Source organism: Microcebus murinus, unplaced genomic scaffold (assembly GCF_040939455.1).
Source record: "Microcebus murinus isolate Inina unplaced genomic scaffold, M.murinus_Inina_mat1.0 scaf048_hap2_Mmur4.0, whole genome shotgun sequence".
In the NCBI taxonomy this organism is placed as follows: Eukaryota; Metazoa; Chordata; class Mammalia; order Primates; family Cheirogaleidae; genus Microcebus; species Microcebus murinus.
The window spans coordinates 14,158-68,440 of NW_027438994.1; the positions used below are offsets into that span (position 1 = coordinate 14,158).

The 54,283-nt window shown below is 63.9% G+C and overlaps 15 non-coding genes across 15 annotated transcripts; all 15 read right to left on the reverse strand.

The window, feature by feature from the left end:
- Nucleotides 1-108: 108 nt before the first annotated feature.
- LOC142868939 (5S ribosomal RNA) lies at nt 109-227 on the reverse strand. Its single transcript, XR_012917798.1, has one exon. It is a non-coding gene; the product is annotated as a 5S ribosomal RNA (ribosomal RNA).
- A 3,522-nt stretch (nt 228-3,749) lies between these two features.
- On the reverse strand, nt 3,750-3,868 carry LOC142868940 (5S ribosomal RNA). The gene has a single exon (XR_012917799.1). It is a non-coding gene; the product is annotated as a 5S ribosomal RNA (ribosomal RNA).
- Nucleotides 3,869-7,386: 3,518 nt separating this feature from the next.
- LOC142868910 (5S ribosomal RNA) lies at nt 7,387-7,505 on the reverse strand. Its single transcript, XR_012917769.1, has one exon. It is a non-coding gene; the product is annotated as a 5S ribosomal RNA (ribosomal RNA).
- Nucleotides 7,506-11,018: 3,513 nt separating this feature from the next.
- On the reverse strand, nt 11,019-11,137 carry LOC142868911 (5S ribosomal RNA). Its single transcript, XR_012917770.1, has one exon. It is a non-coding gene; the product is annotated as a 5S ribosomal RNA (ribosomal RNA).
- A 3,520-nt stretch (nt 11,138-14,657) lies between these two features.
- On the reverse strand, nt 14,658-14,776 carry LOC142868912 (5S ribosomal RNA). Its single transcript, XR_012917771.1, has one exon. It is a non-coding gene; the product is annotated as a 5S ribosomal RNA (ribosomal RNA).
- A 3,516-nt stretch (nt 14,777-18,292) lies between these two features.
- On the reverse strand, nt 18,293-18,411 carry LOC142868913 (5S ribosomal RNA). The gene has a single exon (XR_012917772.1). It is a non-coding gene; the product is annotated as a 5S ribosomal RNA (ribosomal RNA).
- A 3,519-nt stretch (nt 18,412-21,930) lies between these two features.
- Nucleotides 21,931-22,049, reverse strand: LOC142868914 (5S ribosomal RNA). Its single transcript, XR_012917773.1, has one exon. It is a non-coding gene; the product is annotated as a 5S ribosomal RNA (ribosomal RNA).
- A 3,518-nt stretch (nt 22,050-25,567) lies between these two features.
- Nucleotides 25,568-25,686, reverse strand: LOC142868915 (5S ribosomal RNA). Its single transcript, XR_012917774.1, has one exon. It is a non-coding gene; the product is annotated as a 5S ribosomal RNA (ribosomal RNA).
- Nucleotides 25,687-29,206: 3,520 nt separating this feature from the next.
- On the reverse strand, nt 29,207-29,325 carry LOC142868916 (5S ribosomal RNA). Its single transcript, XR_012917775.1, has one exon. It is a non-coding gene; the product is annotated as a 5S ribosomal RNA (ribosomal RNA).
- A 3,522-nt stretch (nt 29,326-32,847) lies between these two features.
- LOC142868917 (5S ribosomal RNA) lies at nt 32,848-32,966 on the reverse strand. The gene has a single exon (XR_012917776.1). It is a non-coding gene; the product is annotated as a 5S ribosomal RNA (ribosomal RNA).
- Nucleotides 32,967-36,496: 3,530 nt separating this feature from the next.
- Nucleotides 36,497-36,615, reverse strand: LOC142868918 (5S ribosomal RNA). The gene has a single exon (XR_012917777.1). It is a non-coding gene; the product is annotated as a 5S ribosomal RNA (ribosomal RNA).
- Nucleotides 36,616-40,133: 3,518 nt separating this feature from the next.
- LOC142868919 (5S ribosomal RNA) lies at nt 40,134-40,252 on the reverse strand. The gene has a single exon (XR_012917778.1). It is a non-coding gene; the product is annotated as a 5S ribosomal RNA (ribosomal RNA).
- Nucleotides 40,253-43,770: 3,518 nt separating this feature from the next.
- On the reverse strand, nt 43,771-43,889 carry LOC142868921 (5S ribosomal RNA). Its single transcript, XR_012917780.1, has one exon. It is a non-coding gene; the product is annotated as a 5S ribosomal RNA (ribosomal RNA).
- A 3,533-nt stretch (nt 43,890-47,422) lies between these two features.
- On the reverse strand, nt 47,423-47,541 carry LOC142868922 (5S ribosomal RNA). The gene has a single exon (XR_012917781.1). It is a non-coding gene; the product is annotated as a 5S ribosomal RNA (ribosomal RNA).
- A 3,518-nt stretch (nt 47,542-51,059) lies between these two features.
- On the reverse strand, nt 51,060-51,178 carry LOC142868923 (5S ribosomal RNA). The gene has a single exon (XR_012917782.1). It is a non-coding gene; the product is annotated as a 5S ribosomal RNA (ribosomal RNA).
- Between the last annotated feature and the right edge of the window lie 3,105 nt (nt 51,179-54,283).

The following is a 54,283-nucleotide window of genomic DNA, read 5'->3' on the forward strand; positions in this document are numbered from 1 at the left end:
GCACCGCGGCGGGCGCTGAGGGTGGGGGTGACCCCCACCCCGGGCCGCCGCCTCGCTCCCAGAGAGGGGACAGAACAAGAGGCAAAACAAAAAAAAAAAAAAAGAAGAAGCCTACGGCACCCGGTATTCCCAGGCGGTCTCCCATCCAAGTACTAACCAGGCCCGACCCTGCTTAGCTTCCGAGACCAGACGAGGTCGGGCGCGTTCAGGGTGGTGTGGCCCTAGACGGCGGAGGGCGCCCCTGCCCCGCTCAAGAAGCCGAGCCTCTCTGCGCTTCCCCGCCGCCTCCTCCCGCCCCAGGCCCCGCACCGGCGCTGACCCGCGCCGGGCCGGGCCTGTTGAGTTCACCGGCCGGGTCCGGCGGGCTCCGAGGGACGGGGGTGACAGGCGGGGCGGGGCGGGCAGGGAGCGGTGGGCCGGGGTGGGGGGCTGTCTCTCTATACACACACACACACACACACACACACTCACACTCACACAAGATGCGCCTCCACGGCTGGACTCGCCAAGGTGGAGACCTTCCAGCCCCCTTCCTCTCCTCGCCTGGCCTCCTTCACCTACCCGCCCCCCACCCCCAGCTCGTGGCCGCCCCCGCCGCCGCCGCCGCCGCCGCCGCCGATTGCGCACGCGCGGATCGCCCGCCCTTTGACCCCAGGCAGGGGCCGCCCTCCCCGACAACCCCTTTCAGCTGGGCCCCCCACCCTGTGGGTGGGCTGCCGCCTATTCCCCCGGGCCCCGGGCTGGGGCACAGCGCATGGGGGAGGGGAGCGAGTGTATGGGGCGTCTCTCTCTCTCTCTAGGGATGTGTCCCATGGGTGGGGTGGCGTGGTTTGTGGGGCGCTGAAGAAATCAGTCCCCTCCATCTCCTACCTCTGGAAAACGCCCAAGCCCTTGGAGAACTGCCGGCAACGCGACCGGGGGGGCCGGGACCCTCCTCTGTGTCCTCCTGTGGCCCAGTCCAAGGGGCCGGGGCCTGGGCCTGGCCGGGGCTGCATTGGACCCCGACCACCCTGGCGTGTGGACTCGCTAAAAATCGGCCATTAGATATTGGATTCCAGCTTCATTGAGGTCATTTCACTAATGAGTGCACCGGAAAGAGTTTCCTAATCCATCTGTGAGGGTGGCAACTGAAAGAGAATTTTAAAGCTGACAGAATAGGCGAGGAAAGGCATAGGAGATTTCCACACCCAGTAAGGAAGCCTTTCCCGAAATGGAAGAAAGAAACGAGCAAACAGAAACACCGGTAGCCCGCCAGGATCAGAGTCTGCCCCCGAGAGAAAGTACCCTGACCAGGTTCACCCGTGGGTGGGTGGCGAGCTAGCGGCATTCAGAAGAGCGAGGCCCGCAGTCTGTGCAGAAGACACCTGCACTCGGGTGTGTGTGTGGCGGCACGATTCACAAGCAGCTCCAGATGTTAAGCCAAGGAGAAGCCAGGGAGTTCCCAACGCCCCAGGTGTCCTCAGCCCACGACTGGCTGCTGGGGGAATGCGAAGCCCGGCTCCTTGTCTCAGAGCGGGACAACCAGGAGGTGTGACGTACACCCCGGGGTTCCCAGGAGGATCAGGCTGAAGCTGGGACTTGGCCTGAAAGTGTCCCCTCGCATGGCCACCCCCTTCCCCTTCCTGCTCCTCTACTCCTGGTGCCCCTCCATCCAGGGGCCAGACCTTAAAGAGTCACCCGCAAGAGAATCCTGGTCCCAAAGGAGCCTTCTGGGGGACCCGTGCTGAGAGAGGTTGTGGGCATGGCCCGCTGGGGCTCTGCCCGACCCAGGGCTGAGAGATGCAACCTCCCAGCTCTGGGTCCCTGCAGGGGAAGCGTTGGCAAGCACAGGGCCAGTCCTCCAAAGGCCCAGGTGCAGGGAGCCCAGGCCAAGCAGCCTGTGGAAGAAGCCACCCCGGGAAGACGACTGCAGGCCACGGCCCTTCCCACCTCCTCCTCCTCCTCCTCCTGCTCCTCCACCCCCACCGACCTCCCACCCCCCACCCCCGACATGGCGCAGGGCTCAGAGACACCTCAGACACTTGCTACCCAAAGTGCAAAGGGCATCAGTTGCTCCTCCAAACCCCCCCCCCTGCCCAGCAGACCGCGTCGTCCAGCCAGCCCCCGGGCCTCCCTGGGGTGCCCAGCACAAAAGTGCAGACAACCACCGGACCCTCAATCTCAGTTTTCGGATGTTTTTGCCACTCTAAGGACCCGCAGGCCAGCTGGGCCTTCTGGCAGGACAGAGAGCCCCGGAATCCGACGTGGAGAGCTGGGTGTACGTCCCCACGAGGAGGCGGTCCCCACCTCCGCGGCTCTCCCCTTGCGGGGGGGGGTGAAAGCAGCCACGGGGCCTCGGAGAAGACACCAGGCTGGGCGCCCGCCCCACAGTGGGGGCACGTCCCCCGCAGGCCACTTAGCGACGGCCGCCGGCCGGCGGACGGTTGGGTGGCGCGAGACGCTGCGGCCGCCCTGCTACCGGGTTCCTGGGAGGGCGTCCTGGAACCAGCGTCCACACCAAGCCCTTGGAAGGCCCAGGCGACGGAGGAGCCCCGTCAGGCAGGGGCCGAGGACGGTGACGGCCCGGGCGGGGAGGAGCGTGTCAGGCAGGGGCAGAGGACGGTGACAGGTGACAGGCCGGGCGGGAAGGAGTCAGTCAGGCAGGGGCCGAGGAGGAGACGGGCTGGGTAAGGGTTAGGGTTAGAGTCAGGGCACAAGTCACAATCGCAAAGACCTGGAAGCGACCCGAGTGCCCATCGACCCACGAGTGCGTAAATGAAATGTGGCGCGTGGACACCACGGAGTGCTATTCAGCTAGGAGGAGCAGCGGTGAGAGGGCACCTCTCGTGGTTCTCCTGGCCAGAGCTGGAACCCGTTCCAGTAAGCCAGGTAGCCCAAGAATGGACACACGAGCACCACGTGCTCGCGCTCACCAGCAAATGGGTACGAACCGATGGACACCTAAGTGGACACAGAGGAATCACCTTCATCGGGTGGGTGTCGGGCGGGTGGGGGGAGGGGATGGGCATACACCTCCATTAGGAATGGGGTGGGTGCGCACCGACTGGGGGATGGGCGCACTTGAGGCTCTGACCCGAGGGGGGAGGCAGGGAGAGGGCAACGTACCCGACCCTAACATTGGTACCCCCACAATACGCTGGAACGACATCAGAGGTAAATGAATAAGAACACAGGGGGGAGGGGGGCACGGGCAACACATGTCACCTTAATACTTGGACTCCCATCATCTGCTTGAAAAGAGAGAGAAAAGAAAATGCAATCATAGAGATAAGAGACACTTTTTAAAAATAATGAATCCGAAGAGAAAAGTAAAAGGAGGCCTGTGGAGCAGGTCTGGGTGCGACTCCGGATCCCCCAACATCAGGTGCCACCACCAAAGATTCCTACGTGTAGCCCATAGAACCCCAAAAGCAACGGGACGAGTTCTGGTCACATACTCCCTCCAAATGACATCCTGGCCTTCTTCTGGAACTCCCTCCCCTCTCAGACTCTCAAGGTTTCCTCCAGCGTGTCGGTTCCCACAGAGCAGACCTTTGGTCTGAGACCTGACAGTCCAGAAGCCACGCATGCTGCCGCGTGACGGCGGTGTCGCGGCTTGGGACAAGAGGAGGCCCCACGGTGCGGGCTGGGGCGCCAGGCACCGCGGCGGGCGCTGAGGGTGGGGGTGACCCCCACCCCGGGCCGCCGCCTCGCTCCCAGAGAGGGGACAGAACAAGAGGCAAAACAAAAAAAAAAAAAAAAAAAGAAGAAGCCTACGGCACCCGGTATTCCCAGGCGGTCTCCCATCCAAGTACTAACCAGGCCCGACCCTGCTTAGCTTCCGAGACCAGACGAGGTCGGGCGCGTTCAGGGTGGTGTGGCCCTAGACGGCGGAGGGCGCCCCTGCCCCGCTCAAGAAGCCGAGCCTCTCTGCGCTTCCCCGCCGCCTCCTCCCGCCCCAGGCCCCGCACCGGCGCTGACCCGCGCCGGGCCGGGCCTGTTGAGTTCACCGGCCGGGTCCGGCGGGCTCCGAGGGACGGGGGTGACAGGCGGGGCGGGGCGGGCAGGGAGCGGTGGGCCGGGGTGGGGGGCTGTCTCTCTATACACACACACACACACACACACACACTCACACTCACACAAGATGCGCCTCCACGGCTGGACTCGCCAAGGTGGAGACCTTCCAGCCCCCTTCCTCTCCTCGCCTGGCCTCCTTCACCTACCCGCCCCCCACCCCCAGCTCGTGGCCGCCCCCGCCGCCGCCGCCGCCGCCGCCGCCGATTGCGCACGCGCGGATCGCCCGCCCTTTGACCCCAGGCAGGGGCCGCCCTCCCCGACAACCCCTTTCAGCTGGGCCCCCCACCCTGTGGGTGGGCTGCCGCCTATTCCCCCGGGCCCCGGGCTGGGGCACAGCGCATGGGGGAGGGGAGCGAGTGTATGGGGCGTCTCTCTCTCTCTCTAGGGATGTGTCCCATGGGTGGGGTGGCGTGGTTTGTGGGGCGCTGAAGAAATCAGTCCCCTCCATCTCCTACCTCTGGAAAACGCCCAAGCCCTTGGAGAACTGCCGGCAACGCGACCGGGGGGGCCGGGACCCTCCTCTGTGTCCTCCTGTGGCCCAGTCCAAGGGGCCGGGGCCTGGGCCTGGCCGGGGCTGCATTGGACCCCGACCACCCTGGCGTGTGGACTCGCTAAAAATCGGCCATTAGATATTGGATTCCAGCTTCATTGAGGTCATTTCACTAATGAGTGCACCGGAAAGAGTTTCCTAATCCATCTGTGAGGGTGGCAACTGAAAGAGAATTTTAAAGCTGACAGAATAGGCGAGGAAAGGCATAGGAGATTTCCACACCCAGTAAGGAAGCCTTTCCCGAAATGGAAGAAAGAAACGAGCAAACAGAAACACCGGTAGCCCGCCAGGATCAGAGTCTGCCCCCGAGAGAAAGTACCCTGACCAGGTTCACCCGTGGGTGGGTGGCGAGCTAGCGGCATTCAGAAGAGCGAGGCCCGCAGTCTGTGCAGAAGACACCTGCACTCGGGTGTGTGTGTGGCGGCACGATTCACAAGCAGCTCCAGATGTTAAGCCAAGGAGAAGCCAGGGAGTTCCCAACGCCCCAGGTGTCCTCAGCCCACGACTGGCTGCTGGGGGAATGCGAAGCCCGGCTCCTTGTCTCAGAGCGGGACAACCAGGAGGTGTGACGTACACCCCGGGGTTCCCAGGAGGATCAGGCTGAAGCTGGGACTTGGCCTGAAAGTGTCCCCTCGCATGGCCACCCCCTTCCCCTTCCTGCTCCTCTACTCCTGGTGCCCCTCCATCCAGGGGCCAGACCTTAAAGAGTCACCCGCAAGAGAATCCTGGTCCCAAAGGAGCCTTCTGGGGGACCCGTGCTGAGAGAGGTTGTGGGCATGGCCCGCTGGGGCTCTGCCCGACCCAGGGCTGAGAGATGCAACCTCCCAGCTCTGGGTCCCTGCAGGGGAAGCGTTGGCAAGCACAGGGCCAGTCCTCCAAAGGCCCAGGTGCAGGGAGCCCAGGCCAAGCAGCCTGTGGAAGAAGCCACCCCGGGAAGACGACTGCAGGCCACGGCCCTTCCCACCTCCTCCTCCTCCTCCTCCTGCTCCTCCACCCCCACCGACCTCCCACCCCCCACCCCCGACATGGCGCAGGGCTCAGAGACACCTCAGACACTTGCTACCCAAAGTGCAAAGGGCATCAGTTGCTCCTCCAAACCCCCCCCCCTGCCCAGCAGACCGCGTCGTCCAGCCAGCCCCCGGGCCTCCCTGGGGTGCCCAGCACAAAAGTGCAGACAACCACCGGACCCTCAATCTCAGTTTTCGGATGTTTTTGCCACTCTAAGGACCCGCAGGCCAGCTGGGCCTTCTGGCAGGACAGAGAGCCCCGGAATCCGACGTGGAGAGCTGGGTGTACGTCCCCACGAGGAGGCGGTCCCCACCTCCGCGGCTCTCCCCTTGCGGGGGGGGGTGAAAGCAGCCACGGGGCCTCGGAGAAGACACCAGGCTGGGCGCCCGCCCCACAGTGGGGGCACGTCCCCCGCAGGCCACTTAGCGACGGCCGCCGGCCGGCGGACGGTTGGGTGGCGCGAGACGCTGCGGCCGCCCTGCTACCGGGTTCCTGGGAGGGCGTCCTGGAACCAGCGTCCACACCAAGCCCTTGGAAGGCCCAGGCGACGGAGGAGCCCCGTCAGGCAGGGGCCGAGGACGGTGACGGCCCGGGCGGGGAGGAGCGTGTCAGGCAGGGGCAGAGGACGGTGACAGGTGACAGGCCGGGCGGGAAGGAGTCAGTCAGGCAGGGGCCGAGGAGGAGACGGGCTGGGTAAGGGTTAGGGTTAGAGTCAGGGCACAAGTCACAATCGCAAAGACCTGGAAGCGACCCGAGTGCCCATCGACCCACGAGTGCGTAAATGAAATGTGGCGCGTGGACACCACGGAGTGCTATTCAGCTAGGAGGAGCAGCGGTGAGAGGGCACCTCTCGTGGTTCTCCTGGCCAGAGCTGGAACCCGTTCCAGTAAGCCAGGTAGCCCAAGAATGGACACACGAGCACCACGTGCTCGCGCTCACCAGCAAATGGGTACGAACCGATGGACACCTAAGTGGACACAGAGGAATCACCTTCATCGGGTGGGTGTCGGGCGGGTGGGGGGAGGGGATGGGCATACACCTCCATTAGGAATGGGGTGGGTGCGCACCGACTGGGGGATGGGCGCACTTGAGGCTCTGACCCGAGGGGGGAGGCAGGGAGAGGGCAACGTACCCGACCCTAACATTGGTACCCCCACAATACGCTGGAACGACATCAGAGGTAAATGAATAAGAACACAGGGGGGAGGGGGGCACGGGCAACACATGTCACCTTAATACTTGGACTCCCATCATCTGCTTGAAAAGAGAGAGAAAAGAAAATGCAATCATAGAGATAAGAGACACTTTTTAAAAATAATGAATCCGAAGAGAAAAGTAAAAGGAGGCCTGTGGAGCAGGTCTGGGTGCGACTCCGGATCCCCCAACATCAGGTGCCACCACCAAAGATTCCTACGTGTAGCCCATAGAACCCCAAAAGCAACGGGACGAGTTCTGGTCACATACTCCCTCCAAATGACATCCTGGCCTTCTTCTGGAACTCCCTCCCCTCTCAGACTCTCAAGGTTTCCTCCAGCGTGTCGGTTCCCACAGAGCAGACCTTTGGTCTGAGACCTGACAGTCCAGAAGCCACGCATGCTGCCGCGTGACGGCGGTGTCGCGGCTTGGGACAAGAGGAGGCCCCACGGTGCGGGCTGGGGCGCCAGGCACCGCGGCGGGCGCTGAGGGTGGGGGTGACCCCCACCCCGGGCCGCCGCCTCGCTCCCAGAGAGGGGACAGAACAAGAGGCAAAACAAAAAAAAAAAAAAAGAAGAAGCCTACGGCACCCGGTATTCCCAGGCGGTCTCCCATCCAAGTACTAACCAGGCCCGACCCTGCTTAGCTTCCGAGACCAGACGAGGTCGGGCGCGTTCAGGGTGGTGTGGCCCTAGACGGCGGAGGGCGCCCCTGCCCCGCTCAAGAAGCCGAGCCTCTCTGCGCTTCCCCGCCGCCTCCTCCCGCCCCAGGCCCCGCACCGGCGCTGACCCGCGCCGGGCCGGGCCTGTTGAGTTCACCGGCCGGGTCCGGCGGGCTCCGAGGGACGGGGGTGACAGGCGGGGCGGGGCGGGCAGGGAGCGGTGGGCCGGGGTGGGGGGCTGTCTCTCTATACACACACACACACACACACACACACTCACACTCACACAAGATGCGCCTCCACGGCTGGACTCGCCAAGGTGGAGACCTTCCAGCCCCCTTCCTCTCCTCGCCTGGCCTCCTTCACCTACCCGCCCCCCACCCCCAGCTCGTGGCCGCCCCCGCCGCCGCCGCCGCCGCCGCCGCCGATTGCGCACGCGCGGATCGCCCGCCCTTTGACCCCAGGCAGGGGCCGCCCTCCCCGACAACCCCTTTCAGCTGGGCCCCCCACCCTGTGGGTGGGCTGCCGCCTATTCCCCCGGGCCCCGGGCTGGGGCACAGCGCATGGGGGAGGGGAGCGAGTGTATGGGGCGTCTCTCTCTCTCTCTAGGGATGTGTCCCATGGGTGGGGTGGCGTGGTTTGTGGGGCGCTGAAGAAATCAGTCCCCTCCATCTCCTACCTCTGGAAAACGCCCAAGCCCTTGGAGAACTGCCGGCAACGCGACCGGGGGGGCCGGGACCCTCCTCTGCGTCCTCCTGTGGCCCAGTCCAAGGGGCCGGGGCCTGGGCCTGGCCGGGGCTGCATTGGACCCCGACCACCCTGGCGTGTGGACTCGCTAAAAATCGGCCATTAGATATTGGATTCCAGCTTCATTGAGGTCATTTCACTAATGAGTGCACCGGAAAGAGTTTCCTAATCCATCTGTGAGGGTGGCAACTGAAAGAGAATTTTAAAGCTGACAGAATAGGCGAGGAAAGGCATAGGAGATTTCCACACCCAGTAAGGAAGCCTTTCCCGAAATGGAAGAAAGAAACGAGCAAACAGAAACACCGGTAGCCCGCCAGGATCAGAGTCTGCCCCCGAGAGAAAGTACCCTGACCAGGTTCACCCGTGGGTGGGTGGCGAGCTAGCGGCATTCAGAAGAGCGAGGCCCGCAGTCTGTGCAGAAGACACCTGCACTCGGGTGTGTGTGTGGCGGCACGATTCACAAGCAGCTCCAGATGTTAAGCCAAGGAGAAGCCAGGGAGTTCCCAACGCCCCAGGTGTCCTCAGCCCACGACTGGCTGCTGGGGGAATGCGAAGCCCGGCTCCTTGTCTCAGAGCGGGACAACCAGGAGGTGTGACGTACACCCCGGGGTTCCCAGGAGGATCAGGCTGAAGCTGGGACTTGGCCTGAAAGTGTCCCCTCGCATGGCCACCCCCTTCCCCTTCCTGCTCCTCTACTCCTGGTGCCCCTCCATCCAGGGGCCAGACCTTAAAGAGTCACCCGCAAGAGAATCCTGGTCCCAAAGGAGCCTTCTGGGGGACCCGTGCTGAGAGAGGTTGTGGGCATGGCCCGCTGGGGCTCTGCCCGACCCAGGGCTGAGAGATGCAACCTCCCAGCTCTGGGTCCCTGCAGGGGAAGCGTTGGCAAGCACAGGGCCAGTCCTCCAAAGGCCCAGGTGCAGGGAGCCCAGGCCAAGCAGCCTGTGGAAGAAGCCACCCCGGGAAGACGACTGCAGGCCACGGCCCTTCCCACCTCCTCCTCCTCCTCCTCCTGCTCCTCCACCCCCACCGACCTCCCACCCCCCACCCCCGACATGGCGCAGGGCTCAGAGACACCTCAGACACTTGCTACCCAAAGTGCAAAGGGCATCAGTTGCTCCTCCAAACCCCCCCCCCTGCCCAGCAGACCGCGTCGTCCAGCCAGCCCCCGGGCCTCCCTGGGGTGCCCAGCACAAAAGTGCAGACAACCACCGGACCCTCAATCTCAGTTTTCGGATGTTTTTGCCACTCTAAGGACCCGCAGGCCAGCTGGGCCTTCTGGCAGGACAGAGAGCCCCGGAATCCGACGTGGAGAGCTGGGTGTACGTCCCCACGAGGAGGCGGTCCCCACCTCCGCGGCTCTCCCCTTGCGGGGGGGGGTGAAAGCAGCCACGGGGCCTCGGAGAAGACACCAGGCTGGGCGCCCGCCCCACAGTGGGGGCACGTCCCCCGCAGGCCACTTAGCGACGGCCGCCGGCCGGCGGACGGTTGGGTGGCGCGAGACGCTGCGGCCGCCCTGCTACCGGGTTCCTGGGAGGGCGTCCTGGAACCAGCGTCCACACCAAGCCCTTGGAAGGCCCAGGCGACGGAGGAGCCCCGTCAGGCAGGGGCCGAGGACGGTGACGGCCCGGGCGGGGAGGAGCGTGTCAGGCAGGGGCAGAGGACGGTGACAGGTGACAGGCCGGGCGGGAAGGAGTCAGTCAGGCAGGGGCCGAGGAGGAGACGGGCTGGGTAAGGGTTAGGGTTAGAGTCAGGGCACAAGTCACAATCGCAAAGACCTGGAAGCGACCCGAGTGCCCATCGACCCACGAGTGCGTAAATGAAATGTGGCGCGTGGACACCACGGAGTGCTATTCAGCTAGGAGGAGCAGCGGTGAGAGGGCACCTCTCGTGGTTCTCCTGGCCAGAGCTGGAACCCGTTCCAGTAAGCCAGGTAGCCCAAGAATGGACACACGAGCACCACGTGCTCGCGCTCACCAGCAAATGGGTACGAACCGATGGACACCTAAGTGGACACAGAGGAATCACCTTCATCGGGTGGGTGTCGGGCGGGTGGGGGGAGGGGATGGGCATACACCTCCATTAGGAATGGGGTGGGTGCGCACCGACTGGGGCATGGGCGCACTTGAGGCTCTGACCCGAGGGGGGAGGCTGGGAGAGGGCAACGTACCCGACCTTAACATTGGTACCCCCACAATACGCTGGAACGACATCAGAGGTAAATGAATAAGAACACAGGGGGGAGGGGGGCACGGGCAACACATGTCACCTTAATACTTGGACTCCCATCATCTGCTTGAAAAGAGAGAGAAAAGAAAATGCAATCATAGAGATAAGAGACACTTTTTAAAAATAATGAATCCGAAAAGTAAAAGGAGGCCTGTGGAGCAGGTCTGGGTGCGACTCCGGATCCCCCAACATCAGGTGCCACCACCAAAGATTCCTACGTGTAGCCCATAGAACCCCAAAAGCAACGGGACGAGTTCTGGTCACATACTCCCTCCAAATGACATCCTGGCCTTCTTCTGGAACTCCCTCCCCTCTCAGACTCTCAAGGTTTCCTCCAGCGTGTCGGTTCCCACAGAGCAGACCTTTGGTCTGAGACCTGACAGTCCAGAAGCCACGCATGCTGCCGCGTGACGGCGGTGTCGCGGCTTGGGACAAGAGGAGGCCCCACGGTGCGGGCTGGGGCGCCAGGCACCGCGGCGGGCGCTGAGGGTGGGGGTGACCCCCACCCCGGGCCGCCGCCTCGCTCCCAGAGAGGGGACAGAACAAGAGGCAAAACAAAAAAAAAAAAAAAGAAGAAGCCTACGGCACCCGGTATTCCCAGGCGGTCTCCCATCCAAGTACTAACCAGGCCCGACCCTGCTTAGCTTCCGAGACCAGACGAGGTCGGGCGCGTTCAGGGTGGTGTGGCCCTAGACGGCGGAGGGCGCCCCTGCCCCGCTCAAGAAGCCGAGCCTCTCTGCGCTTCCCCGCCGCCTCCTCCCGCCCCAGGCCCCGCACCGGCGCTGACCCGCGCCGGGCCGGGCCTGTTGAGTTCACCGGCCGGGTCCGGCGGGCTCCGAGGGACGGGGGTGACAGGCGGGGCGGGGCGGGCAGGGAGCGGTGGGCCGGGGTGGGGGGCTGTCTCTCTATACACACACACACACACACACACACACTCACACTCACACAAGATGCGCCTCCACGGCTGGACTCGCCAAGGTGGAGACCTTCCAGCCCCCTTCCTCTCCTCGCCTGGCCTCCTTCACCTACCCGCCCCCCACCCCCAGCTCGTGGCCGCCCCCGCCGCCGCCGCCGCCGCCGCCGCCGCCGATTGCGCACGCGCGGATCGCCCGCCCTTTGACCCCAGGCAGGGGCCGCCCTCCCCGACAACCCCTTTCAGCTGGGCCCCCCACCCTGTGGGTGGGCTGCCGCCTATTCCCCCGGGCCCCGGGCTGGGGCACAGCGCATGGGGGAGGGGAGCGAGTGTATGGGGCGTCTCTCTCTCTCTCTAGGGATGTGTCCCATGGGTGGGGTGGCGTGGTTTGTGGGGCGCTGAAGAAATCAGTCCCCTCCATCTCCTACCTCTGGAAAACGCCCAAGCCCTTGGAGAACTGCCGGCAACGCGACCGGGGGGGCCGGGACCCTCCTCTGTGTCCTCCTGTGGCCCAGTCCAAGGGGCCGGGGCCTGGGCCTGGCCGGGGCTGCATTGGACCCCGACCACCCTGGCGTGTGGACTCGCTAAAAATCGGCCATTAGATATTGGATTCCAGCTTCATTGAGGTCATTTCACTAATGAGTGCACCGGAAAGAGTTTCCTAATCCATCTGTGAGGGTGGCAACTGAAAGAGAATTTTAAAGCTGACAGAATAGGCGAGGAAAGGCATAGGAGATTTCCACACCCAGTAAGGAAGCCTTTCCCGAAATGGAAGAAAGAAACGAGCAAACAGAAACACCGGTAGCCCGCCAGGATCAGAGTCTGCCCCCGAGAGAAAGTACCCTGACCAGGTTCACCCGTGGGTGGGTGGCGAGCTAGCGGCATTCAGAAGAGCGAGGCCCGCAGTCTGTGCAGAAGACACCTGCACTCGGGTGTGTGTGTGGCGGCACGATTCACAAGCAGCTCCAGATGTTAAGCCAAGGAGAAGCCAGGGAGTTCCCAACGCCCCAGGTGTCCTCAGCCCACGACTGGCTGCTGGGGGAATGCGAAGCCCGGCTCCTTGTCTCAGAGCGGGACAACCAGGAGGTGTGACGTACACCCCGGGGTTCCCAGGAGGATCAGGCTGAAGCTGGGACTTGGCCTGAAAGTGTCCCCTCGCATGGCCACCCCCTTCCCCTTCCTGCTCCTCTACTCCTGGTGCCCCTCCATCCAGGGGCCAGACCTTAAAGAGTCACCCGCAAGAGAATCCTGGTCCCAAAGGAGCCTTCTGGGGGACCCGTGCTGAGAGAGGTTGTGGGCATGGCCCGCTGGGGCTCTGCCCGACCCAGGGCTGAGAGATGCAACCTCCCAGCTCTGGGTCCCTGCAGGGGAAGCGTTGGCAAGCACAGGGCCAGTCCTCCAAAGGCCCAGGTGCAGGGAGCCCAGGCCAAGCAGCCTGTGGAAGAAGCCACCCCGGGAAGACGACTGCAGGCCACGGCCCTTCCCACCTCCTCCTCCTCCTCCTCCTGCTCCTCCACCCCCACCGACCTCCCACCCCCCACCCCCGACATGGCGCAGGGCTCAGAGACACCTCAGACACTTGCTACCCAAAGTGCAAAGGGCATCAGTTGCTCCTCCAAACCCCCCCCCCTGCCCAGCAGACCGCGTCGTCCAGCCAGCCCCCGGGCCTCCCTGGGGTGCCCAGCACAAAAGTGCAGACAACCACCGGACCCTCAATCTCAGTTTTCGGATGTTTTTGCCACTCTAAGGACCCGCAGGCCAGCTGGGCCTTCTGGCAGGACAGAGAGCCCCGGAATCCGACGTGGAGAGCTGGGTGTACGTCCCCACGAGGAGGCGGTCCCCACCTCCGCGGCTCTCCCCTTGCGGGGGGGGTGAAAGCAGCCACGGGGCCTCGGAGAAGACACCAGGCTGGGCGCCCGCCCCACAGTGGGGGCACGTCCCCCGCAGGCCACTTAGCGACGGCCGCCGGCCGGCGGACGGTTGGGTGGCGCGAGACGCTGCGGCCGCCCTGCTACCGGGTTCCTGGGAGGGCGTCCTGGAACCAGCGTCCACACCAAGCCCTTGGAAGGCCCAGGCGACGGAGGAGCCCCGTCAGGCAGGGGCCGAGGACGGTGACGGCCCGGGCGGGGAGGAGCGTGTCAGGCAGGGGCAGAGGACGGTGACAGGTGACAGGCCGGGCGGGAAGGAGTCAGTCAGGCAGGGGCCGAGGAGGAGACGGGCTGGGTAAGGGTTAGGGTTAGAGTCAGGGCACAAGTCACAATCGCAAAGACCTGGAAGCGACCCGAGTGCCCATCGACCCACGAGTGCGTAAATGAAATGTGGCGCGTGGACACCACGGAGTGCTATTCAGCTAGGAGGAGCAGCGGTGAGAGGGCACCTCTCCTGGTTCTCCTGGCCAGAGCTGGAACCCGTTCCAGTAAGCCAGGTAGCCCAAGAATGGACACACGAGCACCACGTGCTCGCGCTCACCAGCAAATGGGTACGAACCGATGGACACCTAAGTGGACACAGAGGAATCACCTTCATCGGGTGGGTGTCGGGCGGGTGGGGGGAGGGGATGGGCATACACCTCCATTAGGAATGGGGTGGGTGCGCACCGACTGGGGCATGGGCGCACTTGAGGCTCTGACCCGAGGGGGGAGGCTGGGAGAGGGCAACGTACCCGACCCTAACATTGGTACCCCCACAATACGCTGGAACGACATCAGAGGTAAATGAATAAGAACACAGGGGGGAGGGGGGCACGGGCAACACATGTCACCTTAATACTTGGACTCCCATCATCTGCTTGAAAAGAGAGAGAAAAGAAAATGCAATCATAGAGATAAGAGACACTTTTTAAAAATAATGAATCCGAAGAGAAAAGTAAAAGGAGGCCTGTGGAGCAGGTCTGGGTGCGACTCCGGATCCCCCAACATCAGGTGCCACCACCAAAGATTCCTACGTGTAGCCCATAGAACCCCAAAAGCAACGGGACGAGTTCTGGTCACATACTCCCTCCAAATGACATCCTGGCCTTCTTCTGGAACTCCCTCCCCTCTCAGACTCTCAAGGTTTCCTCCAGCGTGTCGGTTCCCACAGAGCAGACCTTTGGTCTGAGACCTGACAGTCCAGAAGCCACGCATGCTGCCGCGTGACGGCGGTGTCGCGGCTTGGGACAAGAGGAGGCCCCACGGTGCGGGCTGGGGCGCCAGGCACCGCGGCGGGCGCTGAGGGTGGGGGTGACCCCCACCCCGGGCCGCCGCCTCGCTCCCAGAGAGGGGACAGAACAAGAGGCAAAACAAAAAAAAAAAAAAAGAAGAAGCCTACGGCACCCGGTATTCCCAGGCGGTCTCCCATCCAAGTACTAACCAGGCCCGACCCTGCTTAGCTTCCGAGACCAGACGAGGTCGGGCGCGTTCAGGGTGGTGTGGCCCTAGACGGCGGAGGGCGCCCCTGCCCCGCTCAAGAAGCCGAGCCTCTCTGCGCTTCCCCGCCGCCTCCTCCCGCCCCAGGCCCCGCACCGGCGCTGACCCGCGCCGGGCCGGGCCTGTTGAGTTCACCGGCCGGGTCCGGCGGGCTCCGAGGGACGGGGGTGACAGGCGGGGCGGGGCGGGCAGGGAGCGGTGGGCCGGGGTGGGGGGCTGTCTCTCTATACACACACACACACACACACACACACTCACACTCACACAAGATGCGCCTCCACGGCTGGACTCGCCAAGGTGGAGACCTTCCAGCCCCCTTCCTCTCCTCGCCTGGCCTCCTTCACCTACCCGCCCCCCACCCCCAGCTCGTGGCCGCCCCCGCCGCCGCCGCCGCCGCCGATTGCGCACGCGCGGATCGCCCGCCCTTTGACCCCAGGCAGGGGCCGCCCTCCCCGACAACCCCTTTCAGCTGGGCCCCCCACCCTGTGGGTGGGCTGCCGCCTATTCCCCCGGGCCCCGGGCTGGGGCACAGCGCATGGGGGAGGGGAGCGAGTGTATGGGGCGTCTCTCTCTCTCTCTAGGGATGTGTCCCATGGGTGGGGTGGCGTGGTTTGTGGGGCGCTGAAGAAATCAGTCCCCTCCATCTCCTACCTCTGGAAAACGCCCAAGCCCTTGGAGAACTGCCGGCAACGCGACCGGGGGGGCCGGGACCCTCCTCTGTGTCCTCCTGTGGCCCAGTCCAAGGGGCCGGGGCCTGGGCCTGGCCGGGGCTGCATTGGACCCCGACCACCCTGGCGTGTGGACTCGCTAAAAATCGGCCATTAGATATTGGATTCCAGCTTCATTGAGGTCATTTCACTAATGAGTGCACCGGAAAGAGTTTCCTAATCCATCTGTGAGGGTGGCAACTGAAAGAGAATTTTAAAGCTGACAGAATAGGCGAGGAAAGGCATAGGAGATTTCCACACCCAGTAAGGAAGCCTTTCCCGAAATGGAAGAAAGAAACGAGCAAACAGAAACACCGGTAGCCCGCCAGGATCAGAGTCTGCCCCCGAGAGAAAGTACCCTGACCAGGTTCACCCGTGGGTGGGTGGCGAGCTAGCGGCATTCAGAAGAGCGAGGCCCGCAGTCTGTGCAGAAGACACCTGCACTCGGGTGTGTGTGTGGCGGCACGATTCACAAGCAGCTCCAGATGTTAAGCCAAGGAGAAGCCAGGGAGTTCCCAACGCCCCAGGTGTCCTCAGCCCACGACTGGCTGCTGGGGGAATGCGAAGCCCGGCTCCTTGTCTCAGAGCGGGACAACCAGGAGGTGTGACGTACACCCCGGGGTTCCCAGGAGGATCAGGCTGAAGCTGGGACTTGGCCTGAAAGTGTCCCCTCGCATGGCCACCCCCTTCCCCTTCCTGCTCCTCTACTCCTGGTGCCCCTCCATCCAGGGGCCAGACCTTAAAGAGTCACCCGCAAGAGAATCCTGGTCCCAAAGGAGCCTTCTGGGGGACCCGTGCTGAGAGAGGTTGTGGGCATGGCCCGCTGGGGCTCTGCCCGACCCAGGGCTGAGAGATGCAACCTCCCAGCTCTGGGTCCCTGCAGGGGAAGCGTTGGCAAGCACAGGGCCAGTCCTCCAAAGGCCCAGGTGCAGGGAGCCCAGGCCAAGCAGCCTGTGGAAGAAGCCACCCCGGGAAGACGACTGCAGGCCACGGCCCTTCCCACCTCCTCCTCCTCCTCCTCCTGCTCCTCCACCCCCACCGACCTCCCACCCCCCACCCCCGACATGGCGCAGGGCTCAGAGACACCTCAGACACTTGCTACCCAAAGTGCAAAGGGCATCAGTTGCTCCTCCAAACCCCCCCCCCTGCCCAGCAGACCGCGTCGTCCAGCCAGCCCCCGGGCCTCCCTGGGGTGCCCAGCACAAAAGTGCAGACAACCACCGGACCCTCAATCTCAGTTTTCGGATGTTTTTGCCACTCTAAGGACCCGCAGGCCAGCTGGGCCTTCTGGCAGGACAGAGAGCCCCGGAATCCGACGTGGAGAGCTGGGTGTACGTCCCCACGAGGAGGCGGTCCCCACCTCCGCGGCTCTCCCCTTGCGGGGGGGGGTGAAAGCAGCCACGGGGCCTCGGAGAAGACACCAGGCTGGGCGCCCGCCCCACAGTGGGGGCACGTCCCCCGCAGGCCACTTAGCGACGGCCGCCGGCCGGCGGACGGTTGGGTGGCGCGAGACGCTGCGGCCGCCCTGCTACCGGGTTCCTGGGAGGGCGTCCTGGAACCAGCGTCCACACCAAGCCCTTGGAAGGCCCAGGCGACGGAGGAGCCCCGTCAGGCAGGGGCCGAGGACGGTGACGGCCCGGGCGGGGAGGAGCGTGTCAGGCAGGGGCAGAGGACGGTGACAGGTGACAGGCCGGGCGGGAAGGAGTCAGTCAGGCAGGGGCCGAGGAGGAGACGGGCTGGGTAAGGGTTAGGGTTAGAGTCAGGGCACAAGTCACAATCGCAAAGACCTGGAAGCGACCCGAGTGCCCATCGACCCACGAGTGCGTAAATGAAATGTGGCGCGTGGACACCACGGAGTGCTATTCAGCTAGGAGGAGCAGCGGTGAGAGGGCACCTCTCGTGGTTCTCCTGGCCAGAGCTGGAACCCGTTCCAGTAAGCCAGGTAGCCCAAGAATGGACACACGAGCACCACGTGCTCGCGCTCACCAGCAAATGGGTACGAACCGATGGACACCTAAGTGGACACAGAGGAATCACCTTCATCGGGTGGGTGTCGGGCGGGTGGGGGGAGGGGATGGGCATACACCTCCATTAGGAATGGGGTGGGTGCGCACCGACTGGGGGATGGGCGCACTTGAGGCTCTGACCCGAGGGGGGAGGCAGGGAGAGGGCAACGTACCCGACCCTAACATTGGTACCCCCACAATACGCTGGAACGACATCAGAGGTAAATGAATAAGAACACAGGGGGGAGGGGGGCACGGGCAACACATGTCACCTTAATACTTGGACTCCCATCATCTGCTTGAAAAGAGAGAGAAAAGAAAATGCAATCATAGAGATAAGAGACACTTTTTAAAAATAATGAATCCGAAGAGAAAAGTAAAAGGAGGCCTGTGGAGCAGGTCTGGGTGCGACTCCGGATCCCCCAACATCAGGTGCCACCACCAAAGATTCCTACGTGTAGCCCATAGAACCCCAAAAGCAACGGGACGAGTTCTGGTCACATACTCCCTCCAAATGACATCCTGGCCTTCTTCTGGAACTCCCTCCCCTCTCAGACTCTCAAGGTTTCCTCCAGCGTGTCGGTTCCCACAGAGCAGACCTTTGGTCTGAGACCTGACAGTCCAGAAGCCACGCATGCTGCCGCGTGACGGCGGTGTCGCGGCTTGGGACAAGAGGAGGCCCCACGGTGCGGGCTGGGGCGCCAGGCACCGCGGCGGGCGCTGAGGGTGGGGGTGACCCCCACCCCGGGCCGCCGCCTCGCTCCCAGAGAGGGGACAGAACAAGAGGCAAAACAAAAAAAAAAAAAAAAAAAGAAGAAGCCTACGGCACCCGGTATTCCCAGGCGGTCTCCCATCCAAGTACTAACCAGGCCCGACCCTGCTTAGCTTCCGAGACCAGACGAGGTCGGGCGCGTTCAGGGTGGTGTGGCCCTAGACGGCGGAGGGCGCCCCTGCCCCGCTCAAGAAGCCGAGCCTCTCTGCGCTTCCCCGCCGCCTCCTCCCGCCCCAGGCCCCGCACCGGCGCTGACCCGCGCCGGGCCGGGCCTGTTGAGTTCACCGGCCGGGTCCGGCGGGCTCCGAGGGACGGGGGTGACAGGCGGGGCGGGGCGGGCAGGGAGCGGTGGGCCGGGGTGGGGGGCTGTCTCTCTATACACACACACACACACACACACACACTCACACTCACACAAGATGCGCCTCCACGGCTGGACTCGCCAAGGTGGAGACCTTCCAGCCCCCTTCCTCTCCTCGCCTGGCCTCCTTCACCTACCCGCCCCCCACCCCCAGCTCGTGGCCGCCCGCCGCCGCCGCCGCCGCCGCCGCCGCCGATTGCGCACGCGCGGATCGCCCGCCCTTTGACCCCAGGCAGGGGCCGCCCTCCCCGACAACCCCTTTCAGCTGGGCCCCCCACCCTGTGGGTGGGCTGCCGCCTATTCCCCCGGGCCCCGGGCTGGGGCACAGCGCATGGGGGAGGGGAGCGAGTGTATGGGGCGTCTCTCTCTCTCTCTAGGGATGTGTCCCATGGGTGGGGTGGCGTGGTTTGTGGGGCGCTGAAGAAATCAGTCCCCTCCATCTCCTACCTCTGGAAAACGCCCAAGCCCTTGGAGAACTGCCGGCAACGCGACCGGGGGGGCCGGGACCCTCCTCTGTGTCCTCCTGTGGCCCAGTCCAAGGGGCCGGGGCCTGGGCCTGGCCGGGGCTGCATTGGACCCCGACCACCCTGGCGTGTGGACTCGCTAAAAATCGGCCATTAGATATTGGATTCCAGCTTCATTGAGGTCATTTCACTAATGAGTGCACCGGAAAGAGTTTCCTAATCCATCTGTGAGGGTGGCAACTGAAAGAGAATTTTAAAGCTGACAGAATAGGCGAGGAAAGGCATAGGAGATTTCCACACCCAGTAAGGAAGCCTTTCCCGAAATGGAAGAAAGAAACGAGCAAACAGAAACACCGGTAGCCCGCCAGGATCAGAGTCTGCCCCCGAGAGAAAGTACCCTGACCAGGTTCACCCGTGGGTGGGTGGCGAGCTAGCGGCATTCAGAAGAGCGAGGCCCGCAGTCTGTGCAGAAGACACCTGCACTCGGGTGTGTGTGTGGCGGCACGATTCACAAGCAGCTCCAGATGTTAAGCCAAGGAGAAGCCAGGGAGTTCCCAACGCCCCAGGTGTCCTCAGCCCACGACTGGCTGCTGGGGGAATGCGAAGCCCGGCTCCTTGTCTCAGAGCGGGACAACCAGGAGGTGTGACGTACACCCCGGGGTTCCCAGGAGGATCAGGCTGAAGCTGGGACTTGGCCTGAAAGTGTCCCCTCGCATGGCCACCCCCTTCCCCTTCCTGCTCCTCTACTCCTGGTGCCCCTCCATCCAGGGGCCAGACCTTAAAGAGTCACCCGCAAGAGAATCCTGGTCCCAAAGGAGCCTTCTGGGGGACCCGTGCTGAGAGAGGTTGTGGGCATGGCCCGCTGGGGCTCTGCCCGACCCAGGGCTGAGAGATGCAACCTCCCAGCTCTGGGTCCCTGCAGGGGAAGCGTTGGCAAGCACAGGGCCAGTCCTCCAAAGGCCCAGGTGCAGGGAGCCCAGGCCAAGCAGCCTGTGGAAGAAGCCACCCCGGGAAGACGACTGCAGGCCACGGCCCTTCCCACCTCCTCCTCCTCCTCCTCCTGCTCCTCCACCCCCACCGACCTCCCACCCCCCACCCCCGACATGGCGCAGGGCTCAGAGACACCTCAGACACTTGCTACCCAAAGTGCAAAGGGCATCAGTTGCTCCTCCAAACCCCCCCCCCTGCCCAGCAGACCGCGTCGTCCAGCCAGCCCCCGGGCCTCCCTGGGGTGCCCAGCACAAAAGTGCAGACAACCACCGGACCCTCAATCTCAGTTTTCGGATGTTTTTGCCACTCTAAGGACCCGCAGGCCAGCTGGGCCTTCTGGCAGGACAGAGAGCCCCGGAATCCGACGTGGAGAGCTGGGTGTACGTCCCCACGAGGAGGCGGTCCCCACCTCCGCGGCTCTCCCCTTGCGGGGGGGGGTGAAAGCAGCCACGGGGCCTCGGAGAAGACACCAGGCTGGGCGCCCGCCCCACAGTGGGGGCACGTCCCCCGCAGGCCACTTAGCGACGGCCGCCGGCCGGCGGACGGTTGGGTGGCGCGAGACGCTGCGGCCGCCCTGCTACCGGGTTCCTGGGAGGGCGTCCTGGAACCAGCGTCCACACCAAGCCCTTGGAAGGCCCAGGCGACGGAGGAGCCCCGTCAGGCAGGGGCCGAGGACGGTGACGGCCCGGGCGGGGAGGAGCGTGTCAGGCAGGGGCAGAGGACGGTGACAGGTGACAGGCCGGGCGGGAAGGAGTCAGTCAGGCAGGGGCCGAGGAGGAGACGGGCTGGGTAAGGGTTAGGGTTAGAGTCAGGGCACAAGTCACAATCGCAAAGACCTGGAAGCGACCCGAGTGCCCATCGACCCACGAGTGCGTAAATGAAATGTGGCGCGTGGACACCACGGAGTGCTATTCAGCTAGGAGGAGCAGCGGTGAGAGGGCACCTCTCGTGGTTCTCCTGGCCAGAGCTGGAACCCGTTCCAGTAAGCCAGGTAGCCCAAGAATGGACACACGAGCACCACGTGCTCGCGCTCACCAGCAAATGGGTACGAACCGATGGACACCTAAGTGGACACAGAGGAATCACCTTCATCGGGTGGGTGTCGGGCGGGTGGGGGGAGGGGATGGGCATACACCTCCATTAGGAATGGGGTGGGTGCGCACCGACTGGGGGATGGGCGCACTTGAGGCTCTGACCCGAGGGGGGAGGCAGGGAGAGGGCAACGTACCCGACCCTAACATTGGTACCCCCACAATACGCTGGAACGACATCAGAGGTAAATGAATAAGAACACAGGGGGGAGGGGGGCACGGGCAACACATGTCACCTTAATACTTGGACTCCCATCATCTGCTTGAAAAGAGAGAGAAAAGAAAATGCAATCATAGAGATAAGAGACACTTTTTAAAAATAATGAATCCGAAGAGAAAAGTAAAAGGAGGCCTGTGGAGCAGGTCTGGGTGCGACTCCGGATCCCCCAACATCAGGTGCCACCACCAAAGATTCCTACGTGTAGCCCATAGAACCCCAAAAGCAACGGGACGAGTTCTGGTCACATACTCCCTCCAAATGACATCCTGGCCTTCTTCTGGAACTCCCTCCCCTCTCAGACTCTCAAGGTTTCCTCCAGCGTGTCGGTTCCCACAGAGCAGACCTTTGGTCTGAGACCTGACAGTCCAGAAGCCACGCATGCTGCCGCGTGACGGCGGTGTCGCGGCTTGGGACAAGAGGAGGCCCCACGGTGCGGGCTGGGGCGCCAGGCACCGCGGCGGGCGCTGAGGGTGGGGGTGACCCCCACCCCGGGCCGCCGCCTCGCTCCCAGAGAGGGGACAGAACAAGAGGCAAAACAAAAAAAAAAAAAAAGAAGAAGCCTACGGCACCCGGTATTCCCAGGCGGTCTCCCATCCAAGTACTAACCAGGCCCGACCCTGCTTAGCTTCCGAGACCAGACGAGGTCGGGCGCGTTCAGGGTGGTGTGGCCCTAGACGGCGGAGGGCGCCCCTGCCCCGCTCAAGAAGCCGAGCCTCTCTGCGCTTCCCCGCCGCCTCCTCCCGCCCCAGGCCCCGCACCGGCGCTGACCCGCGCCGGGCCGGGCCTGTTGAGTTCACCGGCCGGGTCCGGCGGGCTCCGAGGGACGGGGGTGACAGGCGGGGCGGGGCGGGCAGGGAGCGGTGGGCCGGGGTGGGGGGCTGTCTCTCTATACACACACACACACACACACACACACTCACACTCACACAAGATGCGCCTCCACGGCTGGACTCGCCAAGGTGGAGACCTTCCAGCCCCCTTCCTCTCCTCGCCTGGCCTCCTTCACCTACCCGCCCCCCACCCCCAGCTCGTGGCCGCCCCCGCCGCCGCCGCCGCCGCCGCCGCCGATTGCGCACGCGCGGATCGCCCGCCCTTTGACCCCAGGCAGGGGCCGCCCTCCCCGACAACCCCTTTCAGCTGGGCCCCCCACCCTGTGGGTGGGCTGCCGCCTATTCCCCCGGGCCCCGGGCTGGGGCACAGCGCATGGGGGAGGGGAGCGAGTGTATGGGGCGTCTCTCTCTCTCTCTAGGGATGTGTCCCATGGGTGGGGTGGCGTGGTTTGTGGGGCGCTGAAGAAATCAGTCCCCTCCATCTCCTACCTCTGGAAAACGCCCAAGCCCTTGGAGAACTGCCGGCAACGCGACCGGGGGGGCCGGGACCCTCCTCTGCGTCCTCCTGTGGCCCAGTCCAAGGGGCCGGGGCCTGGGCCTGGCCGGGGCTGCATTGGACCCCGACCACCCTGGCGTGTGGACTCGCTAAAAATCGGCCATTAGATATTGGATTCCAGCTTCATTGAGGTCATTTCACTAATGAGTGCACCGGAAAGAGTTTCCTAATCCATCTGTGAGGGTGGCAACTGAAAGAGAATTTTAAAGCTGACAGAATAGGCGAGGAAAGGCATAGGAGATTTCCACACCCAGTAAGGAAGCCTTTCCCGAAATGGAAGAAAGAAACGAGCAAACAGAAACACCGGTAGCCCGCCAGGATCAGAGTCTGCCCCCGAGAGAAAGTACCCTGACCAGGTTCACCCGTGGGTGGGTGGCGAGCTAGCGGCATTCAGAAGAGCGAGGCCCGCAGTCTGTGCAGAAGACACCTGCACTCGGGTGTGTGTGTGGCGGCACGATTCACAAGCAGCTCCAGATGTTAAGCCAAGGAGAAGCCAGGGAGTTCCCAACGCCCCAGGTGTCCTCAGCCCACGACTGGCTGCTGGGGGAATGCGAAGCCCGGCTCCTTGTCTCAGAGCGGGACAACCAGGAGGTGTGACGTACACCCCGGGGTTCCCAGGAGGATCAGGCTGAAGCTGGGACTTGGCCTGAAAGTGTCCCCTCGCATGGCCACCCCCTTCCCCTTCCTGCTCCTCTACTCCTGGTGCCCCTCCATCCAGGGGCCAGACCTTAAAGAGTCACCCGCAAGAGAATCCTGGTCCCAAAGGAGCCTTCTGGGGGACCCGTGCTGAGAGAGGTTGTGGGCATGGCCCGCTGGGGCTCTGCCCGACCCAGGGCTGAGAGATGCAACCTCCCAGCTCTGGGTCCCTGCAGGGGAAGCGTTGGCAAGCACAGGGCCAGTCCTCCAAAGGCCCAGGTGCAGGGAGCCCAGGCCAAGCAGCCTGTGGAAGAAGCCACCCCGGGAAGACGACTGCAGGCCACGGCCCTTCCCACCTCCTCCTCCTCCTCCTCCTGCTCCTCCACCCCCACCGACCTCCCACCCCCCACCCCCGACATGGCGCAGGGCTCAGAGACACCTCAGACACTTGCTACCCAAAGTGCAAAGGGCATCAGTTGCTCCTCCAAACCCCCCCCCCTGCCCAGCAGACCGCGTCGTCCAGCCAGCCCCCGGGCCTCCCTGGGGTGCCCAGCACAAAAGTGCAGACAACCACCGGACCCTCAATCTCAGTTTTCGGATGTTTTTGCCACTCTAAGGACCCGCAGGCCAGCTGGGCCTTCTGGCAGGACAGAGAGCCCCGGAATCCGACGTGGAGAGCTGGGTGTACGTCCCCACGAGGAGGCGGTCCCCACCTCCGCGGCTCTCCCCTTGCGGGGGGGGGTGAAAGCAGCCACGGGGCCTCGGAGAAGACACCAGGCTGGGCGCCCGCCCCACAGTGGGGGCACGTCCCCCGCAGGCCACTTAGCGACGGCCGCCGGCCGGCGGACGGTTGGGTGGCGCGAGACGCTGCGGCCGCCCTGCTACCGGGTTCCTGGGAGGGCGTCCTGGAACCAGCGTCCACACCAAGCCCTTGGAAGGCCCAGGCGACGGAGGAGCCCCGTCAGGCAGGGGCCGAGGACGGTGACGGCCCGGGCGGGGAGGAGCGTGTCAGGCAGGGGCAGAGGACGGTGACAGGTGACAGGCCGGGCGGGAAGGAGTCAGTCAGGCAGGGGCCGAGGAGGAGACGGGCTGGGTAAGGGTTAGGGTTAGAGTCAGGGCACAAGTCACAATCGCAAAGACCTGGAAGCGACCCGAGTGCCCATCGACCCACGAGTGCGTAAATGAAATGTGGCGCGTGGACACCACGGAGTGCTATTCAGCTAGGAGGAGCAGCGGTGAGAGGGCACCTCTCGTGGTTCTCCTGGCCAGAGCTGGAACCCGTTCCAGTAAGCCAGGTAGCCCAAGAATGGACACACGAGCACCACGTGCTCGCGCTCACCAGCAAATGGGTACGAACCGATGGACACCTAAGTGGACACAGAGGAATCACCTTCATCGGGTGGGTGTCGGGCGGGTGGGGGGAGGGGATGGGCATACACCTCCATTAGGAATGGGGTGGGTGCGCACCGACTGGGGCATGGGCGCACTTGAGGCTCTGACCCGAGGGGGGAGGCTGGGAGAGGGCAACGTACCCGACCTTAACATTGGTACCCCCACAATACGCTGGAACGACATCAGAGGTAAATGAATAAGAACACAGGGGGGAGGGGGGCACGGGCAACACATGTCACCTTAATACTTGGACTCCCATCATCTGCTTGAAAAGAGAGAGAAAAGAAAATGCAATCATAGAGATAAGAGACACTTTTTAAAAATAATGAATCCGAAGAGAAAAGTAAAAGGAGGCCTGTGGAGCAGGTCTGGGTGCGACTCCGGATCCCCCAACATCAGGTGCCACCACCAAAGATTCCTACGTGTAGCCCATAGAACCCCAAAAGCAACGGGACGAGTTCTGGTCACATACTCCCTCCAAATGACATCCTGGCCTTCTTCTGGAACTCCCTCCCCTCTCAGACTCTCAAGGTTTCCTCCAGCGTGTCGGTTCCCACAGAGCAGACCTTTGGTCTGAGACCTGACAGTCCAGAAGCCACGCATGCTGCCGCGTGACGGCGGTGTCGCGGCTTGGGACAAGAGGAGGCCCCACGGTGCGGGCTGGGGCGCCAGGCACCGCGGCGGGCGCTGAGGGTGGGGGTGACCCCCACCCCGGGCCGCCGCCTCGCTCCCAGAGAGGGGACAGAACAAGAGGCAAAACAAAAAAAAAAAAAAAGAAGAAGCCTACGGCACCCGGTATTCCCAGGCGGTCTCCCATCCAAGTACTAACCAGGCCCGACCCTGCTTAGCTTCCGAGACCAGACGAGGTCGGGCGCGTTCAGGGTGGTGTGGCCCTAGACGGCGGAGGGCGCCCCTGCCCCGCTCAAGAAGCCGAGCCTCTCTGCGCTTCCCCGCCGCCTCCTCCCGCCCCAGGCCCCGCACCGGCGCTGACCCGCGCCGGGCCGGGCCTGTTGAGTTCACCGGCCGGGTCCGGCGGGCTCCGAGGGACGGGGGTGACAGGCGGGGCGGGGCGGGCAGGGAGCGGTGGGCCGGGGTGGGGGGCTGTCTCTCTATACACACACACACACACACACACACACTCACACTCACACAAGATGCGCCTCCACGGCTGGACTCGCCAAGGTGGAGACCTTCCAGCCCCCTTCCTCTCCTCGCCTGGCCTCCTTCACCTACCCGCCCCCCACCCCCAGCTCGTGGCCGCCCCCGCCGCCGCCGCCGCCGCCGCCGCCGCCGATTGCGCACGCGCGGATCGCCCGCCCTTTGACCCCAGGCAGGGGCCGCCCTCCCCGACAACCCCTTTCAGCTGGGCCCCCCACCCTGTGGGTGGGCTGCCGCCTATTCCCCCGGGCCCCGGGCTGGGGCACAGCGCATGGGGGAGGGGAGCGAGTGTATGGGGCGTCTCTCTCTCTCTCTAGGGATGTGTCCCATGGGTGGGGTGGCGTGGTTTGTGGGGCGCTGAAGAAATCAGTCCCCTCCATCTCCTACCTCTGGAAAACGCCCAAGCCCTTGGAGAACTGCCGGCAACGCGACCGGGGGGGCCGGGACCCTCCTCTGTGTCCTCCTGTGGCCCAGTCCAAGGGGCCGGGGCCTGGGCCTGGCCGGGGCTGCATTGGACCCCGACCACCCTGGCGTGTGGACTCGCTAAAAATCGGCCATTAGATATTGGATTCCAGCTTCATTGAGGTCATTTCACTAATGAGTGCACCGGAAAGAGTTTCCTAATCCATCTGTGAGGGTGGCAACTGAAAGAGAATTTTAAAGCTGACAGAATAGGCGAGGAAAGGCATAGGAGATTTCCACACCCAGTAAGGAAGCCTTTCCCGAAATGGAAGAAAGAAACGAGCAAACAGAAACACCGGTAGCCCGCCAGGATCAGAGTCTGCCCCCGAGAGAAAGTACCCTGACCAGGTTCACCCGTGGGTGGGTGGCGAGCTAGCGGCATTCAGAAGAGCGAGGCCCGCAGTCTGTGCAGAAGACACCTGCACTCGGGTGTGTGTGTGGCGGCACGATTCACAAGCAGCTCCAGATGTTAAGCCAAGGAGAAGCCAGGGAGTTCCCAACGCCCCAGGTGTCCTCAGCCCACGACTGGCTGCTGGGGGAATGCGAAGCCCGGCTCCTTGTCTCAGAGCGGGACAACCAGGAGGTGTGACGTACACCCCGGGGTTCCCAGGAGGATCAGGCTGAAGCTGGGACTTGGCCTGAAAGTGTCCCCTCGCATGGCCACCCCCTTCCCCTTCCTGCTCCTCTACTCCTGGTGCCCCTCCATCCAGGGGCCAGACCTTAAAGAGTCACCCGCAAGAGAATCCTGGTCCCAAAGGAGCCTTCTGGGGGACCCGTGCTGAGAGAGGTTGTGGGCATGGCCCGCTGGGGCTCTGCCCGACCCAGGGCTGAGAGATGCAACCTCCCAGCTCTGGGTCCCTGCAGGGGAAGCGTTGGCAAGCACAGGGCCAGTCCTCCAAAGGCCCAGGTGCAGGGAGCCCAGGCCAAGCAGCCTGTGGAAGAAGCCACCCCGGGAAGACGACTGCAGGCCACGGCCCTTCCCACCTCCTCCTCCTCCTCCTCCTGCTCCTCCACCCCCACCGACCTCCCACCCCCCACCCCCGACATGGCGCAGGGCTCAGAGACACCTCAGACACTTGCTACCCAAAGTGCAAAGGGCATCAGTTGCTCCTCCAAACCCCCCCCCCTGCCCAGCAGACCGCGTCGTCCAGCCAGCCCCCGGGCCTCCCTGGGGTGCCCAGCACAAAAGTGCAGACAACCACCGGACCCTCAATCTCAGTTTTCGGATGTTTTTGCCACTCTAAGGACCCGCAGGCCAGCTGGGCCTTCTGGCAGGACAGAGAGCCCCGGAATCCGACGTGGAGAGCTGGGTGTACGTCCCCACGAGGAGGCGGTCCCCACCTCCGCGGCTCTCCCCTTGCGGGGGGGGTGAAAGCAGCCACGGGGCCTCGGAGAAGACACCAGGCTGGGCGCCCGCCCCACAGTGGGGGCACGTCCCCCGCAGGCCACTTAGCGACGGCCGCCGGCCGGCGGACGGTTGGGTGGCGCGAGACGCTGCGGCCGCCCTGCTACCGGGTTCCTGGGAGGGCGTCCTGGAACCAGCGTCCACACCAAGCCCTTGGAAGGCCCAGGCGACGGAGGAGCCCCGTCAGGCAGGGGCCGAGGACGGTGACGGCCCGGGCGGGGAGGAGCGTGTCAGGCAGGGGCAGAGGACGGTGACAGGTGACAGGCCGGGCGGGAAGGAGTCAGTCAGGCAGGGGCCGAGGAGGAGACGGGCTGGGTAAGGGTTAGGGTTAGAGTCAGGGCACAAGTCACAATCGCAAAGACCTGGAAGCGACCCGAGTGCCCATCGACCCACGAGTGCGTAAATGAAATGTGGCGCGTGGACACCACGGAGTGCTATTCAGCTAGGAGGAGCAGCGGTGAGAGGGCACCTCTCGTGGTTCTCCTGGCCAGAGCTGGAACCCGTTCCAGTAAGCCAGGTAGCCCAAGAATGGACACACGAGCACCACGTGCTCGCGCTCACCAGCAAATGGGTACGAACCGATGGACACCTAAGTGGACACAGAGGAATCACCTTCATCGGGTGGGTGTCGGGCGGGTGGGGGGAGGGGATGGGCATACACCTCCATTAGGAATGGGGTGGGTGCGCACCGACTGGGGCATGGGCGCACTTGAGGCTCTGACCCGAGGGGGGAGGCTGGGAGAGGGCAACGTACCCGACCTTAACATTGGTACCCCCACAATACGCTGGAACGACATCAGAGGTAAATGAATAAGAACACAGGGGGGAGGGGGGCACGGGCAACACATGTCACCTTAATACTTGGACTCCCATCATCTGCTTGAAAAGAGAGAGAAAAGAAAATGCAATCATAGAGATAAGAGACACTTTTTAAAAATAATGAATCCGAAGAGAAAAGTAAAAGGAGGCCTGTGGAGCAGGTCTGGGTGCGACTCCGGATCCCCCAACATCAGGTGCCACCACCAAAGATTCCTACGTGTAGCCCATAGAACCCCAAAAGCAACGGGACGAGTTCTGGTCACATACTCCCTCCAAATGACATCCTGGCCTTCTTCTGGAACTCCCTCCCCTCTCAGACTCTCAAGGTTTCCTCCAGCGTGTCGGTTCCCACAGAGCAGACCTTTGGTCTGAGACCTGACAGTCCAGAAGCCACGCATGCTGCCGCGTGACGGCGGTGTCGCGGCTTGGGACAAGAGGAGGCCCCACGGTGCGGGCTGGGGCGCCAGGCACCGCGGCGGGCGCTGAGGGTGGGGGTGACCCCCACCCCGGGCCGCCGCCTCGCTCCCAGAGAGGGGACAGAACAAGAGGCAAAACAAAAAAAAAAAAAAAGAAGAAGCCTACGGCACCCGGTATTCCCAGGCGGTCTCCCATCCAAGTACTAACCAGGCCCGACCCTGCTTAGCTTCCGAGACCAGACGAGGTCGGGCGCGTTCAGGGTGGTGTGGCCCTAGACGGCGGAGGGCGCCCCTGCCCCGCTCAAGAAGCCGAGCCTCTCTGCGCTTCCCCGCCGCCTCCTCCCGCCCCAGGCCCCGCACCGGCGCTGACCCGCGCCGGGCCGGGCCTGTTGAGTTCACCGGCCGGGTCCGGCGGGCTCCGAGGGACGGGGGTGACAGGCGGGGCGGGGCGGGCAGGGAGCGGTGGGCCGGGGTGGGGGGCTGTCTCTCTATACACACACACACACACACACACACACTCACACTCACACAAGATGCGCCTCCACGGCTGGACTCGCCAAGGTGGAGACCTTCCAGCCCCCTTCCTCTCCTCGCCTGGCCTCCTTCACCTACCCGCCCCCCACCCCCAGCTCGTGGCCGCCCCCGCCGCCGCCGCCGCCGCCGCCGCCGATTGCGCACGCGCGGATCGCCCGCCCTTTGACCCCAGGCAGGGGCCGCCCTCCCCGACAACCCCTTTCAGCTGGGCCCCCCACCCTGTGGGTGGGCTGCCGCCTATTCCCCCGGGCCCCGGGCTGGGGCACAGCGCATGGGGGAGGGGAGCGAGTGTATGGGGCGTCTCTCTCTCTCTCTAGGGATGTGTCCCATGGGTGGGGTGGCGTGGTTTGTGGGGCGCTGAAGAAATCAGTCCCCTCCATCTCCTACCTCTGGAAAACGCCCAAGCCCTTGGAGAACTGCCGGCAACGCGACCGGGGGGGCCGGGACCCTCCTCTGTGTCCTCCTGTGGCCCAGTCCAAGGGGCCGGGGCCTGGGCCTGGCCGGGGCTGCATTGGACCCCGACCACCCTGGCGTGTGGACTCGCTAAAAATCGGCCATTAGATATTGGATTCCAGCTTCATTGAGGTCATTTCACTAATGAGTGCACCGGAAAGAGTTTCCTAATCCATCTGTGAGGGTGGCAACTGAAAGAGAATTTTAAAGCTGACAGAATAGGCGAGGAAAGGCATAGGAGATTTCCACACCCAGTAAGGAAGCCTTTCCCGAAATGGAAGAAAGAAACGAGCAAACAGAAACACCGGTAGCCCGCCAGGATCAGAGTCTGCCCCCGAGAGAAAGTACCCTGACCAGGTTCACCCGTGGGTGGGTGGCGAGCTAGCGGCATTCAGAAGAGCGAGGCCCGCAGTCTGTGCAGAAGACACCTGCACTCGGGTGTGTGTGTGGCGGCACGATTCACAAGCAGCTCCAGATGTTAAGCCAAGGAGAAGCCAGGGAGTTCCCAACGCCCCAGGTGTCCTCAGCCCACGACTGGCTGCTGGGGGAATGCGAAGCCCGGCTCCTTGTCTCAGAGCGGGACAACCAGGAGGTGTGACGTACACCCCGGGGTTCCCAGGAGGATCAGGCTGAAGCTGGGACTTGGCCTGAAAGTGTCCCCTCGCATGGCCACCCCCTTCCCCTTCCTGCTCCTCTACTCCTGGTGCCCCTCCATCCAGGGGCCAGACCTTAAAGAGTCACCCGCAAGAGAATCCTGGTCCCAAAGGAGCCTTCTGGGGGACCCGTGCTGAGAGAGGTTGTGGGCATGGCCCGCTGGGGCTCTGCCCGACCCAGGGCTGAGAGATGCAACCTCCCAGCTCTGGGTCCCTGCAGGGGAAGCGTTGGCAAGCACAGGGCCAGTCCTCCAAAGGCCCAGGTGCAGGGAGCCCAGGCCAAGCAGCCTGTGGAAGAAGCCACCCCGGGAAGACGACTGCAGGCCACGGCCCTTCCCACCTCCTCCTCCTCCTCCTCCTGCTCCTCCACCCCCACCGACCTCCCACCCCCCACCCCCGACATGGCGCAGGGCTCAGAGACACCTCAGACACTTGCTACCCAAAGTGCAAAGGGCATCAGTTGCTCCTCCAAACCCCCCCCCCTGCCCAGCAGACCGCGTCGTCCAGCCAGCCCCCGGGCCTCCCTGGGGTGCCCAGCACAAAAGTGCAGACAACCACCGGACCCTCAATCTCAGTTTTCGGATGTTTTTGCCACTCTAAGGACCCGCAGGCCAGCTGGGCCTTCTGGCAGGACAGAGAGCCCCGGAATCCGACGTGGAGAGCTGGGTGTACGTCCCCACGAGGAGGCGGTCCCCACCTCCGCGGCTCTCCCCTTGCGGGGGGGGGTGAAAGCAGCCACGGGGCCTCGGAGAAGACACCAGGCTGGGCGCCCGCCCCACAGTGGGGGCACGTCCCCCGCAGGCCACTTAGCGACGGCCGCCGGCCGGCGGACGGTTGGGTGGCGCGAGACGCTGCGGCCGCCCTGCTACCGGGTTCCTGGGAGGGCGTCCTGGAACCAGCGTCCACACCAAGCCCTTGGAAGGCCCAGGCGACGGAGGAGCCCCGTCAGGCAGGGGCCGAGGACGGTGACGGCCCGGGCGGGGAGGAGCGTGTCAGGCAGGGGCAGAGGACGGTGACAGGTGACAGGCCGGGCGGGAAGGAGTCAGTCAGGCAGGGGCCGAGGAGGAGACGGGCTGGGTAAGGGTTAGGGTTAGAGTCAGGGCACAAGTCACAATCGCAAAGACCTGGAAGCGACCCGAGTGCCCATCGACCCACGAGTGCGTAAATGAAATGTGGCGCGTGGACACCACGGAGTGCTATTCAGCTAGGAGGAGCAGCGGTGAGAGGGCACCTCTCGTGGTTCTCCTGGCCAGAGCTGGAACCCGTTCCAGTAAGCCAGGTAGCCCAAGAATGGACACACGAGCACCACGTGCTCGCGCTCACCAGCAAATGGGTACGAACCGATGGACACCTAAGTGGACACAGAGGAATCACCTTCATCGGGTGGGTGTCGGGCGGGTGGGGGGAGGGGATGGGCATACACCTCCATTAGGAATGGGGTGGGTGCGCACCGACTGGGGGATGGGCGCACTTGAGGCTCTGACCCGAGGGGGGAGGCAGGGAGAGGGCAACGTACCCGACCCTAACATTGGTACCCCCACAATACGCTGGAACGACATCAGAGGTAAATGAATAAGAACACAGGGGGGAGGGGGGCACGGGCAACACATGTCACCTTAATACTTGGACTCCCATCATCTGCTTGAAAAGAGAGAGAAAAGAAAATGCAATCATAGAGATAAGAGACACTTTTTAAAAATAATGAATCCGAAGAGAAAAGTAAAAGGAGGCCTGTGGAGCAGGTCTGGGTGCGACTCCGGATCCCCCAACATCAGGTGCCACCACCAAAGATTCCTACGTGTAGCCCATAGAACCCCAAAAGCAACGGGACGAGTTCTGGTCACATACTCCCTCCAAATGACATCCTGGCCTTCTTCTGGAACTCCCTCCCCTCTCAGACTCTCAAGGTTTCCTCCAGCGTGTCGGTTCCCACAGAGCAGACCTTTGGTCTGAGACCTGACAGTCCAGAAGCCACGCATGCTGCCGCGTGACGGCGGTGTCGCGGCTTGGGACAAGAGGAGGCCCCACGGTGCGGGCTGGGGCGCCAGGCACCGCGGCGGGCGCTGAGGGTGGGGGTGACCCCCACCCCGGGCCGCCGCCTCGCTCCCAGAGAGGGGACAGAACAAGAGGCAAAACAAAAAAAAAAAAAAAAAAAGAAGAAGCCTACGGCACCCGGTATTCCCAGGCGGTCTCCCATCCAAGTACTAACCAGGCCCGACCCTGCTTAGCTTCCGAGACCAGACGAGGTCGGGCGCGTTCAGGGTGGTGTGGCCCTAGACGGCGGAGGGCGCCCCTGCCCCGCTCAAGAAGCCGAGCCTCTCTGCGCTTCCCCGCCGCCTCCTCCCGCCCCAGGCCCCGCACCGGCGCTGACCCGCGCCGGGCCGGGCCTGTTGAGTTCACCGGCCGGGTCCGGCGGGCTCCGAGGGACGGGGGTGACAGGCGGGGCGGGGCGGGCAGGGAGCGGTGGGCCGGGGTGGGGGGCTGTCTCTCTATACACACACACACACACACACACACACTCACACTCACACAAGATGCGCCTCCACGGCTGGACTCGCCAAGGTGGAGACCTTCCAGCCCCCTTCCTCTCCTCGCCTGGCCTCCTTCACCTACCCGCCCCCCACCCCCAGCTCGTGGCCGCCCCCGCCGCCGCCGCCGCCGCCGCCGCCGCCGCCGCCGCCGATTGCGCACGCGCGGATCGCCCGCCCTTTGACCCCAGGCAGGGGCCGCCCTCCCCGACAACCCCTTTCAGCTGGGCCCCCCACCCTGTGGGTGGGCTGCCGCCTATTCCCCCGGGCCCCGGGCTGGGGCACAGCGCATGGGGGAGGGGAGCGAGTGTATGGGGCGTCTCTCTCTCTCTCTAGGGATGTGTCCCATGGGTGGGGTGGCGTGGTTTGTGGGGCGCTGAAGAAATCAGTCCCCTCCATCTCCTACCTCTGGAAAACGCCCAAGCCCTTGGAGAACTGCCGGCAACGCGACCGGGGGGGCCGGGACCCTCCTCTGTGTCCTCCTGTGGCCCAGTCCAAGGGGCCGGGGCCTGGGCCTGGCCGGGGCTGCATTGGACCCCGACCACCCTGGCGTGTGGACTCGCTAAAAATCGGCCATTAGATATTGGATTCCAGCTTCATTGAGGTCATTTCACTAATGAGTGCACCGGAAAGAGTTTCCTAATCCATCTGTGAGGGTGGCAACTGAAAGAGAATTTTAAAGCTGACAGAATAGGCGAGGAAAGGCATAGGAGATTTCCACACCCAGTAAGGAAGCCTTTCCCGAAATGGAAGAAAGAAACGAGCAAACAGAAACACCGGTAGCCCGCCAGGATCAGAGTCTGCCCCCGAGAGAAAGTACCCTGACCAGGTTCACCCGTGGGTGGGTGGCGAGCTAGCGGCATTCAGAAGAGCGAGGCCCGCAGTCTGTGCAGAAGACACCTGCACTCGGGTGTGTGTGTGGCGGCACGATTCACAAGCAGCTCCAGATGTTAAGCCAAGGAGAAGCCAGGGAGTTCCCAACGCCCCAGGTGTCCTCAGCCCACGACTGGCTGCTGGGGGAATGCGAAGCCCGGCTCCTTGTCTCAGAGCGGGACAACCAGGAGGTGTGACGTACACCCCGGGGTTCCCAGGAGGATCAGGCTGAAGCTGGGACTTGGCCTGAAAGTGTCCCCTCGCATGGCCACCCCCTTCCCCTTCCTGCTCCTCTACTCCTGGTGCCCCTCCATCCAGGGGCCAGACCTTAAAGAGTCACCCGCAAGAGAATCCTGGTCCCAAAGGAGCCTTCTGGGGGACCCGTGCTGAGAGAGGTTGTGGGCATGGCCCGCTGGGGCTCTGCCCGACCCAGGGCTGAGAGATGCAACCTCCCAGCTCTGGGTCCCTGCAGGGGAAGCGTTGGCAAGCACAGGGCCAGTCCTCCAAAGGCCCAGGTGCAGGGAGCCCAGGCCAAGCAGCCTGTGGAAGAAGCCACCCCGGGAAGACGACTGCAGGCCACGGCCCTTCCCACCTCCTCCTCCTCCTCCTCCTGCTCCTCCACCCCCACCGACCTCCCACCCCCCACCCCCGACATGGCGCAGGGCTCAGAGACACCTCAGACACTTGCTACCCAAAGTGCAAAGGGCATCAGTTGCTCCTCCAAACCCCCCCCCCTGCCCAGCAGACCGCGTCGTCCAGCCAGCCCCCGGGCCTCCCTGGGGTGCCCAGCACAAAAGTGCAGACAACCACCGGACCCTCAATCTCAGTTTTCGGATGTTTTTGCCACTCTAAGGACCCGCAGGCCAGCTGGGCCTTCTGGCAGGACAGAGAGCCCCGGAATCCGACGTGGAGAGCTGGGTGTACGTCCCCACGAGGAGGCGGTCCCCACCTCCGCGGCTCTCCCCTTGCGGGGGGGGGTGAAAGCAGCCACGGGGCCTCGGAGAAGACACCAGGCTGGGCGCCCGCCCCACAGTGGGGGCACGTCCCCCGCAGGCCACTTAGCGACGGCCGCCGGCCGGCGGACGGTTGGGTGGCGCGAGACGCTGCGGCCGCCCTGCTACCGGGTTCCTGGGAGGGCGTCCTGGAACCAGCGTCCACACCAAGCCCTTGGAAGGCCCAGGCGACGGAGGAGCCCCGTCAGGCAGGGGCCGAGGACGGTGACGGCCCGGGCGGGGAGGAGCGTGTCAGGCAGGGGCAGAGGACGGTGACAGGTGACAGGCCGGGCGGGAAGGAGTCAGTCAGGCAGGGGCCGAGGAGGAGACGGGCTGGGTAAGGGTTAGGGTTAGAGTCAGGGCACAAGTCACAATCGCAAAGACCTGGAAGCGACCCGAGTGCCCATCGACCCACGAGTGCGTAAATGAAATGTGGCGCGTGGACACCACGGAGTGCTATTCAGCTAGGAGGAGCAGCGGTGAGAGGGCACCTCTCGTGGTTCTCCTGGCCAGAGCTGGAACCCGTTCCAGTAAGCCAGGTAGCCCAAGAATGGACACACGAGCACCACGTGCTCGCGCTCACCAGCAAATGGGTACGAACCGATGGACACCTAAGTGGACACAGAGGAATCACCTTCATCGGGTGGGTGTCGGGCGGGTGGGGGGAGGGGATGGGCATACACCTCCATTAGGAATGGGGTGGGTGCGCACCGACTGGGGGATGGGCGCACTTGAGGCTCTGACCCGAGGGGGGAGGCAGGGAGAGGGCAACGTACCCGACCCTAACATTGGTACCCCCACAATACGCTGGAACGACATCAGAGGTAAATGAATAAGAACACAGGGGGGAGGGGGGCACGGGCAACACATGTCACCTTAATACTTGGACTCCCATCATCTGCTTGAAAAGAGAGAGAAAAGAAAATGCAATCATAGAGATAAGAGACACTTTTTAAAAATAATGAATCCGAAGAGAAAAGTAAAAGGAGGCCTGTGGAGCAGGTCTGGGTGCGACTCCGGATCCCCCAACATCAGGTGCCACCACCAAAGATTCCTACGTGTAGCCCATAGAACCCCAAAAGCAACGGGACGAGTTCTGGTCACATACTCCCTCCAAATGACATCCTGGCCTTCTTCTGGAACTCCCTCCCCTCTCAGACTCTCAAGGTTTCCTCCAGCGTGTCGGTTCCCACAGAGCAGACCTTTGGTCTGAGACCTGACAGTCCAGAAGCCACGCATGCTGCCGCGTGACGGCGGTGTCGCGGCTTGGGACAAGAGGAGGCCCCACGGTGCGGGCTGGGGCGCCAGGCACCGCGGCGGGCGCTGAGGGTGGGGGTGACCCCCACCCCGGGCCGCCGCCTCGCTCCCAGAGAGGGGACAGAACAAGAGGCAAAACAAAAAAAAAAAAAAAGAAGAAGCCTACGGCACCCGGTATTCCCAGGCGGTCTCCCATCCAAGTACTAACCAGGCCCGACCCTGCTTAGCTTCCGAGACCAGACGAGGTCGGGCGCGTTCAGGGTGGTGTGGCCCTAGACGGCGGAGGGCGCCCCTGCCCCGCTCAAGAAGCCGAGCCTCTCTGCGCTTCCCCGCCGCCTCCTCCCGCCCCAGGCCCCGCACCGGCGCTGACCCGCGCCGGGCCGGGCCTGTTGAGTTCACCGGCCGGGTCCGGCGGGCTCCGAGGGACGGGGGTGACAGGCGGGGCGGGGCGGGCAGGGAGCGGTGGGCCGGGGTGGGGGGCTGTCTCTCTATACACACACACACACACACACACACACTCACACTCACACAAGATGCGCCTCCACGGCTGGACTCGCCAAGGTGGAGACCTTCCAGCCCCCTTCCTCTCCTCGCCTGGCCTCCTTCACCTACCCGCCCCCCACCCCCAGCTCGTGGCCGCCCCCGCCGCCGCCGCCGCCGCCGCCGCCGATTGCGCACGCGCGGATCGCCCGCCCTTTGACCCCAGGCAGGGGCCGCCCTCCCCGACAACCCCTTTCAGCTGGGCCCCCCACCCTGTGGGTGGGCTGCCGCCTATTCCCCCGGGCCCCGGGCTGGGGCACAGCGCATGGGGGAGGGGAGCGAGTGTATGGGGCGTCTCTCTCTCTCTCTAGGGATGTGTCCCATGGGTGGGGTGGCGTGGTTTGTGGGGCGCTGAAGAAATCAGTCCCCTCCATCTCCTACCTCTGGAAAACGCCCAAGCCCTTGGAGAACTGCCGGCAACGCGACCGGGGGGGCCGGGACCCTCCTCTGCGTCCTCCTGTGGCCCAGTCCAAGGGGCCGGGGCCTGGGCCTGGCCGGGGCTGCATTGGACCCCGACCACCCTGGCGTGTGGACTCGCTAAAAATCGGCCATTAGATATTGGATTCCAGCTTCATTGAGGTCATTTCACTAATGAGTGCACCGGAAAGAGTTTCCTAATCCATCTGTGAGGGTGGCAACTGAAAGAGAATTTTAAAGCTGACAGAATAGGCGAGGAAAGGCATAGGAGATTTCCACACCCAGTAAGGAAGCCTTTCCCGAAATGGAAGAAAGAAACGAGCAAACAGAAACACCGGTAGCCCGCCAGGATCAGAGTCTGCCCCCGAGAGAAAGTACCCTGACCAGGTTCACCCGTGGGTGGGTGGCGAGCTAGCGGCATTCAGAAGAGCGAGGCCCGCAGTCTGTGCAGAAGACACCTGCACTCGGGTGTGTGTGTGGCGGCACGATTCACAAGCAGCTCCAGATGTTAAGCCAAGGAGAAGCCAGGGAGTTCCCAACGCCCCAGGTGTCCTCAGCCCACGACTGGCTGCTGGGGGAATGCGAAGCCCGGCTCCTTGTCTCAGAGCGGGACAACCAGGAGGTGTGACGTACACCCCGGGGTTCCCAGGAGGATCAGGCTGAAGCTGGGACTTGGCCTGAAAGTGTCCCCTCGCATGGCCACCCCCTTCCCCTTCCTGCTCCTCTACTCCTGGTGCCCCTCCATCCAGGGGCCAGACCTTAAAGAGTCACCCGCAAGAGAATCCTGGTCCCAAAGGAGCCTTCTGGGGGACCCGTGCTGAGAGAGGTTGTGGGCATGGCCCGCTGGGGCTCTGCCCGACCCAGGGCTGAGAGATGCAACCTCCCAGCTCTGGGTCCCTGCAGGGGAAGCGTTGGCAAGCACAGGGCCAGTCCTCCAAAGGCCCAGGTGCAGGGAGCCCAGGCCAAGCAGCCTGTGGAAGAAGCCACCCCGGGAAGACGACTGCAGGCCACGGCCCTTCCCACCTCCTCCTCCTCCTCCTCCTGCTCCTCCACCCCCACCGACCTCCCACCCCCCACCCCCGACATGGCGCAGGGCTCAGAGACACCTCAGACACTTGCTACCCAAAGTGCAAAGGGCATCAGTTGCTCCTCCAAACCCCCCCCCCTGCCCAGCAGACCGCGTCGTCCAGCCAGCCCCCGGGCCTCCCTGGGGTGCCCAGCACAAAAGTGCAGACAACCACCGGACCCTCAATCTCAGTTTTCGGATGTTTTTGCCACTCTAAGGACCCGCAGGCCAGCTGGGCCTTCTGGCAGGACAGAGAGCCCCGGAATCCGACGTGGAGAGCTGGGTGTACGTCCCCACGAGGAGGCGGTCCCCACCTCCGCGGCTCTCCCCTTGCGGGGGGGGGTGAAAGCAGCCACGGGGCCTCGGAGAAGACACCAGGCTGGGCGCCCGCCCCACAGTGGGGGCACGTCCCCCGCAGGCCACTTAGCGACGGCCGCCGGCCGGCGGACGGTTGGGTGGCGCGAGACGCTGCGGCCGCCCTGCTACCGGGTTCCTGGGAGGGCGTCCTGGAACCAGCGTCCACACCAAGCCCTTGGAAGGCCCAGGCGACGGAGGAGCCCCGTCAGGCAGGGGCCGAGGACGGTGACGGCCCGGGCGGGGAGGAGCGTGTCAGGCAGGGGCAGAGGACGGTGACAGGTGACAGGCCGGGCGGGAAGGAGTCAGTCAGGCAGGGGCCGAGGAGGAGACGGGCTGGGTAAGGGTTAGGGTTAGAGTCAGGGCACAAGTCACAATCGCAAAGACCTGGAAGCGACCCGAGTGCCCATCGACCCACGAGTGCGTAAATGAAATGTGGCGCGTGGACACCACGGAGTGCTATTCAGCTAGGAGGAGCAGCGGTGAGAGGGCACCTCTCGTGGTTCTCCTGGCCAGAGCTGGAACCCGTTCCAGTAAGCCAGGTAGCCCAAGAATGGACACACGAGCACCACGTGCTCGCGCTCACCAGCAAATGGGTACGAACCGATGGACACCTAAGTGGACACAGAGGAATCACCTTCATCGGGTGGGTGTCGGGCGGGTGGGGGGAGGGGATGGGCATACACCTCCATTAGGAATGGGGTGGGTGCGCACCGACTGGGGCATGGGCGCACTTGAGGCTCTGACCCGAGGGGGGAGGCTGGGAGAGGGCAACGTACCCGACCTTAACATTGGTACCCCCACAATACGCTGGAACGACATCAGAGGTAAATGAATAAGAACACAGGGGGGAGGGGGGCACGGGCAACACATGTCACCTTAATACTTGGACTCCCATCATCTGCTTGAAAAGAGAGAGAAAAGAAAATGCAATCATAGAGATAAGAGACACTTTTTAAAAATAATGAATCCGAAGAGAAAAGTAAAAGGAGGCCTGTGGAGCAGGTCTGGGTGCGACTCCGGATCCCCCAACATCAGGTGCCACCACCAAAGATTCCTACGTGTAGCCCATAGAACCCCAAAAGCAACGGGACGAGTTCTGGTCACATACTCCCTCCAAATGACATCCTGGCCTTCTTCTGGAACTCCCTCCCCTCTCAGACTCTCAAGGTTTCCTCCAGCGTGTCGGTTCCCACAGAGCAGACCTTTGGTCTGAGACCTGACAGTCCAGAAGCCACGCATGCTGCCGCGTGACGGCGGTGTCGCGGCTTGGGACAAGAGGAGGCCCCACGGTGCGGGCTGGGGCGCCAGGCACCGCGGCGGGCGCTGAGGGTGGGGGTGACCCCCACCCCGGGCCGCCGCCTCGCTCCCAGAGAGGGGACAGAACAAGAGGCAAAACAAAAAAAAAAAAAAAGAAGAAGCCTACGGCACCCGGTATTCCCAGGCGGTCTCCCATCCAAGTACTAACCAGGCCCGACCCTGCTTAGCTTCCGAGACCAGACGAGGTCGGGCGCGTTCAGGGTGGTGTGGCCCTAGACGGCGGAGGGCGCCCCTGCCCCGCTCAAGAAGCCGAGCCTCTCTGCGCTTCCCCGCCGCCTCCTCCCGCCCCAGGCCCCGCACCGGCGCTGACCCGCGCCGGGCCGGGCCTGTTGAGTTCACCGGCCGGGTCCGGCGGGCTCCGAGGGACGGGGGTGACAGGCGGGGCGGGGCGGGCAGGGAGCGGTGGGCCGGGGTGGGGGGCTGTCTCTCTATACACACACACACACACACACACACACTCACACTCACACAAGATGCGCCTCCACGGCTGGACTCGCCAAGGTGGAGACCTTCCAGCCCCCTTCCTCTCCTCGCCTGGCCTCCTTCACCTACCCGCCCCCCACCCCCAGCTCGTGGCCGCCCCCGCCGCCGCCGCCGCCGCCGCCGCCGATTGCGCACGCGCGGATCGCCCGCCCTTTGACCCCAGGCAGGGGCCGCCCTCCCCGACAACCCCTTTCAGCTGGGCCCCCCACCCTGTGGGTGGGCTGCCGCCTATTCCCCCGGGCCCCGGGCTGGGGCACAGCGCATGGGGGAGGGGAGCGAGTGTATGGGGCGTCTCTCTCTCTCTCTAGGGATGTGTCCCATGGGTGGGGTGGCGTGGTTTGTGGGGCGCTGAAGAAATCAGTCCCCTCCATCTCCTACCTCTGGAAAACGCCCAAGCCCTTGGAGAACTGCCGGCAACGCGACCGGGGGGGCCGGGACCCTCCTCTGCGTCCTCCTGTGGCCCAGTCCAAGGGGCCGGGGCCTGGGCCTGGCCGGGGCTGCATTGGACCCCGACCACCCTGGCGTGTGGACTCGCTAAAAATCGGCCATTAGATATTGGATTCCAGCTTCATTGAGGTCATTTCACTAATGAGTGCACCGGAAAGAGTTTCCTAATCCATCTGTGAGGGTGGCAACTGAAAGAGAATTTTAAAGCTGACAGAATAGGCGAGGAAAGGCATAGGAGATTTCCACACCCAGTAAGGAAGCCTTTCCCGAAATGGAAGAAAGAAACGAGCAAACAGAAACACCGGTAGCCCGCCAGGATCAGAGTCTGCCCCCGAGAGAAAGTACCCTGACCAGGTTCACCCGTGGGTGGGTGGCGAGCTAGCGGCATTCAGAAGAGCGAGGCCCGCAGTCTGTGCAGAAGACACCTGCACTCGGGTGTGTGTGTGGCGGCACGATTCACAAGCAGCTCCAGATGTTAAGCCAAGGAGAAGCCAGGGAGTTCCCAACGCCCCAGGTGTCCTCAGCCCACGACTGGCTGCTGGGGGAATGCGAAGCCCGGCTCCTTGTCTCAGAGCGGGACAACCAGGAGGTGTGACGTACACCCCGGGGTTCCCAGGAGGATCAGGCTGAAGCTGGGACTTGGCCTGAAAGTGTCCCCTCGCATGGCCACCCCCTTCCCCTTCCTGCTCCTCTACTCCTGGTGCCCCTCCATCCAGGGGCCAGACCTTAAAGAGTCACCCGCAAGAGAATCCTGGTCCCAAAGGAGCCTTCTGGGGGACCCGTGCTGAGAGAGGTTGTGGGCATGGCCCGCTGGGGCTCTGCCCGACCCAGGGCTGAGAGATGCAACCTCCCAGCTCTGGGTCCCTGCAGGGGAAGCGTTGGCAAGCACAGGGCCAGTCCTCCAAAGGCCCAGGTGCAGGGAGCCCAGGCCAAGCAGCCTGTGGAAGAAGCCACCCCGGGAAGACGACTGCAGGCCACGGCCCTTCCCACCTCCTCCTCCTCCTCCTCCTGCTCCTCCACCCCCACCGACCTCCCACCCCCCACCCCCGACATGGCGCAGGGCTCAGAGACACCTCAGACACTTGCTACCCAAAGTGCAAAGGGCATCAGTTGCTCCTCCAAACCCCCCCCCCTGCCCAGCAGACCGCGTCGTCCAGCCAGCCCCCGGGCCTCCCTGGGGTGCCCAGCACAAAAGTGCAGACAACCACCGGACCCTCAATCTCAGTTTTCGGATGTTTTTGCCACTCTAAGGACCCGCAGGCCAGCTGGGCCTTCTGGCAGGACAGAGAGCCCCGGAATCCGACGTGGAGAGCTGGGTGTACGTCCCCACGAGGAGGCGGTCCCCACCTCCGCGGCTCTCCCCTTGCGGGGGGGGGTGAAAGCAGCCACGGGGCCTCGGAGAAGACACCAGGCTGGGCGCCCGCCCCACAGTGGGGGCACGTCCCCCGCAGGCCACTTAGCGACGGCCGCCGGCCGGCGGACGGTTGGGTGGCGCGAGACGCTGCGGCCGCCCTGCTACCGGGTTCCTGGGAGGGCGTCCTGGAACCAGCGTCCACACCAAGCCCTTGGAAGGCCCAGGCGACGGAGGAGCCCCGTCAGGCAGGGGCCGAGGACGGTGACGGCCCGGGCGGGGAGGAGCGTGTCAGGCAGGGGCAGAGGACGGTGACAGGTGACAGGCCGGGCGGGAAGGAGTCAGTCAGGCAGGGGCCGAGGAGGAGACGGGCTGGGTAAGGGTTAGGGTTAGAGTCAGGGCACAAGTCACAATCGCAAAGACCTGGAAGCGACCCGAGTGCCCATCGACCCACGAGTGCGTAAATGAAATGTGGCGCGTGGACACCACGGAGTGCTATTCAGCTAGGAGGAGCAGCGGTGAGAGGGCACCTCTCGTGGTTCTCCTGGCCAGAGCTGGAACCCGTTCCAGTAAGCCAGGTAGCCCAAGAATGGACACACGAGCACCACGTGCTCGCGCTCACCAGCAAATGGGTACGAACCGATGGACACCTAAGTGGACACAGAGGAATCACCTTCATCGGGTGGGTGTCGGGCGGGTGGGGGGAGGGGATGGGCATACACCTCCATTAGGAATGGGGTGGGTGCGCACCGACTGGGGCATGGGCGCACTTGAGGCTCTGACCCGAGGGGGGAGGCTGGGAGAGGGCAACGTACCCGACCTTAACATTGGTACCCCCACAATACGCTGGAACGACATCAGAGGTAAATGAATAAGAACACAGGGGGGAGGGGGGCACGGGCAACACATGTCACCTTAATACTTGGACTCCCATCATCTGCTTGAAAAGAGAGAGAAAAGAAAATGCAATCATAGAGATAAGAGACACTTTTTAAAAATAATGAATCCGAAGAGAAAAGTAAAAGGAGGCCTGTGGAGCAGGTCTGGGTGCGACTCCGGATCCCCCAACATCAGGTGCCACCACCAAAGATTCCTACGTGTAGCCCATAGAACCCCAAAAGCAACGGGACGAGTTCTGGTCACATACTCCCTCCAAATGACATCCTGGCCTTCTTCTGGAACTCCCTCCCCTCTCAGACTCTCAAGGTTTCCTCCAGCGTGTCGGTTCCCACAGAGCAGACCTTTGGTCTGAGACCTGACAGTCCAGAAGCCACGCATGCTGCCGCGTGACGGCGGTGTCGCGGCTTGGGACAAGAGGAGGCCCCACGGTGCGGGCTGGGGCGCCAGGCACCGCGGCGGGCGCTGAGGGTGGGGGTGACCCCCACCCCGGGCCGCCGCCTCGCTCCCAGAGAGGGGACAGAACAAGAGGCAAAACAAAAAAAAAAAAAAAGAAGAAGCCTACGGCACCCGGTATTCCCAGGCGGTCTCCCATCCAAGTACTAACCAGGCCCGACCCTGCTTAGCTTCCGAGACCAGACGAGGTCGGGCGCGTTCAGGGTGGTGTGGCCCTAGACGGCGGAGGGCGCCCCTGCCCCGCTCAAGAAGCCGAGCCTCTCTGCGCTTCCCCGCCGCCTCCTCCCGCCCCAGGCCCCGCACCGGCGCTGACCCGCGCCGGGCCGGGCCTGTTGAGTTCACCGGCCGGGTCCGGCGGGCTCCGAGGGACGGGGGTGACAGGCGGGGCGGGGCGGGCAGGGAGCGGTGGGCCGGGGTGGGGGGCTGTCTCTCTATACACACACACACACACACACACACACTCACACTCACACAAGATGCGCCTCCACGGCTGGACTCGCCAAGGTGGAGACCTTCCAGCCCCCTTCCTCTCCTCGCCTGGCCTCCTTCACCTACCCGCCCCCCACCCCCAGCTCGTGGCCGCCCCCGCCGCCGCCGCCGCCGCCGCCGCCGCCGCCGCCGCCGCCGATTGCGCACGCGCGGATCGCCCGCCCTTTGACCCCAGGCAGGGGCCGCCCTCCCCGACAACCCCTTTCAGCTGGGCCCCCCACCCTGTGGGTGGGCTGCCGCCTATTCCCCCGGGCCCCGGGCTGGGGCACAGCGCATGGGGGAGGGGAGCGAGTGTATGGGGCGTCTCTCTCTCTCTCTAGGGATGTGTCCCATGGGTGGGGTGGCGTGGTTTGTGGGGCGCTGAAGAAATCAGTCCCCTCCATCTCCTACCTCTGGAAAACGCCCAAGCCCTTGGAGAACTGCCGGCAACGCGACCGGGGGGGCCGGGACCCTCCTCTGTGTCCTCCTGTGGCCCAGTCCAAGGGGCCGGGGCCTGGGCCTGGCCGGGGCTGCATTGGACCCCGACCACCCTGGCGTGTGGACTCGCTAAAAATCGGCCATTAGATATTGGATTCCAGCTTCATTGAGGTCATTTCACTAATGAGTGCACCGGAAAGAGTTTCCTAATCCATCTGTGAGGGTGGCAACTGAAAGAGAATTTTAAAGCTGACAGAATAGGCGAGGAAAGGCATAGGAGATTTCCACACCCAGTAAGGAAGCCTTTCCCGAAATGGAAGAAAGAAACGAGCAAACAGAAACACCGGTAGCCCGCCAGGATCAGAGTCTGCCCCCGAGAGAAAGTACCCTGACCAGGTTCACCCGTGGGTGGGTGGCGAGCTAGCGGCATTCAGAAGAGCGAGGCCCGCAGTCTGTGCAGAAGACACCTGCACTCGGGTGTGTGTGTGGCGGCACGATTCACAAGCAGCTCCAGATGTTAAGCCAAGGAGAAGCCAGGGAGTTCCCAACGCCCCAGGTGTCCTCAGCCCACGACTGGCTGCTGGGGGAATGCGAAGCCCGGCTCCTTGTCTCAGAGCGGGACAACCAGGAGGTGTGACGTACACCCCAGGGTTCCCAGGAGGATCAGGCTGAAGCTGGGACTTGGCCTGAAAGTGTCCCCTCGCATGGCCACCCCCTTCCCCTTCCTGCTCCTCTACTCCTGGTGCCCCTCCATCCAGGGGCCAGACCTTAAAGAGTCACCCGCAAGAGAATCCTGGTCCCAAAGGAGCCTTCTGGGGGACCCGTGCTGAGAGAGGTTGTGGGCATGGCCCGCTGGGGCTCTGCCCGACCCAGGGCTGAGAGATGCAACCTCCCAGCTCTGGGTCCCTGCAGGGGAAGCGTTGGCAAGCACAGGGCCAGTCCTCCAAAGGCCCAGGTGCAGGGAGCCCAGGCCAAGCAGCCTGTGGAAGAAGCCACCCCGGGAAGACGACTGCAGGCCACGGCCCTTCCCACCTCCTCCTCCTCCTCCTCCTGCTCCTCCACCCCCACCGACCTCCCACCCCCCACCCCCGACATGGCGCAGGGCTCAGAGACACCTCAGACACTTGCTACCCAAAGTGCAAAGGGCATCAGTTGCTCCTCCAAACCCCCCCCCCTGCCCAGCAGACCGCGTCGTCCAGCCAGCCCCCGGGCCTCCCTGGGGTGCCCAGCACAAAAGTGCAGACAACCACCGGACCCTCAATCTCAGTTTTCGGATGTTTTTGCCACTCTAAGGACCCGCAGGCCAGCTGGGCCTTCTGGCAGGACAGAGAGCCCCGGAATCCGACGTGGAGAGCTGGGTGTACGTCCCCACGAGGAGGCGGTCCCCACCTCCGCGGCTCTCCCCTTGCGGGGGGGGGTGAAAGCAGCCACGGGGCCTCGGAGAAGACACCAGGCTGGGCGCCCGCCCCACAGTGGGGGCACGTCCCCCGCAGGCCACTTAGCGACGGCCGCCGGCCGGCGGACGGTTGGGTGGCGCGAGACGCTGCGGCCGCCCTGCTACCGGGTTCCTGGGAGGGCGTCCTGGAACCAGCGTCCACACCAAGCCCTTGGAAGGCCCAGGCGACGGAGGAGCCCCGTCAGGCAGGGGCCGAGGACGGTGACGGCCCGGGCGGGGAGGAGCGTGTCAGGCAGGGGCAGAGGACGGTGACAGGTGACAGGCCGGGCGGGAAGGAGTCAGTCAGGCAGGGGCCGAGGAGGAGACGGGCTGGGTAAGGGTTAGGGTTAGAGTCAGGGCACAAGTCACAATCGCAAAGACCTGGAAGCGACCCGAGTGCCCATCGACCCACGAGTGCGTAAATGAAATGTGGCGCGTGGACACCACGGAGTGCTATTCAGCTAGGAGGAGCAGCGGTGAGAGGGCACCTCTCGTGGTTCTCCTGGCCAGAGCTGGAACCCGTTCCAGTAAGCCAGGTAGCCCAAGAATGGACACACGAGCACCACGTGCTCGCGCTCACCAGCAAATGGGTACGAACCGATGGACACCTAAGTGGACACAGAGGAATCACCTTCATCGGGTGGGTGTCGGGCGGGTGGGGGGAGGGGATGGGCATACACCTCCATTAGGAATGGGGTGGGTGCGCACCGACTGGGGGATGGGCGCACTTGAGGCTCTGACCCGAGGGGGGAGGCAGGGAGAGGGCAACGTACCCGACCCTAACATTGGTACCCCCACAATACGCTGGAACGACATCAGAGGTAAATGAATAAGAACACAGGGGGGAGGGGGGCACGGGCAACACATGTCACCTTAATACTTGGACTCCCATCATCTGCTTGAAAAGAGAGAGAAAAGAAAATGCAATCATAGAGATAAGAGACACTTTTTAAAAATAATGAATCCGAAGAGAAAAGTAAAAGGAGGCCTGTGGAGCAGGTCTGGGTGCGACTCCGGATCCCCCAACATCAGGTGCCACCACCAAAGATTCCTACGTGTAGCCCATAGAACCCCAAAAGCAACGGGACGAGTTCTGGTCACATACTCCCTCCAAATGACATCCTGGCCTTCTTCTGGAACTCCCTCCCCTCTCAGACTCTCAAGGTTTCCTCCAGCGTGTCGGTTCCCACAGAGCAGACCTTTGGTCTGAGACCTGACAGTCCAGAAGCCACGCATGCTGCCGCGTGACGGCGGTGTCGCGGCTTGGGACAAGAGGAGGCCCCACGGTGCGGGCTGGGGCGCCAGGCACCGCGGCGGGCGCTGAGGGTGGGGGTGACCCCCACCCCGGGCCGCCGCCTCGCTCCCAGAGAGGGGACAGAACAAGAGGCAAAACAAAAAAAAAAAAAAAGAAGAAGCCTACGGCACCCGGTATTCCCAGGCGGTCTCCCATCCAAGTACTAACCAGGCCCGACCCTGCTTAGCTTCCGAGACCAGACGAGGTCGGGCGCGTTCAGGGTGGTGTGGCCCTAGACGGCGGAGGGCGCCCCTGCCCCGCTCAAGAAGCCGAGCCTCTCTGCGCTTCCCCGCCGCCTCCTCCCGCCCCAGGCCCCGCACCGGCGCTGACCCGCGCCGGGCCGGGCCTGTTGAGTTCACCGGCCGGGTCCGGCGGGCTCCGAGGGACGGGGGTGACAGGCGGGGCGGGGCGGGCAGGGAGCGGTGGGCCGGGGTGGGGGGCTGTCTCTCTATACACACACACACACACACACACACACTCACACTCACACAAGATGCGCCTCCACGGCTGGACTCGCCAAGGTGGAGACCTTCCAGCCCCCTTCCTCTCCTCGCCTGGCCTCCTTCACCTACCCGCCCCCCACCCCCAGCTCGTGGCCGCCCCCGCCGCCGCCGCCGCCGCCGCCGCCGATTGCGCACGCGCGGATCGCCCGCCCTTTGACCCCAGGCAGGGGCCGCCCTCCCCGACAACCCCTTTCAGCTGGGCCCCCCACCCTGTGGGTGGGCTGCCGCCTATTCCCCCGGGCCCCGGGCTGGGGCACAGCGCATGGGGGAGGGGAGCGAGTGTATGGGGCGTCTCTCTCTCTCTCTAGGGATGTGTCCCATGGGTGGGGTGGCGTGGTTTGTGGGGCGCTGAAGAAATCAGTCCCCTCCATCTCCTACCTCTGGAAAACGCCCAAGCCCTTGGAGAACTGCCGGCAACGCGACCGGGGGGGCCGGGACCCTCCTCTGCGTCCTCCTGTGGCCCAGTCCAAGGGGCCGGGGCCTGGGCCTGGCCGGGGCTGCATTGGACCCCGACCACCCTGGCGTGTGGACTCGCTAAAAATCGGCCATTAGATATTGGATTCCAGCTTCATTGAGGTCATTTCACTAATGAGTGCACCGGAAAGAGTTTCCTAATCCATCTGTGAGGGTGGCAACTGAAAGAGAATTTTAAAGCTGACAGAATAGGCGAGGAAAGGCATAGGAGATTTCCACACCCAGTAAGGAAGCCTTTCCCGAAATGGAAGAAAGAAACGAGCAAACAGAAACACCGGTAGCCCGCCAGGATCAGAGTCTGCCCCCGAGAGAAAGTACCCTGACCAGGTTCACCCGTGGGTGGGTGGCGAGCTAGCGGCATTCAGAAGAGCGAGGCCCGCAGTCTGTGCAGAAGACACCTGCACTCGGGTGTGTGTGTGGCGGCACGATTCACAAGCAGCTCCAGATGTTAAGCCAAGGAGAAGCCAGGGAGTTCCCAACGCCCCAGGTGTCCTCAGCCCACGACTGGCTGCTGGGGGAATGCGAAGCCCGGCTCCTTGTCTCAGAGCGGGACAACCAGGAGGTGTGACGTACACCCCGGGGTTCCCAGGAGGATCAGGCTGAAGCTGGGACTTGGCCTGAAAGTGTCCCCTCGCATGGCCACCCCCTTCCCCTTCCTGCTCCTCTACTCCTGGTGCCCCTCCATCCAGGGGCCAGACCTTAAAGAGTCACCCGCAAGAGAATCCTGGTCCCAAAGGAGCCTTCTGGGGGACCCGTGCTGAGAGAGGTTGTGGGCATGGCCCGCTGGGGCTCTGCCCGACCCAGGGCTGAGAGATGCAACCTCCCAGCTCTGGGTCCCTGCAGGGGAAGCGTTGGCAAGCACAGGGCCAGTCCTCCAAAGGCCCAGGTGCAGGGAGCCCAGGCCAAGCAGCCTGTGGAAGAAGCCACCCCGGGAAGACGACTGCAGGCCACGGCCCTTCCCACCTCCTCCTCCTCCTCCTCCTGCTCCTCCACCCCCACCGACCTCCCACCCCCCACCCCCGACATGGCGCAGGGCTCAGAGACACCTCAGACACTTGCTACCCAAAGTGCAAAGGGCATCAGTTGCTCCTCCAAACCCCCCCCCCTGCCCAGCAGACCGCGTCGTCCAGCCAGCCCCCGGGCCTCCCTGGGGTGCCCAGCACAAAAGTGCAGACAACCACCGGACCCTCAATCTCAGTTTTCGGATGTTTTTGCCACTCTAAGGACCCGCAGGCCAGCTGGGCCTTCTGGCAGGACAGAGAGCCCCGGAATCCGACGTGGAGAGCTGGGTGTACGTCCCCACGAGGAGGCGGTCCCCACCTCCGCGGCTCTCCCCTTGCGGGGGGGGGTGAAAGCAGCCACGGGGCCTCGGAGAAGACACCAGGCTGGGCGCCCGCCCCACAGTGGGGGCACGTCCCCCGCAGGCCACTTAGCGACGGCCGCCGGCCGGCGGACGGTTGGGTGGCGCGAGACGCTGCGGCCGCCCTGCTACCGGGTTCCTGGGAGGGCGTCCTGGAACCAGCGTCCACACCAAGCCCTTGGAAGGCCCAGGCGACGGAGGAGCCCCGTCAGGCAGGGGCCGAGGACGGTGACGGCCCGGGCGGGGAGGAGCGTGTCAGGCAGGGGCAGAGGACGGTGACAGGTGACAGGCCGGGCGGGAAGGAGTCAGTCAGGCAGGGGCCGAGGAGGAGACGGGCTGGGTAAGGGTTAGGGTTAGAGTCAGGGCACAAGTCACAATCGCAAAGACCTGGAAGCGACCCGAGTGCCCATCGACCCACGAGTGCGTAAATGAAATGTGGCGCGTGGACACCACGGAGTGCTATTCAGCTAGGAGGAGCAGCGGTGAGAGGGCACCTCTCGTGGTTCTCCTGGCCAGAGCTGGAACCCGTTCCAGTAAGCCAGGTAGCCCAAGAATGGACACACGAGCACCACGTGCTCGCGCTCACCAGCAAATGGGTACGAACCGATGGACACCTAAGTGGACACAGAGGAATCACCTTCATCGGGTGGGTGTCGGGCGGGTGGGGGGAGGGGATGGGCATACACCTCCATTAGGAATGGGGTGGGTGCGCACCGACTGGGGGATGGGCGCACTTGAGGCTCTGACCCGAGGGGGGAGGCAGGGAGAGGGCAACGTACCCGACCCTAACATTGGTACCCCCACAATACGCTGGAACGACATCAGAGGTAAATGAATAAGAACACAGGGGGGAGGGGGGCACGGGCAACACATGTCACCTTAATACTTGGACTCCCATCATCTGCTTGAAAAGAGAGAGAAAAGAAAATGCAATCATAGAGATAAGAGACACTTTTTAAAAATAATGAATCCGAAGAGAAAAGTAAAAGGAGGCCTGTGGAGCAGGTCTGGGTGCGACTCCGGATCCCCCAACATCAGGTGCCACCACCAAAGATTCCTACGTGTAGCCCATAGAACCCCAAAAGCAACGGGACGAGTTCTGGTCACATACTCCCTCCAAATGACATCCTGGCCTTCTTCTGGAACTCCCTCCCCTCTCAGACTCTCAAGGTTTCCTCCAGCGTGTCGGTTCCCACAGAGCAGACCTTTGGTCTGAGACCTGACAGTCCAGAAGCCACGCATGCTGCCGCGTGACGGCGGTGTCGCGGCTTGGGACAAGAGGAGGCCCCACGGTGCGGGCTGGGGCGCCAGGCACCGCGGCGGGCGCTGAGGGTGGGGGTGACCCCCACCCCGGGCCGCCGCCTCGCTCCCAGAGAGGGGACAGAACAAGAGGCAAAACAAAAAAAAAAAAAAAGAAGAAGCCTACGGCACCCGGTATTCCCAGGCGGTCTCCCATCCAAGTACTAACCAGGCCCGACCCTGCTTAGCTTCCGAGACCAGACGAGGTCGGGCGCGTTCAGGGTGGTGTGGCCCTAGACGGCGGAGGGCGCCCCTGCCCCGCTCAAGAAGCCGAGCCTCTCTGCGCTTCCCCGCCGCCTCCTCCCGCCCCAGGCCCCGCACCGGCGCTGACCCGCGCCGGGCCGGGCCTGTTGAGTTCACCGGCCGGGTCCGGCGGGCTCCGAGGGACGGGGGTGACAGGCGGGGCGGGGCGGGCAGGGAGCGGTGGGCCGGGGTGGGGGGCTGTCTCTCTATACACACACACACACACACACACACACTCACACTCACACAAGATGCGCCTCCACGGCTGGACTCGCCAAGGTGGAGACCTTCCAGCCCCCTTCCTCTCCTCGCCTGGCCTCCTTCACCTACCCGCCCCCCACCCCCAGCTCGTGGCCGCCCCCGCCGCCGCCGCCGCCGCCGCCGCCGATTGCGCACGCGCGGATCGCCCGCCCTTTGACCCCAGGCAGGGGCCGCCCTCCCCGACAACCCCTTTCAGCTGGGCCCCCCACCCTGTGGGTGGGCTGCCGCCTATTCCCCCGGGCCCCGGGCTGGGGCACAGCGCATGGGGGAGGGGAGCGAGTGTATGGGGCGTCTCTCTCTCTCTCTAGGGATGTGTCCCATGGGTGGGGTGGCGTGGTTTGTGGGGCGCTGAAGAAATCAGTCCCCTCCATCTCCTACCTCTGGAAAACGCCCAAGCCCTTGGAGAACTGCCGGCAACGCGACCGGGGGGGCCGGGACCCTCCTCTGCGTCCTCCTGTGGCCCAGTCCAAGGGGCCGGGGCCTGGGCCTGGCCGGGGCTGCATTGGACCCCGACCACCCTGGCGTGTGGACTCGCTAAAAATCGGCCATTAGATATTGGATTCCAGCTTCATTGAGGTCATTTCACTAATGAGTGCACCGGAAAGAGTTTCCTAATCCATCTGTGAGGGTGGCAACTGAAAGAGAATTTTAAAGCTGACAGAATAGGCGAGGAAAGGCATAGGAGATTTCCACACCCAGTAAGGAAGCCTTTCCCGAAATGGAAGAAAGAAACGAGCAAACAGAAACACCGGTAGCCCGCCAGGATCAGAGTCTGCCCCCGAGAGAAAGTACCCTGACCAGGTTCACCCGTGGGTGGGTGGCGAGCTAGCGGCATTCAGAAGAGCGAGGCCCGCAGTCTGTGCAGAAGACACCTGCACTCGGGTGTGTGTGTGGCGGCACGATTCACAAGCAGCTCCAGATGTTAAGCCAAGGAGAAGCCAGGGAGTTCCCAACGCCCCAGGTGTCCTCAGCCCACGACTGGCTGCTGGGGGAATGCGAAGCCCGGCTCCTTGTCTCAGAGCGGGACAACCAGGAGGTGTGACGTACACCCCGGGGTTCCCAGGAGGATCAGGCTGAAGCTGGGACTTGGCCTGAAAGTGTCCCCTCGCATGGCCACCCCCTTCCCCTTCCTGCTCCTCTACTCCTGGTGCCCCTCCATCCAGGGGCCAGACCTTAAAGAGTCACCCGCAAGAGAATCCTGGTCCCAAAGGAGCCTTCTGGGGGACCCGTGCTGAGAGAGGTTGTGGGCATGGCCCGCTGGGGCTCTGCCCGACCCAGGGCTGAGAGATGCAACCTCCCAGCTCTGGGTCCCTGCAGGGGAAGCGTTGGCAAGCACAGGGCCAGTCCTCCAAAGGCCCAGGTGCAGGGAGCCCAGGCCAAGCAGCCTGTGGAAGAAGCCACCCCGGGAAGACGACTGCAGGCCACGGCCCTTCCCACCTCCTCCTCCTCCTCCTCCTGCTCCTCCACCCCCACCGACCTCCCACCCCCCACCCCCGACATGGCGCAGGGCTCAGAGACACCTCAGACACTTGCTACCCAAAGTGCAAAGGGCATCAGTTGCTCCTCCAAACCCCCCCCCCTGCCCAGCAGACCGCGTCGTCCAGCCAGCCCCCGGGCCTCCCTGGGGTGCCCAGCACAAAAGTGCAGACAACCACCGGACCCTCAATCTCAGTTTTCGGATGTTTTTGCCACTCTAAGGACCCGCAGGCCAGCTGGGCCTTCTGGCAGGACAGAGAGCCCCGGAATCCGACGTGGAGAGCTGGGTGTACGTCCCCACGAGGAGGCGGTCCCCACCTCCGCGGCTCTCCCCTTGCGGGGGGGGGTGAAAGCAGCCACGGGGCCTCGGAGAAGACACCAGGCTGGGCGCCCGCCCCACAGTGGGGGCACGTCCCCCGCAGGCCACTTAGCGACGGCCGCCGGCCGGCGGACGGTTGGGTGGCGCGAGACGCTGCGGCCGCCCTGCTACCGGGTTCCTGGGAGGGCGTCCTGGAACCAGCGTCCACACCAAGCCCTTGGAAGGCCCAGGCGACGGAGGAGCCCCGTCAGGCAGGGGCCGAGGACGGTGACGGCCCGGGCGGGGAGGAGCGTGTCAGGCAGGGGCAGAGGACGGTGACAGGTGACAGGCCGGGCGGGAAGGAGTCAGTCAGGCAGGGGCCGAGGAGGAGACGGGCTGGGTAAGGGTTAGGGTTAGAGTCAGGGCACAAGTCACAATCGCAAAGACCTGGAAGCGACCCGAGTGCCCATCGACCCACGAGTGCGTAAATGAAATGTGGCGCGTGGACACCACGGAGTGCTATTCAGCTAGGAGGAGCAGCGGTGAGAGGGCACCTCTCGTGGTTCTCCTGGCCAGAGCTGGAACCCGTTCCAGTAAGCCAGGTAGCCCAAGAATGGACACACGAGCACCACGTGCTCGCGCTCACCAGCAAATGGGTACGAACCGATGGACACCTAAGTGGACACAGAGGAATCACCTTCATCGGGTGGGTGTCGGGCGGGTGGGGGGAGGGGATGGGCATACACCTCCATTAGGAATGGGGTGGGTGCGCACCGACTGGGGCATGGGCGCACTTGAGGCTCTGACCCGAGGGGGGAGGCTGGGAGAGGGCAACGTACCCGACCTTAACATTGGTACCCCCACAATACGCTGGAACGACATCAGAGGTAAATGAATAAGAACACAGGGGGGAGGGGGGCACGGGCAACACATGTCACCTTAATACTTGGACTCCCATCATCTGCTTGAAAAGAGAGAGAAAAGAAAATGCAATCATAGAGATAAGAGACACTTTTTAAAAATAATGAATCCGAAGAGAAAAGTAAAAGGAGGCCTGTGGAGCAGG